The sequence below is a fragment of the Vanessa cardui genome, chromosome 14 (assembly GCF_905220365.1).
Source record: "Vanessa cardui chromosome 14, ilVanCard2.1, whole genome shotgun sequence".
Lineage (NCBI taxonomy): Eukaryota > Metazoa > Arthropoda > Insecta > Lepidoptera > Nymphalidae > Vanessa > Vanessa cardui.
This window is the reverse complement of record NC_061136.1, coordinates 7,971,032-8,043,120: the sequence shown is the minus strand read 5'-3', so window position 1 is coordinate 8,043,120 and position 72,089 is coordinate 7,971,032. Positions and strand designations below refer to the sequence as shown.

Sequence of the window (72,089 nt, the reverse complement as noted above, 5' to 3'; positions counted from 1 at the left end):
AGATGTAAGATTCACCTGTTTCAATATTAATTTAATCAGATACATAGGAATTCTTAACATTAAGTAATTTAATATATACGAAAATGAATTAAAAATTGTTACTGTATAAATCCGTTTACCGCCTGGAATGGTGGCAAGAAAGTTAATTAATTAATTAGCTAAATTAAGGTCAATACAAGGAAATGATGTATGTACTCTTGTGAATTCTTGACGGTAAGCTAGATATTATATAAAAAATATATGTACATCATGATTATATCGTCTATGTGAAATAATAAAATTGTATAAATAGTATTGTATCTTTAAGTCCTGGCGTAGGTGTATCTGCGGGTGTATAAGGTTTATAGCGACATGTCACAGCCTCGCTTAACTTTACGCTATTGACATAGACTTTCATTCGGAAGACAATTGTGTTTATTTTCCGAGAAACCTCGAGGAAAATATCCTCTTAATTAACTTATTCCTAAATTAAAATACGGAATACCGGGAATATGAAAATAGAAGACGCAAAAGAAGGCGAGGATGTACTCTTACAACGACATTAGGCAATATAAAAACAATAAATGATTTAAATAATGAATATAAATCATCATCATAACCTTGTGATAACAAAAAATATATTTAATATTAATATTATTATATTAAATATTAATATTTTGTTCAAATAATCTCTAATTCAGATTGCTTGTAAAAGGTTGTCAAATAAAAAAAAGGGTTTTAGAGAATGATCCGAAACTAGTAGATAAAGTGCTGAGGGCTAAGTTTTTTCCTTTAAGCATTTTGTTTAGGTTGATTTTGCTGTTGATGTTTTTAAAGTCGATAACAAAATAATTTTTGTATAATAAAAATGTTGTTTTATAAATTAATATTATATAATACTAACGAGACCAAGTTGAGAACCGTAAGATGTTCGTTCCGTGACACCTAGAAATTATTATTAAATTGTACATTTCACGTCAAAACGGAAGTTCCTCGAAGCGAAAACTTTGGTTAAGTTTGACAGGTTCCAGTCACAATACAAGATTTCCAAAACAATTTAGCCGTGTGTCTTATTCTAAAAGAATATATAAGTAAAATTCGTAACAAAAAATAAAGTAACATGTTTATTTATTTATAATATTCGCTTATATTTAGTCAATAAACAATTGATTATTAGCATATGTTTATTTATAAGGCCATTTATTCCAAATGCATTTCATTTGAATTGGCTCATCAAAACATACCCATGTAATTCACGATTGGTTTAATTTTCCTTAGAATAAATATAATTTTAGAACGCTATACGCTGATTCTTAAAACTGATAAGGTTTTGCTAAAATCTGTATATTTTACAGAATCAATATTCTGTGACTTGATATTTTTAATACCACAAGAGTGTTATACCTAAATCGCATTATACATAAAGCCTTATTATATTATGGCTATAATAGAATAAAGTCAGTAAAGACCTTAAGCAAAGATTAATGTGGAAAAACAAGTCGGTGGTCCACCAGAGTGTTATTGTTTACTGTCATTTTCATATTTGCAATATGAAAGCAACTGCGGATGCGTTGTCGGCGTCACAGGAAAATATACATCATCTTGCTCGGTGTATCTTCTTTTTGGTCGGATATAAATTACAAATTGGAGGACACATTTAATCCTTATGGAAAACCCTTGTAAAAGTATATTTTGGTTTTTGGTACTAAGGAAAGTATTAACAAATGGTACTTAAATTAAAAAAATAAAATTTATCCGTGAAAAATCTGTACAGAGTTGTTTATTCAATTTTCTTTCTTCAATTATTCCAAAATAATTTATGTTAATTTATGAATTAAGGGCATCTGAAATAAAGATGATGATGATTTATGTTAAACTTGTAAGACCTTACCATAAATTACCTTACCTTATATATAATGTTCAATTGTAAAAGCTTTAACTATATTTATTTTATTTTTTATAACTATTTAAATATTGAATAATTATCAATTTTATACTATTGTTTTATAATCTGAGATGAATAATTAAAAAAACTAGACAAAACTATTTAAAATCACACATTATATGGATATTATATTATATTGATTATTTTCTTAGTAGTATCTTTCACTTCACAGCTTTATTCTTAACAGTGGACCTAATATAATAAAGTATGAACATCTTGTTCGCTTTTCATAATTACGTTGGAACATTAACATACTTCCGGCAAATATTATTTCAGGTCAATGCCCTCTAATTTTTTGAAAAACTTTTAGATAATATTCACGTACATGCTAGAGAAATCACAAAGGTCGGTCGCTTCTATTCCATCCAATATCAGTGATTTTAGGGTTTGTTTATATCGTTATTGTTCTGAATAGGACACTGAAGAAAACAACCCAGTCTTGTAAAATAGCAATTTTAGTTACGTATGTAATCAATTGTACCATTATTAGCATATTAAGTATATGTTAATTATATAATATTTTAAATAACAAATAAATAGTAGCTTTTGGGTATCACTGATGGAAAAAATTATTAAGTTTCTTGTCTGTTTTAATTAATAGTATTTCAAAGTACCGAATTACTGGTAAACAGGGTTAGGTTATTTATGTAAATTATTAGATACAATACGAAAATATAGACTAGTATTTCATTTTCATTAAAAGAACATTCTATTAATTTTCTAATATATCATAATGAATTACAAACTAACATTTAGTTGATATTTATTTAATTTAAATGTATTAAAAAATTCGAAAGTAATACGGATTATTACGACCTTCAGTGAGGATATACTTACGATTTTAATCTGGAAAAGATCAAATGATACTTTTCATAGGTTGAAGTACCTTTTGGAAATATCATTATTTTTTTTAAACTGTTAAAAGTATTACAAATAAGCTTAAGATGGAATTTTACAGATTACGGTTTTTATAAATTAAGAGTTCTTATTCCGAATTCTAAAATGTTGAAAGAGATTTGAAATTCTATTGTAAGAGTCAAATTAATTTCAAGATTATAATAAGAGTAACATTTAAAATAATGAGTACGTTTCCTTTTATTTATGAGGAACTTTCCTCGTGGAATTCACATAATGTTCGACTACATTTATGTATTCATACTTAATGAAGATAAGTAATGAATGATGTAGCTCCACTTATGCTACATCATCTCATCAACACAAGCCTTTCTCTTTATTGTAATAATAGTAAACGATAGAAGGATATTAGTTTAGTTTAGTTTATTCTTTATTGTACAGCACACAGTGAAATAAAAATAAATATAACAAAGATATAACAGGCGTACAATTTTGGCGACCTTATCGCTACATAGCGATTTCTTCCAGGCAACCAACAGGTGTAGGATAGGTCATAGAATATAATGTGCATGGTGCTGTACTAATGAATAAAGTAGTAATTCTTCAAAATAATAATTGTCATAATAAGTCAAAATAGTTTTGGGTCTTTTCCGTATAAAGTCATAATGTTTGACAAGAAATACGTAACTAAATGTTGTACAAACAATGTAATAGGGTACTGAACCCATTACTGAGACTCCGCTGTGCTTCCGTTTACAACATACGTGATTTTGTCCATATTTTTAAATAATGGTACGGATCCATTCGAGCACGTGTCCGACACGCGCTTGACTTGTTTTTTTAGATATTTTATATTTAATTGAATTATACGAAAGTTGTACGAGTAATGGACACAAGTATACAAGATTATGTTTGGATTAAAAAAAGTTGTACGCTTTTTATATGAAAGCTTAATTACTGTCGACCTGTTATAGTTTATGCCCGCAGCTTTACTCGTTTCGTTGTTTTGGGATCGGTCGTTACTTATAACCTTACATAAAAAGCCTTGTCCTTCCAGGCAGTTCAAGCTTGTCAAAAGCAACAGGACAGCAACAACAACAGAGTTCCTTTCATATTCATAATACTAATAGATATTAATAGATAATTGTAGATAAACAGTAGCTCACGGTTGTGACGTCGCCCACGTAATATTTATTCATTCAAGAATATTGATGCATTTAAATAAATCCATAACAATTTAGTGCATATAAGTCAGCGATGTGTAAGTTTTTAACCTAATTAAATCACATATATCTGAAATTGTATTTAATAATATTATAATTGAATCAAAAGGAAATAATGAATTCCAAATAATATTCAATAATGAGGGAACTTATCCATAAGTCCGGATCTCAGGTATAAATACAAATAATAATTAAACAAATTTAAACCTGATCTGATCTATCTGAAATTATATTATATCATATCATATTGATTGCTTCATATAATTTTTCTATTAAAATGTCTTATGCAAATGTTTGTTTGTATATATTAACTTTCCCAGCTTTCACCCGAAAATGGGAACCCATTAAATTTGTAGATCAACTTATAAATTGTAAACCAATGAATATACCTAATATTTCCCTGGTTTTGTCCAGATTTTTTTTTAATTTTCTTCTAATGTGGCATAGACGTTTTATGCCATCAAAGCAGGACTCTAAGCAGCCATTACCGAGCGTCTTTGTGACTTGGGCGTATTCCTGCCCGTCTCCTTTAAAGACAAACTCACTTTTGCTTTTTCATTTTCGTCCTTTCCCCTCTTCTAAATAGCGATGACATCGTAATCTTTAATATCTCATAAATAAGAACGTAAACCTTTATAGTCTGTGTCTGTCGAAAGACTAAAAATATGACGGTTCCTTATTTATTATTAAACAATGTTACTTCCTTATATTTGTAGAACTGAAGTCCAAAACATACATAGTTTAACCTAAAATCACACGATCCATCCATCCACGAGCCTTATTCGTGTTTGTAATATTAATCTTGGGCTTGTTCGTGTATTTGCCTACTCGTGTAGAAGGCCCTTACACTATTATGATTTACGTATCTCAATGCTTTGTTTTCAGTCATTAGATCTATTAAAATAAACTTAAAAAACTGCAATAAAATATTTATGTACGAAAATATTAAAATGCATAAATTATTTAAAGTCACCGTTTTGGCTAATACACGGAACTCCGAGGAATACATAAACGTTAATGTATTTATTTCATGTGTTTCATAAAACGCATATGTTCAACCTTAATTGGATATTTCGCACGTATTAACTTGAAAGCAATTTGAATGAGGATAATGAGAGTTTTGATACATACCTAAAGTCATTATGTTACTGAAAGGGTATACATATAATATATCATTATTATAAATGCTTTGAATGGTTAAAGAATTTAAATTCCCTAAGTGATAGTCAATTAACTTACATCCTAAAGGGTTATATTATATACTGAGCCGCAAAATCGAAAGCGAGCGTCTAAGTAGGGCGTTGAGTGCTCTACTAAGCTATGCAGACTTCTTACGCGACTGTCTTTGTTCCTTCGATTTACGCGGCTCGGAAAACTATGAGTGTATGCGTGCGGTGCAAACGAATTCGCTAATATACAATAAGATATAAGTCGCAATATGATGTTCGGTAGGAGTATCTAGATTCCGAACCTTTTAAATAGGATTTTTATTAAACCGGATGGATGACTTAAAGTATAATGTAGATTGAAGCTGGAAGACTAGGCTGTATCAGTGCGTGTATTTATATATATATAAGAAAATAAATCTAACTATTCATACATACTATACACATATTTTATTATAGAAATATTCTTGTTATTTCATATACCTAGACATTTTTTATAAGCATTAGATTTATAATAATATTTATTATTTCTCTTATATTTATTAAAATTCAACATCTATTATTTTATTATTAGTATATATTCTATTCATTCACAATAAAAATTATGTTGAAATTTTATTTGTTGGGTTTCATGCATTTGAATGATAAATAGCTTAAAATTTTAGTTACTTCTAAATAATTTTGATAATTTGTAAATATATTCGTGAATATAAAAATACATTATTATTTGGAAATAATAATAAAACATACTTGAAAATTATACAAAGGCAGTTTTAGAAAGATTTTATTGCGAAACTGAATGTTATTCGGGCGACGCTATGATTTCAGTTACAACGACCTAATACTACAAATACAAAGTTCACTGCACTCAGTATTTTCGAAATTTCTTACACTAAATATTTAACAGAGATGAGATGCTTAACACACGTGACGCGACTATTGAAAGTTAATCCTTACATATAATAAAATTGGAGTATCTGTTTGTAATATTAAAATAGCCCTTTTTTATTCAGTACATATACATGTGTGTTTATACGGTACATATACTAAAATAAAAAATTTTACAATTTTTTTCTGTCTGTTATCTGTCTTTTCCGGTTATTCTCTGGGACGCCTGAAACGATTTTGACCGGTCTTTCACTGGCAGACAACTGTTATAATAAGACTACATTTTTTTTTTGTTTTAAATTCAAACGCGGCAAGGTCGCACAGCTATTGTAAGGAATATAGTTTTCTACAAATATGTTATGTACTTAAAAAAATACTTTAGAATTTTTAAGTTTGGAAATTATATATTATTTTTTATACTACCTTTATTTGTTCTTTGTTTTTATTTTAATAGATATAATATTTGATAGCTTAGCTACTCGCAAATAATTCAACCTTGTTTGGGAATTAATATAATGCAATTTCGATATTACCATTTATATGTGCTCAACACACTTTCGGAATTAATATTTTTAATAAGAAAACAGTTAATCTCCAGAAATATCGTGACAAATGTGTTCTTTCGGTGTCAATTGCCCGCGGGTTGAAAACCGTGCAGCGCCATTTCCAATAGCACCGCCGACGTTCACATTATTTACCTTCACCCGAGTTCAACTTAAAATTAAATGACTTCACAAAAATATTTCAATATCAATACAAATAATAGAAGTAATGTTCTCATAGTCATATTTTTACTTTTGAATGCCGTCTTAAATATTGAATATTTTTGTATTTTTTTCCGGAATATAATCGATTAAATTATCAGCATATCATTTTTAAAGCGATACTAAATCTCAGTTTCTAATTTTGTTAGCACATCGACGAAGAAAAGATTAATATTTCTTACAGTGTCAGATATTGGTAAAAATGAAGAAAATCGGATTAGAAATTATCCACTTGGGCTTTCAAAGGATACAATTTCAATGGACTTTGAAGATTGAGGAGATACTATCAATGATGAAATGGTTTGAACGTACGAAAAAAGTGTTTGACAAAAGGATTTTGCATTAAGACGCCTACAATAGCTCAATGCCCGAAAATTGTATTTATAAATATATTGTTATGGTTAGAAATAGTGAATATTTTAAGAAGGTGATGAGAAACGCATAGTATAATATAAACATATCAAAAACAAAACATAGTTATGTAATAAAAAATGACAATTAGACAAGCGTCATCAGGTTCGTATTTTTCGTGTTGTTTTTACTTTACAATTGTTCTGAAAAATATGGCATATGTATTTTAATTATTATTATATAATTAATATGAAGAGTTATCCAAATTTTTCTATAGTACTCTCGCCTTAAAAATTTGTTACATACAAATTTTTCACGGGTGGAAAATTTTGTAATTGCTAAAAGCTTATTATCGTTATAAAAATAAAAAAAAATCCCTGTACAATTATTTTGACTACATTATTTGTAAATATGATTAATTAGCCCACTTTTTCTCAAATATGTATTATTAGTATAATAAGGAGTGTTAATAAGATATATTAACGTAAAAAATTGAAAAGTACATACATTATAAGCGAAATTTGAATGTCAATATAACAATATATCTTGATATAAGGCTTCAGATTTTGAGACACTGAGTTCGAAAATCAGGTCAGGTCCAAATATCTCAGTAATACCCGCCTACAGTCTTAAAGATGACTTCGTTCTATCGGATTGAGTGGGATATTGAGAGTGCAGCCTTACGAACGTACTTATGCACTTATCACAGTATACTTTAAAAGGATCTTATTTCTTCAATCTCTATCTACTTAGATTACATTAAGAAAGTATTTTCAAACATTCTCTAAGTACTCTTTTATGTAATTTCTATTCCAAATAATGGTGCTTCAAACAATGGAAATGATTAATTCATTAAGTTATAATTTTAGACTCGAAAATACAACTTTCAGAGATAATTTATACGGAATAAAATAAATTCATTCTATTCATTTTCTATACCCTAAAATACTTATTTAATAGAGCATATTGTAAATTATTTTATATGAAATTATAATATAACAATTTTATTAAGAAGCTATGCCTGCAAGTTTGAGTACGTTTGAATTTAACAAGAACGTTATAACCTAACCTAAACTCAAAAGTGTATCCTAAATTACTCCTAATAACATAAGCTACCTACCAGTGAAAGTCCCATCAAAATCGATCCAGCCGTTCTAGAGAATAACCGGAACAAACGGACAGACAGAAAAAATTGAAATAAAAACGATATTTTGGTTTATGTGCCGTGTATTACATACATGTGCATTTAAAAGTGGTTATTTTAATATTACAAACATACACTCCAATTTTATTATATGAACAGATATTTTAAACATCTTTGAGGATAAAGGCCTGAGTACAAGCTAGTATTATACTCTCCGTCTTAGGTCAATAATAAAATCCTACAGAAACGGATTTGTGATTCAACGGGAAAATACTGTTAGCATTCTAGTAACCGTTCCGTTAAAACTCACTCTTCAATCGTTATCATCGAAAAGTATGTTTTTTTAGTATATTTAAGTACTCATTGTCCTCATTTATATGTAATATTTGTAACATTAGTCTCACATAACCCGATATCAATCCGGTCTAGCTAGCCTATATACTCGTACTCTACAATGAATTATTGCGAACATATTTATCTATAAAAATGCTGGTATAATATACTATTTCCCTTAAAACATATGTTTTTATTATATTTTCTTGTTTAGTATGTATAGTACTTGACAAAATCATAAAACAACTTTTATTTATTAATGTTAACATGTTCGAGTATGAAGTTTTTGTATATCTGTTCCGAAAGAATCTCGATATTAGTTTTTCTCGACATACGTTGAAATAATAACCAGAAACATCTCGAAAGAAATATAAGATTATTATGTTGTGGTATATAACAGCTCTTCGTATCAATCTTATTAGAAGTGTTATTAAACAAGTAGGCAAAAGTTTATGAACAAAAAGTTGAAAACAACTTACTCTGAATATGACATGATATCTTACATTTATTCAATTGTTGAATTTAACAAAAAGAAATATTATAGCCTAAGTTACCTTGGCCTTATTATATCAGTTATCTGCCAGTGCAAGTCCCGTCAAAATCGGTCCAGCTACTCCAAAGATTAGCCGGAACAAACAGACAGACAACAATTGTAGAAATTATTACTTTGGTGTATGTACCGTGTATACATACATATGCATAGAGTAAAAAAGGAGCATTTTAACTTCACAAGCAGACACTCCAATTTTAGTATATGTATAGGTAAGAAGATAGAAAGTTATGCGCGGTTGTTAGTAACAGAAGAACATTGAACTCAAAATCGAATTTCAAACAGTTTAAGCTAAAAGTTTTAGTATAATATTTATATGATAAATTGTATTGTATCTTAAAATCTTTCAGAAATAATATCTTCACCATTTCATAACAATTAAAACGTATACAATTATAAAACTCAAAACATTTATTATTTTATACCATACACAATAAAACAATACGTAATTTAAGCTGCACTAATTTGATAGTATTAATACAATCAAATTAACATAAGTAAATAACAATAAAATAAATAAAACTTATAATATTACATACTAACTTTGATAGAGTTGCTTAAATATTACACAAATTGTATATCATGCATAAGCAATTACCTCGGATCACTCACCCGTCATAGTCAGAATAACCAAGCAGTACAGAGCATTGATTTCGAGTAAAGTATATGATTTAATCATATTACACCATCAGAATAATATATAAGTATAATATTATTTAATTTGTTAGGAAATAAAATGTTAGTTGACTTTATGAGAAACGGGAAGTATTGAGTTCTTTGTCAGGTCTTCTTAATCGAATCTATATTCCGAATCAATAGTAGCGTCATTACTACCGGTTCGGAATATAGATTACAGCGTCCTATAGAGTATTTTGATTTGATTACATATAACATAACATTTCAGCACGATAAAAGAAATATACGTATTCTTGCAAAAAGCTAAATGGCTCTAAAATCAATTTCATCGATTCTGCTATAACTTTTCCAACTGAAATCATAAATTATCGCAATGACCATTTCGAGGGCAATTTTAATGTAATATCTTTAAATCTAAATTAACCTTAATATCTTTAAAGTGTTTTCGTTCCAATAATTCTGAGATAATGTCTTAGGGATTGGTAACTTTGAGCAATTTGTATTAGAGCTGACATGGTTCTGTGGTTAGTACGCATGCGATCTTGTGAACCGATGACTGCGGATTCAAACCCAGCCAAGCACAATTTATTTTTTCATGTTATTAATTACTGCTTATTATTTGTCTCCTGCTCGGCGGTGAAGGAACACATATTAAGGAAATCCACATATGTTTACTATCAATGAAATTCTGTAACATCATATGTATTTCGCATAAGGGCAGGGTTGTGGAATTAACTCTATACCTTTTGTTCAAAGGGAGGCATTAGTCCAGGACCTGAAAATTTAAAGACTGTTATTTTAAGTATATTTAATTTTAAATATCGTATGTTTTAGAAAATTAATCGTTATACAGTACTTCATTAAAATGATCAGAAAAAATTCAAGTACTTTTTAACTAATTTTTCAAGAAATTGATATGGCTATCTGAAATTAATATCTATAATAACTATCAAAAGATTTTTCTGAATCGTCGATCAGCTGTTATCAGATAATTATACAGGTGCTTATAATCGTTACCAGATACTGAACAAAGTTTGAGATGAAATTCGATATCTTGGCAGATAAATGTTAGCAATTAAAATTAACATTTCTTAACCAAGTTCTCAATAAATCAAGGCTGTAATTAGAGCAATAATTGACCTTTAATTAGACAAAATTAAGGACTAAGGTAATAGTGATTTTATCAATGAGACTGTTTATTAATGTAATTAAAGAATTTTAGTAATAATTTAAATTTTGTAATTATTTATACTGTATTATTCTTGTGATATTTTATAAAACTTGTTTATTGTGGTAATATTAGGATTCACTAATTTAATTTAATTTTTTATTTGTTACCTTGATGTATTAAGGAATCAACCATACCTTAAATCACAAATGCACCAACTACCTTGGGTAAAACTTTTTGTCCCTTGTACATGTCAATTTACGATATAACCACTAACAGTGATAACTACAGACAGAATTGCACAAGCCTACCACCAAGTGAAGATTTTAGACTATTGACTCAATATTATAACATTATAACATGTTTAAAAAAATAACCTTACTTTAAAAAGAAAAGTTAACACCTTCAGTCCTTCAGTTTTAGAACACGGTATGGAAACAAAGTCAAGCATCGTTATTTTGTCATTTGATATTACGTAGAAACAGTGATAATACGGTGATTTTCATTATAAGTCGTATCATAGACGCGAACCAGTAAATATTATGCGTCATCAACTTCATACGTTTTCATCAAAGCTGTGAACATGTTATTAAACCACAGACCTTGTTCGTTCTTATCGAGAATGTTTTGAATTGTTACGGAGTCGTAATGTGAAAATTTTCTATTTTTTCTGATATCATTATTAATATTCTATCCAAGCGCTAATAAATGAGATTAATATAGGTATATTATATAGTATATAATTTCAGTCGAATATACAAATAATATTTATCTTCATATCTATATATATATGATTGTATTTAAATTATTTTACGATACGTCATTACGTACTTAATACTGACAAAACAACAATTTATGAGCAAAAATATGAGGAATGTTTTCTTTTAACAAAAAAAGTGTGTAGATTCGTGGGATACCCGATAAGGATGAAGTTGCTTTCGCTTTTATATAGGTATATGTAACAACAACAACAACAACAGCCTTTAAATTCCCACTGCTGGGCTAAAGGCCTCCTCTCCCTTTGAGGAGAAGGTTTGGAACATATTCCACCACGCTGTTCCAATGCGGGTTGGTGGAATACATATGTGGCAGAATTTCTATGAAATTTGTCACATGCGGGTTTCCTCACGATGTTTTCCTTCACCAAGACAAGACGAGACAAGACAAATTAAGCACATGAATCAGCGGTGCTTGCCTGGGTTTGAACCCGCAATCATCGATTAACATGCACGCGTTCTAACCACTGGGCCATCTCGACTCGTCGTCATCACGACATCTCGACGTCTCGAGGCATATGTATATAAATATTAAAATTTAACTTGAACAAAAATAATAAAGAAATATAAGTCTATATAATTTTATACAAGAGTTAGAGACAGCGAGGTCGTCTGGAGGGGGCAGAACGCTTTGTTGGTTCGTGAAGATTTCAACCCGTTCACTCTACTGTAAGCCTCATTTTTTTTTTTATTTACAAAACCAAGAGTATGTATAGTATGTATTGTACGTGGTGTTCTATTAAACGTTTTGTTTCAAATATTTAAAATAGCCACACATTTTTCATTTTAATGACAATGATATTATTTGTCAAAATTTTCACCTCGAACATAACAAATGTCGGAAATATTTATAAAATTTCAACCGAGCATATAAATAGCAATTTTTCCTATTTTATATAAACTCTCGTTTCTCTCGCAATTTCTTTGATTTTCCTTAAGTCACATCACTACCCTTGTCTGCGTCCCTACAAACTTTCGTTTCATTGAATTTTAATTGCTTTAATATCTATCGCGAAGATATCTGAGTAGAGACATTTTTATATACGTAGACGGTACTCCGAGTTTAAATGCCATCCAATCTTTATCGTTTCTTATAATTAATGAATGCAGTCACATCAAGACCGTGTTTGCAATAATTATTATTATTAAACGTCTCTCACGACACATTACACGCAATTTCACGGTAGAATAGCTTTCGATCTTAATTAACGCAGCAGAGCAATTGTACTAATTTATTATAACATTTACGAATGCTTGTTTACTATTTAACATCAATGATATATCCGAAATCGATCAAAAGAGCATAAATTATTATTATCATGAAGCTGTCACTTACGCAATTTAAAACACAAATATGCCTCGTGCAAATTTCATACACAAATTCCTAATGAATAAGATTTAAGACTAATTTTGAGTAAAACAAATAAATTACATTCCATAACAGATTTATTTACAAGAAGAAAACATTACAAATAATTACATGCACTCAGAAATATAATAATTAATAACTTTATTGCTTTGAAATTACATTTCATTCAAGATAAATTTATAATTACATTCATACAAACAAATAAACTGGGATTATCGTATGCGTTTACAGGGTTGATAACAAGACGCTTCTTATATCAAATTGGATAATTATCTTACTACAGAGAGGTGTTTGAAATTTTTACGTCTATTAACAATTTAAACTATTTTATTCTATTTTAACCACTACTTCATAATTTTGTACTAGTAAAATTGCTGTCATATTAAATAATTATATCAAAAACCTCAGTGATAAATTATTATTATGGTATATTACGGTTATTATATTTAAAATTAAATTTGAAAGTCATTAAAAATTTACAATGACTTATATGATTCTACTTTTTTTATAGACAGTGTATATTTTTTTAGAAATAAGAAAGCCTAATTATCATAATTCATTTAAGCTTTATATTGATATAAAAATATTTTATTCTGTCACTTTTATAGTATTAAGATAATTAATATTTTAATTTCTTTTCTTTGAAATAAAATTACATACATTTCATTCTTCGTAACTTCTCTCCATCTCCTTCAAATTAAAATTTACATAGTATTTATACAGTTATGTTATATTTTTATATACAATATTATATTATTAATTTATATAACATGGTAACTTTTTATGAATTAAATTAGGAAAATAATAAAAATGAGGTTATAATTAATCAGTGAAATTCAAAATCTTGCCACAGACTAAGATCGATGGATGGCAGTTGGTCACAAGGTACTGGCATATTTCTGAAAAAAGAAAAAAACAATAATTGTATGAATTTTAAATGATTAGATTTTTAATAATTTCTAAAACAGTTGATTTACTTAGGTATATTTCATAAATTTTTATCATTTATTATAAATTTATTAGAGGTATATTATAAACCTAAATATTTAGATTTATATTTGTAGACTTTTGTGTCAAATTGTTGTATAGAGAAATGTATACAAAATAAACAAAAACCTCTAAGGCTCGTTTAGTAAAACATTGGATTAACGCCGATTTAAATACACAATTAGGATTTTGCATTAAATAGTTTAATGCAAAACCTAAATTTTGCTTTAAGCATTAATACAATTTGTTGTATGTATGTTGTATGTATTTGTTGTACAAATAACAAAATATCGTAAATTATTATACGTTAAAATCTACTTAGGTCTTCAAACCACATTAAATAAATCTTCCAGATTCACAAAATAAAGATTTATAATAATAATATAAAACTATACATACATATACAAAAACAAAACAATTAAAATTATTAAGTTACGAAACATAAACAGAATTGTATTATAAGTTATTGTTCGTGTAAACAATGTGGGTAGGGATGAAGGTATTAATATGCTAATCACAGGAATCCTGAAATTGCTTAAAATACCAATTAATTAACGTAACTTGAATAAGTTTCAACATTATCTTTAAATTATAACTATTAAAATACAAAATTTATAATATTATAGAGTATTAATTACATAGTTGTTAAATAAAGATATTTTGAGGGCCTTAAGTTTCAATTTATTTTATTGTAAAAGAGTGCCTGATCAACCACTTTATATGGCAAAAATTTTATATTTTCCGAAGTGGTTACAATTTTAGAAGAATATATTTTACTTCTATTGGTTACTATTTCTTAGAAAGCATTTGACATTTTTTGTATCTAAAAATCTAATCTTCCTAAAAATTAATTAAATTAGATAGAAATACTTGTAGTCAAATATTTTTTTATTTAGATGTAAATATTTTTTTGTAATTTAAATTCCACAATATTGCCCCATACCGGCTCCATCACGAGAAATTGCAAGTCATCCTAACTTCTATTTACGGCTGAGCCATTCAAAGTTACTGAGATCGAAGATATTACGACTCAAAGTTGAGAATAGATTTTCGATCCTCCGTTGTCCTGGCTATAAACCTAACTTACAAAACTCTTTCAGTATTTTTTAATTTCACGTATCTTATCCGAGAAACTACAATCTAATTACGCGACGTATATTGCAAATCAGGTATTATATCGTTAAAGCATGTTCTGAAAAACCTATTTAGGTTTTAACGTACGAACGTATTACAGAGTTCAGTGAACAATGAAACTTACCCGGACGAAATTTGCTGGAAGGCTTTCGGCTGCATGTGTTGAATATTGTCGCTATTGTCGCATAGAATACGAGCGATTGATGACCCTTTGCGAATGGATTCGAGCTGACCTGTGGATGATACAGAAGTTATGTATTCGTGGAATTACTCAATCTAGTTCCCTCGCACAGAGACTTTTGGAATAGTCTAGTAATTGTTGAAATATCATATCCTATTAGTATAATTTATTAAACAAGTCTTGTTGAATGACTCAACAAGACTCCACGTCTTAGTAGTAGAAATCTTAAAATAATTTTTATTTTGAAGAGTTACCATTATAAAAAGTTAGTTAGTACCATTATAAAAAAGCGTGGAGTTAGTGCGTATTGATTGTCCGAATTAATAAATCACCAATAATTAAATTTAATCGATTCGTAATTAGAGACTTTTTTTGACATGGTGTTATATATATTAATTAAATTTTAAATTATGTCTAAAATTTTAATTACTTACTTACAAAAACCAAAGTTAATATATAAAGTAAATATATTTTATTAATAGAATAATTGAAGTATAACAGAAAAATGAAGCAAGAATGTAACAATAGCAGACAATGTCACTTTAAAGAATATTCACCGTTACTTGGATGAAAATGTTATTAAATTTCAATTTTCCTTCGTGTAAGACTGAACTTTAAAGCTATAAACTGTATTAAACCCAAAGCATCTAAATATATATTGAAAGCTTTTAGATTTTATTTTAGATATTTGTAATATATTAGATAAATAAAATAAAAAAAAATATTTGTGGTTGAACATTGAATGATATAAATTAAGAACTAAGTACTTTTAAAAGTTTAATATGCCGATTACATCTCAAAATATTAGCTACTATTGTTATTTTAGGTTAAAATAATACTAGAAAAAAAACTTACTTGGGGTAAATGCTATGCTTGGATCGCCATTCTCAAAGAAGAATCTGTCGCCAACTCGCGTACGATAGAACTGCTCAGTGAGGATACAAAGGAACGTTGGTCCAGCTTGGGCGCCAGGCACGTTATGCTCTAGCGAACCAGCAACCACCAAGTCCACATCTTCAGGATATTCGTAGATAGCTTTGAGTACTTCGACGTTCTGAAAGGTAAATTATATTTATTTTTAAAGTATGTAGACTAATCCTTTCCAAAACGAGATTGTTCACATATTCTGTGTAGTTAAATTGGCTCACTCAACCTCTCAACCGGAACAATAATCAGTATTTGCCGCTTGTTCTAAAATTTAGGGGATTTAGAGTTATCATCAAGGAAGTATTAAGAAATATTTGATGGACGAAGATTATCAATGCAACACGATAGTATCTGTAGGTATGTCGCATAATTCTGTCATACATTTGTGGTGTTAATTTTTTTAGATAATTTAGATGTAAATTTTAACAAAACTGTATTCCGTTAACAAGTAAAATATTACGTAAAGTTTTAATTTTGTTTTTAAATAAGTTTGAGGTACATATTAAAGAGATTGGTAAGCTATATAATACATTTATAATGTTAAAATTATATATATAATAGTAAAAAAACAACAAAAAATAAATACAAAATAAATGATATTTATCGAGCAATTACTCAACAGGAAACGCTTTTAGTGTCACTATTGGTTGAACAGTTATTTTCTCTTTTCGTCATTACTCGTCGTCTGTATCTTCGATTTAAGTGGTTTTTATAGTATATGATAGTTCGTTAGAAATAAATTCGTGGTTTTAATAAATGATACAGTGAAATGGTATTGTTATAAGATTAACGCACAAATATATACAGACATTCAATAAACGTGTTGACTGACAAATATTTCAAACCCATTTAAATTGAATTTATTCTAAAAATATTTTGTTGACGTCCAGGATGTATTCTTACAGAATAGTGTATTCGTGTGAATAGTAAACTCGATAGTGAAATTTTAGAAAGGAAATAGAAATGTGAAATGTGGAACATTTACTATAACAAATATGATATACAAAATATGATACACGTATCAAAATGCTTATCATCACGAGTCTGCTTTCCACATTTCCTGTGCAATATTCAAAGTTAGTCCTCTCAGAATAGCACTACAGTTTTGTCTCAAATATTTTGAGTAAGAAAACCCGTACAGTCGAAAGAAAAATCAATTATTAACACTCTCATTATCCACCGACTGCGGATAGAGTAGCACTATGAAATAAGATTTAAATGAAAATGAATTATTCATTTGATTTAAACGAAATTCTAGAGTTAAAGCATAGGACTCTTGCCTTAAAAAAGAAGTTTTATTTAGAAGACTTGTAATAGTCGAGTCAGTTGTATGACATAGAAACACGTAACGTGGAAAATGATTGTCTACATGTTGGAGAATCCAATTAATATAATCTACGTTAAAAATAAATAGCTTGGGAACTGTTAAATTATCAGATTAATTGATTGTTATTTACTATAACATATCTTTGGTTAAAAATAATTATCTAAAAAGCCGAACTACATAGAATGTGTGACGGAATAATGCATCGTACGGCTACTTCTGCATCGTATGTATATAATACGTAATTGTCTACAATATATTTGAAAAAAACAATTACTTTATAGTGAGTGAGAGTGTTCAAACTCATCTGGATACGTGTATCGTTTTAAATATGTTGATACATTAAAGGTCGATTTACTAGTCAAAAATAATATATGTTTGAATAATAGTTAAAAAAAACGATTTATTTTTAAGGATAACGTTTCTTTGTAATAAAAAATCTTGGTAATAAAGTCGCTGAGTAAAAATATAAAAGCACACGTAGTAAAAATTATATGTCATTGTTTTTGAAAACTCGAACTACACTGAGATTTTTTTTTATGGAAAATCCGTGACATTTATTCTAGCGTTTCACAGTGGGTATATTCTTTTGGCCTTCTTAACAATCAGTTAAAGGCATTATTCATCCGTAAATATTTTCTCGTCGAATCGTTGAATCGAATAAATAAACACTAAAAACTGGCATTGAAGTCAAGGATATGTAAACTATATGCATTTATACGGTACAATAAGATTTATAAATGGCGAAATAAAAAGTCCTGTTACAGCACCTAGTTTTATCTCAAAAGAGAATATAAAAGTGAATCTTTTCCAGTAAAATCAGTTTTGTCTCATACTTTGACATTGTAATTTAATAGCCTTCAACTGATTCGGTGTAGCTACTAGGAGCTCTTGAGATTTTTGATGGATTACATTACACGACGGTAGTAAAAAATGTTTTGTATTTTCATCCTTGGTCATCGCTTTCGTCCATCGCTTTAAAGCGATTTATGTGTGTAACCTTTGAAACGCTTTAACGAATCATCTGTGAAAACAATGATCGTTCATATCACAGCTTATGTAAAAATAAACCCTGAAAATATTCACTGCTGGAATAGATTTTGCTCTTTTTTAAGCTGAATATTTGGTGCTCATTACAGCAAGCTGCTTCAATGTGGATGGTGGATATAAGCAAAATTGAAGTGGAATAGTGGACTTGAGTGGATTTTTTTGTATTATATAAAATAATATTTTATTTTTCAACAAATTTTTGTAGCTTGTGTGTGTTTATAATTTAGCAAACCGCATCGAATATGTTCATTTAGGTTTTTTTTTATTTCTATTTCTCCTATCATTCGAAAATATTATCTATTGTATTCGAGCTATTTAGTGAAATCAGGAGCCTGCTTGCGGCAAGGCCAATTTAGATTCAGTGTAACAAGTACTTGAATTTTTTCCCTCGAAATATTTATATTCCCATAAAAGTTACGCTATCGATTTTAGTAGTTAGAATAACTTGTTTGAAATAATCATATGTGAATGTTCATGTAGAAATAAAAACTGTTAAATCCACGAACCCACATTCGAGCAGCGTGCTGGGATATCCGGGATTTTCTTTTCCAAGGGAGAAGAGGCCTTAGTCCAGCAGTGAAATTATAGGCTGTTACTGTTAAATCAATGGCTTACCTCTGGTGATATGAAGTCCAACATCTCACTGAACGAATGAGGTACTGGGAGGCCACAGGCTTCTCGCGTTTTCACGTAGCTTCCGAGACCATGGTCGCGACCGCGTTGAATGTCTATCGCTCGAAGGTCTCCTCCGAATGTGTTATTACGTCTGTAAAAAAATATACCTTGTAAAAGAGTTCATAAATATTTATAACACTTTTTACTCCTACTATAAGGTCTCTATGAGATCATAGATACAAGTTACATATAAATTTATTTCAGCGTTTTCAACGTTGAGAAAAGTGTGAGTGTAAAAATGTTGATAAGGTAAGAATATTAATCAATAAAAATCAAAACGATATTTTTCTATAAATTGTGTACATATATAGAAAATCGATCGTAAAATATTCGATATATTGCTAAAATATTACATATGTAATGAGTTCATGTATTACTTACAAAAAAATATACGTAACAAAAGAATTTACGATTTGCGTTACAAATTGAAAGCGAACGATTCTTGTATTGTAAGACATTCAATAAGGAACGTGGATCACGTTCTGTGCTTTTACTGGTGAACGACTTAATCCAGCTAATACGTACGTCATTTTTTACTCGTATTGCTGAACACAATCATATTTTCAATAATGAAACTACATGGAAATAAACTTTCAATATACTTCAGTATTTTAAACCTTTCCATTTAAATCAAAATATATTAACAACTTCGATTGCATGAATTATTATTCAATTAATTTATTAAGCAGCTACTAAGAAATTATATTTATTATTATAAACTATATTAATAATAACAGTAAATGATTTCTTTGACGGTGTTTTCTCACACGAATTTAGCCTGTTTTAATTAAAGTAACAGGCTTGAGCTAATAATGAATTTCATTTTTAATACATTTAACAGATTTATCTATCAGTTTTTGTTCCAAATTCAACTGTTTATTCCATTTAATCTCCTAAGTTTGCCATATTAGTTACAAATGGCGCTAATTTATACAATACATGTTCTATTTAAATCAAATAAGACCGCAATTTGCTTTTAACGTTAATTGTTGAGTAGCATACTAATTACTGTTAAATAAATAATGTCATATAGAATACTTACTTGAACAAGAACTGGGTGATCTCGCTATCCCAGAATTGATCGCTGAAGTCTTGTGGTTGGTACGTGAGACCTCTGGTTAAGTCATCGAAAGCATTTTCGAGTTCAATAAGTAGGGGACGATTAAACCAATCGCTGAGGCGCACAATGCCCGATAAGCGTCTGCTTTCTGTTACTAATCTGTAATAATATATTCCATATTTTATTTTTTACTAATTATATTAGAAAAATATTATTGTAGCCTTAGTTATTCTTTAATATATCAGATATCTGCCAGTGAAAGTCCCGTCAAAATCGGTCCAACAGTTCCAGAGATTAGCCGGAACAAACAGACATAGAGACAAACACATAATACACATATACATTGAGTAAAAAAGAGCTATTTTAATATTACAAACAGACACTCCAATTTTATTATATGTATAGAAGATGTACCTATATTTATTCTGATATAGATACTATATGAGAGAAAATCCTAAAAGATAGAGCTATTTCAAAATTCATTATTTTATTATTAGAATATTTTTTATCGCGAACGAATTCAACAATCGTTGAAAATCAGTATTGAAAATAAATATATGTACGAAAAGTAGATAAGTTGATGATATACTCTTGTAAAAAAGATCGTCTGGGTCTAAAACGTAGAAATAACTTCGCTTTCAGAGATTTCTTGACGTACCTCTCTACGGACTTATAAATTTTAGGTCATTTCAATATACAACGCAAGTTTTTTATGCTAGTAACTTTCGAAGTTAAAATTTTGGTTGTATTATCTCACCAAATATACTCGTATATCTTTATATAAATACTTTTGCGTATAAAGACCAACAGTATCAAAACGTTGAATGATACAAATTTCAAAACGCTTTACTCATAAAAAATAATAAAACTAAATCGCCTAATCTGTAAGAACTCATTAAATTTGAAAAAATTACATACGGTGTTATATTTTTTTCATGTATGTACCCTTTAAGTTCATTAAAGCATATAAATTTCTGACACTTCCTTCACTCTAATGAGTGTTTCAGTACAGCTCTACTAGATTTTAATATAATATGTATTTAATATCAGTAAGTAGCTATTGGTGTTGTAAGTCTAATAAATCTGTTACATAATCGGATTATAATATGTTAAAATTTGTTTTCCTTGTTACTTAAAATTAAATAATCTTTACTTAAAGTTTGACATATTTCTTTATCATGTTCATATGTTCTACCATATTAATAATTACAAATAAGTAAATATATTTAAATGTATTATAATTAGTTTATATTGTCATTTACTAAAACAAGGCTTGTGAGCCCGACTAGCGAATTATACTTACTTTAAATAACCTCTGATCAGTGTGTGGAAGTGTCTAAAGGCGGCTGTGGCGTGCTCGTCCAAAATAGACGGATCGACTTTGGGGTTGTAATCGTTCACATAGCCGTGAGCGCCCGGGTAGATGAGTTTGTTCTTTACCATATTTTCGAAACCTATAAAAAAACCGCTTAAACATTATTTATTCACAGGTATTTACGAACCATCGATGACCTCCATGGTCGAGTAGTTTGTACACCGGTTATGTTTACGCCACTTTGAGGACCCGGGTCCGATTCCCGACCGAGTCGATGTAGAAATTTTTTTCTATGTTACCTTGGGATTGAGTGTTTGTGGTACCGTCGTTACTTCTGATTTTCCATAACACAAGTGCTGTAGCAACTTACATTGGGATCAAAGTAATGTATGTGATATTGCCCAATACGTTTAAAATAGATCATATTTTATTTCACTGTTCCGTACATTTTAGCATATTCGATAGATATTTAACAAATTTACTTAATTATTTTATCGAAGTAAAAAAATATCTTGAAATGGAGCAACAGCGCCGTGATTGTGAGGTTAGATTTGTTGCCTTTCACACTACTAACTTTGACTAAAGTAATTTATAGTTATACTATTTACTTCTATTTACAGTTACAAACAGTTTATAAGGGATAAAATAAGTTACCTTCGGGTTTCAAAGCATTAGTTAAATTAATTAGTGTTCACTTTATACTTGTATAGTCTGCTAAGCGTAGATATAATAATTAAATTAACAAATACTGTTAGTAGTCGTTAGTATGGATTTAGGTTTGTATCATCTTGGTATATAAAATAATATATATTTGTATGTACAACGCCACGCTAGTGTACAATTTTTAATTTGCATTCATCTTATTTTTGTATTTAAATTATGTAGAGTCACGCTTCCTTGTCAGTTTACAGTGCACTCTTTGTGCTCTAGTTCTTTGGGTACTTATGCGGGTGCATGTAAAATATTAGCAAGATATGCGTTATTCTTTTTAGAAAATTTTATTATTTCTTAAATAAATTTATTAATATTTAAGCTTTGAAACTGACTATTTAGGCTCTCACATATGTACACATATGATAAAAAATAGGCATTTATATATTGCATATACGCGAATATTAATCGTTGTTCCTGAGTTAAAACCCAGAAAAGAACTTCTGAATTTTCATGTACCCTCTTTGTTTTCCATGTGTTCGGCACCAAAAATAACAGCGTAGAGCAAAATTTACCTTATTCTGAGTCATTTTAAAGCATGTTTTACATTGCAATTGCAAATTTATATCGATATAAAAATAAAAAACTTACCAAGGAATATTGGCAAATACTCATAATAGTTGATATATTGTAGTTCAGCTATGACAATACGACGCGATTCCTGATACAGCGTCTCGTCATCCCAGTGTGAATTTATCGCTGATAGAATACCAGCTATCCTATTATGTTCCCGGAGAACGATGATTTGAAGAATTGTTAGTTGAGGATTTTGATTCACTCTAATGTCACCTGTGTACAGACGATTTATTGTATATTTGTCTTGATTTCAGAACAAAAATAAAGTTTTTAATTTGTGGAAATATACTACCAATTTATTAACTTTTGTTACAATTATTACATATTCAAACGGTTTATTATGTGTGCAATTACTTAAATAAACCTAGACTCGAATAAAAATACTTACCAGCTAGATAACAGGGTTCGTTAGGTGATTGTGCCGATTCACAAGTAAGGGTAACATTAGGATCTTGAGGCGGCCATTCCCGTCCTCCTCTGAGAATTGTCTTTAAACGGCCCCCAACGAAGGCTCTTATTGGTCTAGCCTGACCTTCACTGCTTCCATAGCAGAAAGAAGCATCCATATACGCAGTTACTGTTGAGAGCTACGAAAAAGTTAAAATGATTTTAATTTATAAAACGAATTATATCTGCAACGTTTATGCCCTTTGTGCGGGTTGATAGGCGAATCACGCTGTCGATTACTTCATTAATTTTAAATTACCCATTTATGTAAGCATCCTTAACCCGTAATTATACCTTATCGTGTATGCACATCGATATGCTTTTTCACCAAACGTTAAATATCGAATAGTTTTATTTACTTTCGACAATGTGTAGCCTATTGCAAATATACATAAGTTGGTATCAAAAACCAAAATGTTTAAATGTAATACCCTAAAGTGTTTTCCATAAATACAAAATAGTTACTGATGGCGAGTAATAAATTAAACGTCAGATATTTTGAAACTGCTTTGAAACTTTTGATTGATACCCCTTGGGAAGATTTACTGCTGTGGGCAGATTTAGGATTCTTGTTAGTTTGTCAGTATGTACTTATATAGAATTCTTGCAAAGTTAAAGTTTTATAGATTATTAACATTTTATACTCAGCTTCTCAGCATAATCGGTTAACACATTTTATAATAAGGTTATTAAGCAAAGTTACTACTTTAGATAAAAACGGATAACTTTCACATATGGATAGGTGGATTTTTAGTTTGTATCCATAAAGTTTCTTGTAAAACCAAGTATTCTACAAATAAGAGTAATACTTAGTATCGTACTGCTCCAGTTTGAAGGGTAAGTGACCCAGCTAATTGCAGGGACATATTAAAATATGGATGGATACATATTAACGTTAGTCCCAAGGTTGGTAACGTAATTGTTTTGGGGTGATTTAGGACATGATTAAGACATCTCCCATTTACATACTGTTAATGAAATATGTATGAATGTAGTTAATACGTGCTATTACAAAGGAATAGCGAATATTACCGGTTGAGCAGGAGCGTAGCGTGGTGTGCATCCCCTGTCTCTGGTGGTTCCTGTTCTGACGAAGTTTATACATTGAGCTGTATCGGGTTGGACTGGATCGTTTAGAGGGAAAAGAATGGGAGCGCATAGAGGATTTGTAGCCGCGTCGGGTGACAGTTGACCGTTGTCATCACAGCATGTTACTGTATCTTTATCTGTAAATAAAGTTTATGTCAATAATATTTCATCCTTTTCATCCCACACTTTATATCAAAACGCAAAGGATTAATGATTCGCATATTCTTTTGATACTACAAATATTAAATTGTATCCGTTTTAAAAAGAAAATATTATGCTTATTAGACCTTCAGAGTTAAATTATCAATAACATGTTACAATGTCCATTTCAATATACTTATTTATACAAAAATATCTAATGACGACAGTAATCATTTTCTATTGTCACTCTTTTTATTTATATTTGAAAGTTACAAATAAAGGTCGCATTTTACAGTTAAGGAAAAAATTAGTAAATGACTAATAATTTAAATTGATTCGTTGACTAAGGTTATACGGAAAAAAATAAATTCGCATAAACGTTCAAGTAACTAGATCCGTCTATTTGTTAACTCCTCGGGAATTCGGTTAAGTAAACAGTAAGTTTAAGAAAACGTTGTTTTTGATACCTGGATAAAGACTTGATCATTTAATTTGATTCGAACGAAGTTGAGGAAAACGTTTAAAGAAACATGAAATTATCCATATAAGTCACATGGTAATATGTCACAATGAACTATTTTAAGGTCGAGGTACATTCGTAAACAGGCAACATAATACTCACGACTTTGAGCAATACCAGCGGTAAGAGACATATCATGAGTGATTATTTGACCCCACTGTTGCGCATTTAAATTCCATACCGGGTCAACCAGCCTTTTGTCAGGGAAAAGAAAAGTGCTTATAACTCTAGCATTGGGCAGTTCCTTGCCAGACACAGACCTAGGAAAAGCACTTATACCTGTAAGGAACAATAATATTGTATTTATAAACGCATTTCATATTTATATTCATTAAAAAAACTTATTTTAATAAGGACTACACATTTTTTCTTAGAAATAAATGAAAAAGGCACATGTATTTGATACGTAACGCTTTAAGATGTAATAATGTAATTTACTAAATAATTTATTAATACCGGACTTATAAGATACATAGTACATCGTAACATATTTTCTAAGTCACAACAACATCACATAAAATATATTTTTTTACGTCACAAAATATACAAATGAATATTAATCTTAATCTGTAATTAAATCAAAAATCTGAAATAAGACAATCTTGGAACAAAAAAATTGCTTAAATCTGTGATGTCCTTAAATTAAGCAATTACTGTTAAATCTTGTATCGAGATACAAAATATAAAATAAATACATTAAATGACTTTTTTATTCGAAAAATACGACGCTTTATTTACGAAACAAGTGAGTATGATTGATTGAAACCGATAATCGAGTGCTTCGTATGAATTATACTGAGATGCAAATAATGATGTCGAAAAAAAATCTATAATTTCTGAATGATTAATGATATACTAACAACCCACCCGGCTTCGCACGGGTGCAATAATGATACTAAATATACAACAGAATTTGAAATAAAACTAGCTATAACGGATTTGAATCGCGTATATTGATTATTTTTAACATCCCGACGTTTCGAGTACTTTACAGCGTTCGTGGTCACGGGTAGACTCCGTTAATCCGTTATAGCTAGTTTTATTTCAATGTGTAATCGCGAAAAAATTTAAGACAACATTACAACAGAATTTGTTTATTTACGACATCACATTACAAACTTCTAAAATTATCAGTGTTTCTTTACTATATTGTCTATGTAAATATAATACGTATTATAGGCGAAACCGTCCTTTCGAATCACTCTATCTGTTAAAAAAAAACCGCTTCTACCTAAACTAAACTATCTATTAAAAAATATTTAAACATACATAGAAATATAGCGATAGAGACAGCGACTTTGTTTTGTACTATGTATTGATAATGGTTTATACTAATGAAATTATAATATTACGAAATTTCCCTAATGATAATAGCATTGCCACGCAGTTTCCGGGTGTGTAATTAATTATGATCAAAGATGAGTTTTTATATCTCATCTGTAAATGAAATGTTGACTATAAAGGGGAATTATCTACTCAGATTTCTCTAAGGTTTTCAGACGCTTAATTTGTATTCACTACTCGTCTTCAACTGTACAATGAAATAAATCAACACAGTGAAAGCTTCAATTCCTAACTTGAATATTGTTGTTATATTTTAACGACCTTGATGAAAATTTAGGAAAGATACTCTAACATTAAAAATAGCGAACATTTGAATACATGAAATACCAATATATAACATTTAGTGTAGTCGTATTAAATTTTCGAGAATACTTCTTTTTCGAATAATAAAATGCACCACAATATACGTTAGTATATCACATATTAAAGGTCGAAATATCCCAGCTCTTAGATTATTTAATTCTTATCCAAGGATCTTGGGTTCAAACTTAAACAAACATCACAAAATTTAAAATGGAAGCGTAGAAATCTGTTTATGGGAAAAATCGGCCGAATGTGTAAGGCAGCTTAATGAAATTAACTCGACCCAATCTTGTTAAAAAGAGGGGAAGACAACCTGGCAGTGTCAAATTTATATACCGTAACTCAATAAATAATCTAATGCGTTAATCTTTAAAAAAATATATTTATATGTTAAAATTTGTGAAAGTTGTGTACATTTTTTATTTATATAGGTACAGTCAGAGTAAGAAAACCTTCCTCAGTTTTCAAATTCATTCCTTTATCAAATCTTGAGCTCTTAGTACCTTTGATCTAAACATCAAATCATTGCGACGCAATGTGACGTTCTCAAACGGTAAAGCAGATTGTCGCTCATACTGAGCACACGAAAATAGATCTTAAAACTATGAACTTTTTCATACCCCGACTGTAGATTAGTGAATGTTACGTCTATGTTTTTCCGATTTATGTAAAACATGCATATTATTAATGTACTTTTCTAAATACATAGACAAATAAACATTTATCCGTAGCGTCAACATATCAAGTCCAAAGAAAAGCAACTCCAATAGCGATTATCTTTTAATTACCAGCTATAAAAGACCACGAAATTTTTTTTCTGGCAGTTCCTTGCAAGACAAAATAATTGGGATGAATAGGATAAGGTCAGGGGAATTAAGATTACTTTATACATTCGAACAAGAAAAAAATAAATCCTATAGAAACTCTTTTATAGTTACTCACCGTCGCCGTATTTATATTCGACTAATCGACCATAAGGAGTTTGAGGCGTGCCCAGAGCTGGTTTTCGTAAGTTATTACAGGATCCGTCTATTGTCCGATACCGAGATTTAAGGCAATAAGGCGGAACAAGACCACACGTCTGTGTGGCTGGATCCTGTGCTGAGCCCAACGGTGGGGGTGGGTTGCTGAAACTGTAACGTTAAGGCGATTAGGAACAATTCTGTAAAGTAGAGAACATTTAATAATGATTAATTCAGTTAAAATATATGTTTTACTGATTTAATAACTTTATATGTAGATACACTTGTAATGAGGTTACGTTGTGTCAAAATCGTTAATAAATAATTGAAATACAACAACACAATAATTTATTTACTTCGTGTTGTTAATATAACATACCTCACAAAAAAATTAGGAAATAAAGACATTTGATCTTTACTGATCCACAATATTGACAGTGTTGTTTTTTTTTGTTGTCTTTAATAAAACAAGCAAATATTACAACAATAATTAAAATAGGTTTCTCTCGGGAATCGTAGAGAGGCCAAAATAATTAATTTACGTCAGTCACTAGGAATTAAGGTAATGCTTGTGATTTACGAGTTTTAATCATTACTCAACTGAGCTTTGTTTATTTACATACACATTATACTATTTTAATTTTTTATACACAAATAATCTCAAAGTGCTTGTAAAATATGTACAGAATTGTGAATAATTTTATTCACAACTTCACTTGACCTATTTACATTTGAATTAATTAATTATGCGTTTTATAATACAATATTTACGATTTACATAAGAAGACGTCTCTTAAACAAGGCTTTCAGTTTTTACTTATGCCCCTTGTGACATCAGCCCCAATATGGAGCTGTGTGGGTTCATATGACATTCAGAAATTGGAATTACGATAAAACGGGGAAATTCTCATTCTTGTGCTCTGGTAGTGGTTTGTAGTTATTTTGAATTTAGTTTAGAATACATATTTTTTGTCAGTTTTATTTTTTGTTTTATGTTTGTTAAGCAATATTTATCTTCATCATATGAAATAACCACGCTATTACAATATTGATAAGTTCACTGTTTATATTTCTTTATACGAGAATTTTTCCAAGAATATTCAGTGGTCTTAATTATTAAATAAAACCAAAGATATAAAATATAAAACTGAGATTATTTAAGAGACATTCGCGAAGGACCGAGTAAAAAATATTTCTTTTTGATATACAAAGCAAATGTCCTGGTTTATAACGTGGTACATGAGAAAATTATTCAAATTTGTGAAAACATGTTTTACTCTTAGAGATACAGAAACGAACATAAGTCCGCTCACGTTGCTCAAAGTACGCTTAGCAAGAAAATTTTTACATAAAATGTTATCTCAATGTGTCATAAATAAAATGCCAATAAAAATAACCTTATGTTGACTTTCCTCGCAAGCTCTTCGACATTCAGCGCCTGTAGATAACTGTTAACAGAATTGGTGCTAAGTTAGATCATGCAACTTACAACTAGTGCAATATATATTAATTACAAAGACATGTGCAGATCTTAATAGGGATATTTAACGAACAAAACGTTTCTCGAAACAATTATTATTTTTGCAACGAAGTTTCGTTTCACGCACGTAATTACACTTAGTCGCTTGGTGAATGTGAGCTCGGCGGCAAAAAATTTAAGACTTCGACAATTACGACAGTTTTACTATAGTATGTTTTATCTAAGTATAAAAGACGTCTCACTAGAGTGCTGTTTATCTTTTTTTATTTAAGTCAATCTTAAAAGATTTGAATTAGGAATTATGATGTCAATTTTTTTTTCATTTAATTATCTCAAATATTGTTAATAATACATGATCTGTTATAGGAATTTCGTTTTTTATATAAAGGCCTACGCTCAACATTTAATGGGATGCAATAATAACTTAATAGTTGATGAATCAAATAAATCAATTAAGCGTTTCATTCGTTGGTTTTTCTACAAATTAGTACACAATTAATCGGACATCAATCTATGCATTGTTTGAACATTTCCTTGGGGGGTAAAGCCAACTACGACGACTTAAGCAATTTTAGTGACATGTGCATAATCTAGTTCTTTGTGACATTATAAAGGGGGAATATTATTATAATTAGCAATTATATTTTATTTCTCATGCAAGAGTAAATTTCACACAATTCAACATTCATAAAAAAAAATCATGTTTAGCTGGGAATCAAATATATTCGTGTTTTATCTTATTATTTAAAATTAGAGGCAAATAACATGTACTCTAAATATTTACATATTTACATAAAAAAGTCAACATGTTTTTACACAATTTTGAAAAATTTTCAATATTTTATAGAAAAATACAAATAAATCAAAAACGAAAAGAATGTGTGAAATTTAATACTAATATAATGTTAATAATTAATTCGTATACCACATGCGTTTTTCTCAATAACACTTACCCAAGCCCATTGACAGGCAGTCTTTGGGCTGGAAATATGCCTCTATTGTTCGATGGAAAATTCGAAGCTGAATCGCCTTGTAAGAACGTCTGCCCAGGATTCGTCAACAGATTATAATATTGCCCATGTACCGCATTACATATTGCCAAAAGGCAAGCTGTGAATTTAATCATTGTTATCTGAAACAAAAGAAAAATATTTTAAATTACATGATACAAAATTGCCTTCAAACATCATTAGCGTATAAGGTCGTTAACAGGAAACTTGCTTTTTCCTTTCTCAATTAATTTCCGCTTTATTAAAGGATAATATCATAATGTTTGCGTTTTTTTTCTTAATTTTATCAAATGGCACACGAATCTCTTAAACACATATAGGTGTATTGTAATAATAACGATATAATATCGTATTTTAACACTGAATTAAATAATAACAATACTATATAATGTAATGCTAATGCACAAAGCATTATTTTTTCATGGATCGAGTGACTTATCCACGAAGCGACTATAAACTCTACAATTAAAATTTTCATTCGCTTGTAATTATTAATAAAATTGTAGAAAATTATTTAATTTATTTATCATCGAATATAAAAACACTCAATTAATTTCCAATAAATAATAAATATTACGTGAAATAACAGATGACTTTTACAATTAGGTACCTGTTTAATTTAATAAGTAATTCGAATGGAATCAATTTATTAAATTTGTATTAATTTATACAGCCGCCCATATTAAATTTTACACATACTTTGTTGCTTAAATACATGATGTGGAAAAATAACAGGTCTTCGCAAGAAATTGGAAAAGAAAAAAAACAACAACAGTCAAGCGCATGCTGTATAATAACTTATGTTTGACTAAAATTGAGGTTATTATCACAACGTTTTATTTTTATCCTTTAAGTTATATGTAATTTGATTGATTGTACCGTATATTTCATGTCAATTTAGTTGTTTATTGTTTTAGTGCATTATTTGAACACAATCATTAAAGTTTGAAACCGTTCAAAGTCACGAGTAATTGGATGAACATTTTGCGCTTCACTAGCGCAGATACGCGCCTTAACGAAAAAAAAACCTATAACAAAGTATCGACCGCTTAAAATTAAATTCAGAGCTAAATTTACAGCATAATTAATTTCATTGTCTTAACGCAAATATAAATAACATTACGACAAAAAATATATAAGATTTTTTTTAGAATCAACATATATTAACACAATAAAATCATGGTAAAATATAAAATCTTTTTTTTAAACAACCATCTATTTAATTAAGGTCTTGACTTTCGTTTTTGTATATCACTTATTTGTAAATAGAGTGTCGCACTAAAAAGTAACTAGAACAAACGACTCTATATATTTTGGCGATCGTACTGCCAAGATTGACACATCCAAACCTCATCCTACTTTAATACTGTGCTTTTCCTTAGTGAGCAGGTTTCATATACTTTCATTTCACACTGATGTTAAGGGAAGTAAAGAAAAAAAGCTACAAAGGTCAAATAAAAGATAAATATAATAATATCTTGAACGCATTACTTGTACATAATACTTAATATGAGTTTTTCACTAGTCAGTGTGTATACAATTTTAGTTCAATAATATGGATCAAATTTAGTTGCAAAACTTGATCCAGACATAGTGTATTAGAAGTAGTTTTAAGATAATGAACAATTGTATAATATGCATAGAATAGTTTGATCTCTATTAAAGTATATCAATATTGATAATATACATTAATTTAAGAAATATAATCAAAAGTAAATTACGAATATATTCATTTATAGAAAACATTGTTACATAAATTATTTAGATAGGTATATATGTATGTATTTGTATATACTTGTATATATTAAGTCATAATTATAAATATTAAAATTTTCATAGTAGCTTCACAATTGTTACATATGTTCTTAACAAAAGGTTATAACATTAAACAATCATGGGAACTGTAGAGGGATATGGGCCATAAAAATACTTAGGTACATGAAATTGGTTCAAGAGAACTCGGGGGATAGAGCATGCGATAAATCATAAATACGGCTGACATATGTGTGGTATAAAGTCTTACAAATAACAAAACAAAATTAGATGTTCATCGTATATTAAAATAGTTAAATGATACTTTTTAATTGTAATAACAATTAATAAGTAGCAAATTAAAAAAAATACGGATTTTATCTTAACAAGAAACCAATAAACAAACCTAGTTCGTTACCACTAGTTGCTTTAGTTTTCAGAAGAACCTGGTCTTCTATAACACTTAACTTATTAGGAAATACCTAATAAGTACACGTAAGTATACAATAATTGTAAACATCGCGACTCTGATGTTGAGATGCGTGGATATCGTATAGTTTGGCGAATTATTATTTAAGAATTACTCTTGTAAAAAAACTTACTTCATTCCCATTATACAATAATTTTATTCGAAATATAAAATACTTCGTTTCTTGATCGAAGTCATAAAATATTTTTGTGAGGTATAATCTGTGATGGGTCTTCTAATATTGAATTGGTTTTATTTACACTACCTTTATTTTTATTGCATATGTAAGTAGTTGTCTATCACTGTATTCGATGATAGGTACGTATGTATGTCGAGTTTATATATAATATAATAATTATATAATAAATATAATAAAGCTTTAAGTGTAGTATTGGGTAGTATTATGTCTATCAAGCTTAACCCTAACAGTCATGGGTTCGAATTCGGACTTGCATAGGCGTTTGTAATAGCTCATATAAGAGTTTGGATTTTTTTCTGTGCTACTGAGAACATATTTTCTCCGGTAAACTTGGAAATCGATTATATAAAATTTCCTCATATCATTATGAAACTATAAACTTATAGTCTAGTTCAATATCAAATTATTTTTTTATAAATAATGTTATACGTCAAGATATTTATTCATTTAGAAGTATGAATATTACTTAAGTTTTGCATCATTTCAAATTTGTATCATGATCTTGTGAGTTCAAAGAGAAAGTTTCAACGAGATTTTAAAATATTACCGCTTATCAAAGAGTGCCATCTAAATAGACAAGAAAGAAAAACAGATTATAACTCGAAACTATATAAAATATTTTAACATTTTAACATTTTAACTATATAAAATATTATAACATTTTTGTATCGAGACCCGAGAATCATGACAACATAAACGGTATAATTAGAAGCTGATAATCGGCTTTAAAGTAAAATAAATGAAATCATTTCATTGTCTTTGCGCTATCGTAATCAGGAATCACTTTTGATTGTAACAAAATATTTGATAGTATCTTAATTCGATAATAACAAACACAATGAAAGGAAGTAACCTTCAAATTAACTCTATAGCTTAAACCACCATTAACGTTAAAGTATTATTCATTATACCTATTATTAGTCAGTTACAGGTTAATGGATAAAGCTTACACAGTATTTTTTTTTTTTTTTTTTTTTAAATATGGCTTTTATTTACACAGTATTTTATAATGATCATCAAGACTATAATTGACATAATGTCTGATTGAGCTTTAATTAAATAAAGGCAATATTGCGTTTTAAATAATTGCTATTAAATTTTCATAGGAGCAAAATATTTTTAAAAGATTTATAACATTTCCCCAATATTATAAAACGTTAATTTAAGATTGACGTTAGATAATCCAAATAATACGTAGTAATCTTCAAGGGTGACTTATTATAAAATTCTTTTATTAAGCTATTCCGTTAAAATTTTTCATAACTGATATTCTGCAACATTCTTATGAGAAAATTGACACCTGACCTTTGAAATTAGAAAATATAGCTAAGATTTAAATCAACGTATCGAATTTTATGACTATTATAATAAATTCAAAATGTGTTTGAATTTAAAATTATCAATAAATTATTTAATAGGAAGCCGATAAATATTAATCCGCAGGAAAATAACTCACAGGAGAAGCATCGCTTTTAATTAAACAAAGTTGACCATTAATTCGAGCACGTAATTCCTACTTCTTTAAGGATTTACCTTGTTTAAAATTACATAACATTGTCTGCTGGCAATTTGTTCGAGTAAACAATTTTTTAATAGGCATAAATGGGCTGGCTGTTTACATGACTGTCTATTATAATTCTTTATTTGGTTGTAGTGCTTTCCGTAAGCTATCGTATCACAAAGTCATCATATATTATACCGTCTAGTAGCAATACTTAGTACTGTTGTGTTCCGGTTTGAGGGGCGAGTGAGGTAGTGTAACTACAAGTACGACAATATCTTGGTTCCAATAATTGGAAGCATATTCGCGGAGAAAGGAAAGCTTATTTTTTTTTCGTGGCGCTGATGTCTATGAGTGGTTGTGTCAATGTCCAATAAGGTGGTACATTGGCCCGTCCAACAACCATTGATATAAAAAAAAAAAAAACCTATAAATATATCCCGCACAAATCTCAGCACCACCGAGGTAGTCTGTATGAATATTTTAATATTCCTCTCGGGATTCACGTGACAGACGGCCAAGCAAAGTTTCATCAAGTGACTTAGTGAGTTAGTTGTACTCGATATGTGCGCAGATGAATATACTTTTGCATCGGTTATTATATCTGGACATTTATATACAATATAATATATAATATTGAACATATTTATTTTTCTTGTACTATACCGACATCCAAATGGAATTTTTAAACTTTTTCGTAAGGTTTTTATCACACTTGTATTGGATATAAGGTAAGTTTGATATTATAAGACCCTAAAGTTTTTACTTTAGGACCTTAAACGAAAGCCAAGTAGAAGGTAATTTATATTACAACATTATTATCTTTAGACAAAGATTTTTAGACGGATTTTTTATCATTTGTGACACAATAACATCTAATCTATTTTCCAATTTTTACTCGAAGTTTAGTATTCTTGATATATATGGTAAATCTTCCCTTTGCGCTATCGACCCAATGATCGAATTAGTCTCTGGGGTGACCGGAATTGATGAGAGATCTTATCTTATCCGGAAACCATAGCATTTTCTGAATATAAATTCAAATCACGCTTCTAAGATTTATATTTATATTATGTAAACCGTTTCATTGTTCTATTGGCTTATAAAGTCGCAGACACCGTTATTCTCAGTTCAAACCCCGAGTCGGACCAGTAATAATTATTTTGTTTAAATTCTCAACGGTAGACTAGAGTCTGGAAGTTTTGCAGTTCTTGCATTAATATATTCAAATAGCTGTACCTCAATGACAGAATTCAATGCAAACGTAGGCGACTAAGCGTGTTTTAAATAATTGATTAAAAACAATTACACAGCAACATGACAATAAAAAGGTGCCCTTTAATCTACATACTGATGAGAACGGAGGAGAGGCTCGGAATAATTATTAAAACGACCGTTGATTTTCAATTCGGCTAAGTATGTTTTGAAAAAAAAAAGTTTTTACATACTTTTGCCTGAGAAAATAGGTAAATTCTATTAGAGATGTTTGTATAGTTGTTTGTGATGCAATTTAAACGACAATAATCATCCCGGTTATAGTAAGAGATCTGTCGACACAGATATAAAAGTAGTAACAGCTTGTAAATTTCCCACTGCTGGGATAACGCCTCCTCTTCCATTAAGGAGAGGGTTTGGAACATATTCCACCACGCTGTTCCAATGCGGGTTAGTGGAATGCACATGTGGCAGATTTTTGATGAAATTAGACACATACAGGTTTCATCACGATGTTTTCCTTCACCGCCGAGCATGAGATGAATTATAAACATAAATTAAGAACATATATATATATATATATATATATATATATATATATATATATATATATATAGTGGTGCTTGCCTGGGTTTGAACCCGCAATCATCGGTTAAGATGCACACGATCTGACCACTGGGCCATTTCAGCTCAATACACAGATATGTTTAGTCTAAATGATTATAGGTATACAGTAAATCAGTAGATTGGTTGATAGTGTAAAGAATAATCGAAAACAGAAACATTTGTTCAAAATCGAACCGACGATCTATAGTTGAAATCGAAGTTTATCCACAGAGCTGTCGCCTATCGCACAGATTGATAATAAATTGATTATAGCGCGTTCATTTTCAAGTGACGGATTACTATACTGTCGGTGGAGTTGAGCAATGATCATTTATATTTACGACCACCTGTCACATTCACACAGTCAACGGTACCATACATCATGTTAATAACAAATAAATTTAATGTTATCTCGTTTATAACCAATAAATACACGAAAATGTTCATTTAAGTTTTTGGTATTGTCGTGCAAATTTCATTGTTGTTCAATGACCAATTAATAATGTTTTCGACCCAAAATTACACTTATATCCGCGGGTTTGAATTGCTCGTATTATGAGAAATATAATTATCACAGAATTATAAATCTACAATAAATTGCTTAAAGAGACAAAGGATGTAAACTTAAATAAAATAACATTTAAATTCAGATATAAAATATAAAAACGAAAAGGTTTTAAATAATACAACATTATTGAAATAAAAAAATGAGTCCATGTACTGATGTACTGATTTTTTTACACTGTGACGATTTTGTATTTCTTATTATCTATTGGAATTGAACTATAAAAAATATTTTTTTTAAAAGTTGGAATAAAATATTTGAAACTGTAAATGTATATGAAGGAGTCATGAAGTATGTAATGAAATTAAATATACTTTTTTGACTAATAAAATGTCTTTAACCGCAAAATATACGAATACAGTTAATCATGTTTATTTTATAAAAACGTATGGAAATAAAACCATGCTGATCAATTTTGGTCACGCTGGTAGTGCTCTACTGAGACTAACCTTCTGCGCAGGATATATTTTAGTCCATCAATAATCTCATGGGACAGAAAATTCGACACGTTTAATCGTTTTTTGTGGTTTTTTCGAGTTTTACTTCAAGGCTTGAAAGTCACCTTTTGAACTTCCAGTTGCTACTAAAAAGTTCTTGGCGAAAAAACACATGACTCTTTTAGTGACCCGGCCCAATTTTAGTCTAGTTCTTCAGGGTTATTAGCCACTAGACGGAGTCACAACAGAATAGGAATCGCTTAGTTCGTGGTAAGATAACAAGTTCTAAAAATCATTTCTAAAGGAAAAACCAAACTACAAAATAATTTTATGCATATAATAACAAATAACAGAAATGGACCTTCCTTTTTACTGATGTTATTTTTCCTGCTGACATAGACTTGAAACTTGGTATAGAAGGGAAATGCAATTTTAGTTCTTTAAAAGTAAATGCAACCAGTATTTCAGAAGCCGAGAAACTCATATTTCTTATTACCTTAATGTTGAACTTTATTTAAATATAATTTAGAACCATAAGTTTATTTCAAATGTGATATTTCGAGAGCATTTATTAAAGTTTAAATTGAAAAAAGACTAAATTTGTTTATCTTGTAAGATCAAGAAATATATAATTTCATATTGAATTTTACTAATGATGTATCGGAAAGGTTGAAACCATTATATATAATCATCAGATTTATAACAATGTTTTTACGTAAGATATCGTTAGGCCACATTAAGCGTGCTCTGTCAAGCGCAATTTATAATGCGTTTTATTACATTACAGTAATAAAACGCAACATTCGACATCTAATATTTCGTCTAAAACATTTGATAACTGAAAATTAGTTACAACATTCTTATTCCCTAACATTCTCTTATGGGATGATGTTATGTGATAAATTTTGACAGAAACATTTAACAACGTACGCTATTGAGCGAGAAGTCTCTGAGATAAAGAGATTGCGATTTAGTCACTGTTCATATAAATGAGCTTTAATTATTTCGAGTCGAGATGTACTTTTAAGTGTGTGTGCATCTTAACTGATGATTGCGGATTTAAACCCAGGCAAGCACCACTGAATTTTCATGTGCTTAATTCTTGTTTATAATTCATCTCGTACTCGGCGTTGAAAAAAACTTCGTTTGGAAACCTGCATGTGTCTAATTCAAAAGAAATTATGCCATGTGTATCCATTAACCAGCAATGGAGCAGCGTGGGAGCTATGATTGATAATTTTGAAGTTATTAATTATATAAAATTATTTTTTATAATTGCAGTTGAGGCTGTTAGATATAATTTAATTAATTAAAATTACAATGTTCTTTTCTAAGTTTCCCATGAGAACTGTTGCGATTCATCGACCGTGTAAACGGATCTTTATCTGATATCGAATACTTCGACACTTGTATACATTATTGTTTACCGTAATTACAGTAATTTAAAACACGTGGCCAAATATTTTTATTCATTATACGACTACTTATATTTTTATTGCATAATTTGACAGTAACGACAAAAAAGTAATTATATTTATTTCTTAACTGGCAACAACAGATAAAGTGTTTATTTATATAGTCTGTGTGCAAAGAGAAAGTAGACGAGTTGGGAAGTAAACCTATAAGTATTAGCAATGCCAAGGGTATTAGGCATGCTGTCCATTGCCATTGCTCTGCCTTGGACTTGTAATTACGTAATTATATGTTTTGTCGATTCGATGCTATAATCTAAATCTAGCTTTATATAATTTTGTCGTCGTCTTAAATACTTAGATTATATATATAATATTTGACGAAAAACTCTCTTTTAGGGATCATTACGAGTACATAATTAACAAGAGTAACAGATTGTGTGGATTCATAAGCAGGTGCACTAAAAGTTTTAAAAGGCCTAAAACTACTATACAACTTTACTGTTCCATAGTTCGCAGTATTTTAGAATATAACTCGGTTATATGGTCACCTAACTATGCCACTCACTGTGAAAAGGTAGAAGCCGTACAGAAAAGGTTTTTACGTTTGCTCAGTTCTCGCTATCAGTACGGACGTAAACTCGAATGCTACAATGACAGGCTTAATCATTTTAAATTGCAAACACTAGAAATGCGTCGTAACTGCAATAACTTAGTATATTTGCATAAAATAATACACGGTGTTATTGATTCACCCTTGCTTTTAAGATCCATCAACATAAACACCAACTTTAAATACCGACACCCTAGAATATTTACCCTGGACGTATACAATAACAACATATCATATCATAATCCTATCGGTCGTATGTGTCGCGCATATAACAAAATTTTTCTCGAAAAGGACGCAGACGGGGGTATTGACATTTTCAACAATAACCTAAATCTATTTAGAAAACAATTGGTTTCAATATTTTCAATTAACAAGTAATAATAGTGTTTAAATCTATTTTCTTATTCATTATTTAGTTCCTCATTTCACCACTTCATAATTTCATTTTATTTTTCATTGTCATAACTTGTTCATATTTTTCTGTATATTTTTTTCTTTTCATTTATTGTTTTTTGTAATGTATACAATGTATTCTTAAGTGCTGATGTTATTTGATTTTTATAGGTGAAATATTTCGTCTAAAATCTGTGTTCACATAGTTGTTGGGTTATAACTTAGCTTGCTATAATGTTTACTTATATATTAAATGTGTATTTAGTTATAATCTGTTTTGTGGACCATAAATAAATAAATAAATAAATAAATAAATAAATAAACGAAGAAGGGAGAAAGTATTTCTACTGAATATACAAAACGTAAGTTGACTTTAAGTAAGTAACGACTATGTATCGAAACGTCTGACAGTGACTTTATTATATATATAAAAAAAAAAACTATAAAACAATAATAAATTGAGTTTCTTTACTTATCATCATCATTTTATCACCAGTTCATCCGGAAGAAATCCACCATTGTACAAAGGGTTCGTTACACGAACTCATAATTATTGTTAATTAAAAATCGGATATTATCACGTGTGTACGATGATATACAGATTACGTCACATCCTTTATGACAATGTAACAACGACCTGAACCAAATTGCGCTGTGAAAAAAACGTTACGTGTGATCAACTAATTACCATTCATCCAAGTCAAATTTCTCAACGTAATAACAAATGCCACACAACATACAACAAACAAATTGTTTTTTTTTTATTTATTAATATTTACTAATGGTTATGTGTAATAAAATATACAGCATCATTAACATTAACAGCTTCCTTTCTCTATTCGTGATCAATTAAGTACATTGCCATGACGAAATTTCTGATGAATGATTCGCTCATCGAGAAACAATTGCCCAGTTTTAGGTTTTATTACAGTAATTATCCATTCATTCGCCTCCATAACGAGGTCAAGGTTGAGCCTGATTGTTGTGAATAATCAATTGTCTACTTCAAAAGGTTTATCGGTACCATTCATTATATCGTTCCATTATCACAAACAAACAATGTTCTGCAATATAAGGATATGAATTTCATTACAAATTTTCTTTATATCGTATGTCTTTTATATCGATATCCATTTGCTGGTGATTTATTATCATAAGATAAATGAAAAAAAGATAAAGGAAAATTATTAAAAAATGATATCCATTAGCGCCCATCACACAAAAGCATTCTAGACAAAAAGTTTTCAATTAAATGTTTTCGTCATTTTTTTTAGTAACAAAACACTCAGACAAATAGAACTGAGGTAAAGTAAGCTCGACTGCATATACATAGGTATTATTAGAAATATGAACCGTCATATAATCAATCAACGAAAATGATACATATCTAACAGGCATTACAACGGTCTACTCCTCTTCAACCCGGAACAGCCATTCTAAGAATCTTTGAGGGTAAGTAATTAATAGAGTGGCTGGAGGTAGCTTACTTGCACAAAGTCCGAGTTTCAGGAAATACCATAACTAACTCACCATACTATATAAATACATAATACTTTTCATTTTGGAAAATGACAAATAACTTTCAAGAAAGTATTTCAACTCTATCTCTATTTTTGTATCTTACAATCTGTAATCATTTAGTTTATATCCAATTGTAATTCAGTTAAGAAATTCTGCAACTATTTTAACCATCATTCCACGCAGTCTTCATTTGTACAGGATCTATTTTAAGGCCTTGGTGTGCATCAATCATTTTTCTTTGTGTCCAAATATTGAAACATATATTACTCAACGTAGCATTCTTCGTATCTCACAAAATGATGTTGAAACATAATCCCCTTATTCACTTACGTATATTTGTAGCAGGTCTAAGTTAATCTTACACTTTTTTAAGTTCATATTACAACATATAGTCTATCTATAAAAAGAATAATTGCTTATCCTTTAAAAGGAGTATAAGCTAAGAACTACAGTCCCAACCACTTGTTCATAAATAAAAACAGTTCGCTTCTTATAAGAATCCGGCTTGCAATTAACTATATTAATTATCTTAAGGTGTCTTTTTACCTATCTGGGTTTTGCTTAATCAATTTCATACAAAAACGATCTAATTTCTTCCTTGCAATTTGGTCTATTAAGAACGTTGTAGGAAAAAAGTGCCATTTATATCTATAATGAGCACATTTCATAGCTACTAATTTGGTCTAGTCGATATTCATTAGTAGGTATTTTGTTTATATTTCCGATTTACTAATGGTTATGTCGTTTGAGTAACTGATACGTTTACAGTTTAATTAGCACAAATATCATAGTAATTAGTACTGTTACGATTATACACGTGACAGCTAGAAGACTTAACCGATTATTGCGTGTTCGAACCCTGGCAAACATTCCATGTGGTTAGTCTTAGTTAATTATTATTAATCTCGAGCTTTTTAGTGAAGGTTAACATCATATAGAAAACTACGTGTATCGTCTACATAACTCCAACCCAAATGTAAATTCATCTCCGCATCTATCGAGGAGGTATTTCTCACCAAAGAGATATAATATACAGTCTGTTGATTTACTTACTTTTGAGTAATTGTTAAGAATTGGACTAGTATAATACGAATATTAATTAATTATATGCGTGGAATATATATAATATGATCATATATCGAATATCATCACAAATTAGTTGCTTTTCTTTTCAGTAAACTTAAGAAGAAAAAATTCAGCGTGTTTTTAATAACTCCTAACAAATGGTGTAAGATGAAGCGAATGGCGATGAAAATGATAGAGCTCTCATCTGAGATCTGCGACTAATTAATCCTGAAGAATTATGGTCAGATATATTATTTAACAACATTTTCTTAATACTTAACAACACAAGAATTTGTCGCAATTATCAACAATAAACGTTCAAAATTTTTTCTATTTCACTCACGATTTGTGTCGAGTAATATATGTTTAAGAAAAAAAAAAACTCGCAAATAACATAGAGTGAACGCGTCTTTAACGAGCTTTACGAAATAAAGTACGATTTTTATGTTACGATCTTAATAAATAATGCCCATATGTCATGATTTATACGAATAATTAAAATAATACAAACGTATAAAAATACATTCAATCATGACATTAGTCTTTGTCAGAGTTACTTATTTTTAAGACACAAACACAATCAGCTTGATTATAATTTAAACAAAATAATATTATTACATACAAATGATTTTTATAAATCAAAGTTATATTTGTTTACACAAATACATTTAACGTTACAAAATTATGCAATTTTATAAAATACATTTGTACAAAATAAATTACATCATTGTATTTGAATAATAATGATTGTGATTATATTGAACAAACTTACTTAAAAGCGTTTATTCAATAAAAAAGTCAAAACAATTAAACTGTAAACAAAGACTTACGTTATGCTGCTTGATTTAAATAAAATAACGTTTAATTATTGAGGACGAAACATTCAATAGACAGCAATATAATCTATACACATAATAAAGTTGGAGTTTCTGTTTGTAATAATAAAATAGCCCCTTTTTACTAAATGCATATGTATGTATTCACGGTAAATATACCAAAATAACTTTTTTTACTATTTTCTCTGTCTGTCTGTTTGTTCCGGCTAATCTTGGGAACGGCTGGACCGATTTTAACTGGTAGATAACTGATATAATAAAGAGTGACTTAGGCTACAATAACTTTTTTAAATTCAAACGCGTACAAGGTCGCGGGCACAGCTAGTCTAATGTATATAAATATATATTAATATAATACTTCTCGAAATCCTGTTTTGAATCTTAATATAGATTTGTTGATTCAATTATCACCGCATAAGTTTTCTATTTCTATCTATATCAACAGCTAACAACATTAAAAGATTGATAGTAAAAAAATGTGAATTGGGTAACCTCAAATTGCATTATTCGATCAACATAAAAACTCATAACAATCTACAAACCCATTAAGGTTTTTTTACAGTGACCTACAATCACACGCGTTGTTTAAACGGCTTGTAGCATTTGGATTTATCGTGCGTGGAAGGTCTCCAAGAAACATACATAGATCTAAGGTTTGCGAATGTTATTGAAGACGTGTTCAGGAAGAAAAGGGCGTATAAGCCTCTTATATTCACTCGAATAACTTTTAACTTCTAATAGAATTTTTCTCAACTGTGACATTCATCGAGGTCTTATCTATCATCATCTATCAAATTGCTTGGAAATATGAAATAGAAGAGATAATAAGAAATAAAAACGTTTTTAAAAGTTTATAAAATTCTAGCTTTTTTCAAAAAGCAAATAGTTATAAATCATTTTAATATTTTTACTGAATTAAACCTAAGTTTTTGTATGTTTGTTAGTTACGATCTTACGTCTCAACTACTGAAACGATCATCAAGACGTTTAAATAAATACATAGTTGGGGTATCGAACCCTTCCGGTACACACAAGCGAAGTCGTTGGCGGAACTAGTTGTTTAAATTAAAGTAGTAAATCGATTTTTTTTAATAGTTTTACGCTCAAATACGTTTCCGGTAATAACAATAAATTACATTGTAAACATTACTTGTGGTACCCCGTTATTATTATTACTTTAAAATTACACATACTTTTCTCAAGCCAAACTGTTCGTCAAAGTTAATTTACATTAGCGGCGCGATACTTTATCATTTTACCAACACTGCTTGTTTCTAGGCCTATTGCCTCACTCGTGTATAGCCAATCTACATTCACTTTCTATCTTGCAAAATTCTATTAAAATTTATCAAAATTAGTCTCTTTCGAAATATATGACATTCTTTATTACGTTAGAGAAATCTTTCAACGTCATAAAACTATGAAAAAAGCGCTGCGTAATATTGTACATGCGGACATATTACATTTATTATATAAAAAATAGATTTGCTTAACAATTATTACACTGAATTAATTATTTCGCGCCTATTCATTTTTTAATGACGTAATTGTTTGAAACGCGTAAGAACCAATAGGCTACTTGGTATAATCACTTTTACCAATGGACTATATTATAGAGAATATATATTTTGACTTTACTTTTTAATGTCAATCAGAGCCGGATTTAAAGGTCTAGAGGCCCCCGGGCCACAAAGCAGTGGGGGCCCTAGACAAACAGAAGCGTGAACAACCTAATAATTATATTATCATGAATTAATTACTTTCTTATAGCAATCAGTAAGCTATGAGTTATTTACTTGTATCGGTAACTTTTAAAATATTAAATAATAACATTATTATAATTTGACTATATCTCGATATTTGTTAACTTGCTGAAAACTGTGGCCCCCACTAATGTGGAGGCCCCAGGGCAGTTGCCCCGGTTGCCCTCCCCTAAATACGGCCCTGATGTCAATGAACTGCCAATCATGGACCCTCATTTGTCATTGAAAATTGTGTGATCAAATAGTAGTTGTTCTTAATGAAGTATATGATAAGATCTAAAACGAATCGTTATAAAAAAATAACAATTGTAATGTAGGTCGACATGGATGTAGGAAGTCACGATCAAATATTTCAAATATTGTAAGCGATTGATTTCACACGATTTCTATATGGTTTTCGATGGATTTTTATTCAATACATTATGACACATATTTTAAACGATAGTTTATTTATTAATTATATAATTTTAAGCCCTATTATTTCAAGATGAAAAGTACTAGGAATTGTGCGTGACGTGCAACTTTTCCTATCGCGATTTGCGGCATTTCATTGAGACGTCGACAGAGGCCACAGTTAATGGGCGTTTTAAATACCTAATAACACGCAGATGTTATTTGTTATTTAATCTTAACAATTTTCAAGTATTTGTATTATAACACACATATTTTTTAGTTGGATAATTATATTGACGGTTTTATTTATATCTTTTAATACTTATTTTTTTTAGTATATATGTAAAGGTAAAACGGTTCACGGCATGCGTAGTGTGAATTGTCACGAAATATCTTTATCGTGTAACTTGAGCATCGCATTAAGATAAATTTTACTTTTAAATGTGTCAAAATTGCCAGTCGCACTCGCGAAGTACTGGGAACAACCAATCACGAACGTTAACGTTGTCGATTCCCAATCCTAGTCGGTATTTGATGCTCGTTAAAAAAGTAACTCATAAATTGTAAATCAGATTTCTGTCACTTGTTGGCGCTGTTTTGATTCCATAGTTAAAAACTGTTATTCCCCTTTCTCAGCTATTAATTTTTGTTATATAAAATAACTTTAGAAATACACTATTATAAATATAGCTAGATTTAAATTTAACCTAGTAATTGTAGCGCTAATTTAGATATAAATTTCATTAACACCTGTATAATAATTTGAATATAATTACATTAAATATTAAGTAGTATTAACTATACTCCTTTACGAGAATCGAATAACGTAGAAACATCTTCTAAAAAGTGATATTATATACATGCAATGCTATTCATAAAGTCGGTGCTGTATATTAATGCAAAGATAAAGATAAACATTTTAATATGTTTGTAGGAATGCTATTTCCCCAACAATTTTTGTTCGAAAAAAGGGAAAGAACATTACATAATATCCGAGAAGTCTTAAACAATTGAAAGTATTATGCTAAAAATGCGGTTTGTTGAACTTCGCACTACTTCTTTGCGTGTGTGCTCAGTGTAATAATATCCTTATTATTTGTTTTGTAGTTACAATACATTAATATAAAAGTGAATTTGTGACTTTTATTTCATATGTCATAATATATCGCAATTTCAAAACAAGATAATTCTGGTAGTTGAAAATAATAAAGTAAGACGTACGATTCAAATTAGCTTATTTATCAACAACTTTTTTTTTAAATTAATAAATTCAATTTTTAATTTATGAAAATTTTTATTTACAATATAAAAACTTCAAGCGTGTAGAGCAGCCCTAACATTTTATAGTTACGTTACGAAGACCTTGGCTATACACACCCTTTTTCTATATTGCACCGTTTAATATTTGATTTTTTTTTCGTATCCGTTTTGCATTAATTGCATATGTTACTTCAAATTAGATTTTTTATCGTTAGAATGTTATCGAAGCTGTAATTACATTAACTAAAACGAAAATTACTAAAATTAAAAATGGAAACTAGAAAAAAAAATGTTAACAAACACTCGATTGGTATTTATTACTGATAATAATTTTAACATTTAACCTTAAAATTTAGCTAATTTCTTATCGTATTTAAAATTTAGAACAAATTTATTATAAAAAAAGAAACACTTTCGTAAAGTCGTAAGTATTACTGACATGAAAAGAGGATAACATGCTATACAACCTTTTTCCGTGTTTTTATTGAAACATCTACATATACAACATTTAAATGTAAATAAAATTTAATTATTGTATAACCCGTATAGAAAACTCTTCTTTATAGAAATCTGAGCAGAATCTACAGAGTCGACAGCAGCTTAAAACTTGTAAAATGTTTAAACGTCAATTCAGCTCTTACTTGAATAAAATCAATGAATTAATTAATCTAGATCAATACTTAATACTTTATACAAGTTTGGTTAAGTTACAGTATGAAAGAAATAACTTTTGACTTTATAATTGGACTTATTGAATCGATGACGATTTAAAAAAGGTGATAGCTACTTGGATGCGAGCTGCCCAAGATCGGGATAGTTGGCGCTCTATAATTGGCTTTTTTCCGACAGCAGACGGCAATAGATATAAAAATCTGCATCTGCATGCATGGAAAATAAATTAATAATATTTTAATGAAAGTAATTTTCCCACGTAATTTTACAACAAGTTTCCCACGTCAGTAATACTCCAATCCATGGCTTTATTTTAACGGTATTATTATGATCTTTGTTTTTATATCAACAAAATAATCGTCCAAATAAAATTGTAAGTAAATAAATTAGGTATCGACATTTCTTTCCATTTCTAATTATAACTTGCCCAAAGAAAAAAGTCTCAAAAAGGGTTCCTTCTGTAATATATGAAGAAAACTTTTACTTTCTGTCAACATGTGATTAATCGTGAACGTGAGACCCAAAGGTCGTGGCTGCTCCGTGAACAGGAGTACCCACGCCCCTAACCTTTTATTATGCCATAATCCAATCAAATGCTTCCGAACGACTTACGGTCTGCGCTTACCTTATATTAACTGCTATCGAGAATGAGGGACCATTGTTTCACAAATTTAATCTAAATTAAGCTAACTAACTTTTTACTTAAAGTTAATTTAAAAAACATTTATCATAACATGAAGAATTAATTTGTGGATTATTGATTACAAATTTCAATGATGTTTCGTAAAGTTACTTAGTAAAGCATAATTCAATTAAGTTCCTATAAAAAAAACTGTACCTCTTTCGTATGAATAATTAGCAGATTATTTATTATAGCTCTCGACGATCACTAAAGTACAATGACGATTCGTTTAGTATAGGAAATTAACATTTATAATATAAAAACAAATTCTTGAAATCGCTCGACTTTTAAATTATTAAATTTTGCAGAAATATAAAAAACGCCACACAATGTTATTAATATTGTTTTCATAAATTTGAAACAATTCTTGGCATTTATAATTTTCCAAATAACATTAAAGGTAAAACGGGCCAAGTAAATTACCCTTAAAATACGTTATATTCTCAGAACGCTTCTATTAAAAACTAGAATTAAAAAATAAGAAATTTATACTTTTACGACATAGGCTCTTAAATTAAATATGTATTTTTTTATGTGGAGCTGACATAATCGTTGTCAAAATTTAACAAAAATTATTTATATAACTGTGAAAGCTGCATTGAAACTGGTTATACGAGTAATGCAACTTTTGAATGCTCGGATATAGAATCAGTTCAAATTCCTGACATAAGTGACAAACGAAACTTGTACGCACATTTTTTATAAAAAAGAGGAGAAGTTAAATAAAAACAAAGACAAACTTTTTACTTCAAGAGGTGTTATGTTACGTACGTAAGTGATTGAATATAGCAATTAATACACTAATTTAAGCGTCAATGGTGCAATAGACTGTGGACTTGAAGCGACGTTAAAAGTCACAGGATCGATTCTGACCCATATTATTAGGGCTATTCGTATCCCAACACAGCCCACAACTAAGCTATGAAAATTAGTAATTTCTTAATTCATTCAGGGCAATACGCTATTCTTAAGAAAATATCGCTCTTCTGGCCTCAGAAACCTGTTCACGTGAGTTGAAAAAAGAAAAAAAGTTTTTATAAGCAGGTCAGCAAGTCATTCAGACGAAATTTTGTTTAAAAACAATATCGTTAAAGAATGCATAGACGTATCGTTAAGAATGTTTGTTTGGCTTGGAGCTTATTCCGGTACACCGCTTCAATGCGTCTTTAGCGTATTCATGTGCGACGGAATTCAATTCCACACACGCAGACTTCCGCAGGATGTTTTAATTTCACCGAAGCACGAGATGAATTATAGAAATTGGTCACGAAAACTCCGGACTCATCCGGATTTTTAGTCACGGTATTTAGTTAAGATCACTTAGTTCTATTCACTGGATTTCAGTTTTTTATTATTTCTCACAACATGAAACTTATTAATATTTTTATCACTATATACATATATAGCAACAACCTGTAAATTTCCCACTACTGGGATAAGGCTTCGACTTTGAGAAGAAGATTCGAGCATATTCCATCACGCTGCTTCATTGCGGGATTGTGGATTCCCATGTGGCAAAATTTCGTCGAAATTTGACTCATGCAGATTTCCTCACGATGTTTTCCTTCATCGCTGAACTCGAGATGAATCATACACATATTAAACACATGAAAATTGCGTGGTGCTTGCCTGAATTTGAACCTGCAATCATCGCTTACGATGTTCGCGCTCTAACTAATTGGCCATCTCGGCACTTTAATCAATAGTAGTAGTAGTTCAGTAGTAATAGTAGTTTATCACTATACTACGCTTTATGCCTCTATTTGTATTTCCGCTAGCCTCCAACAATTTCTTCTGAACAAGTTGATGCGGTTTTAACTGTTAAAAAGAGCGATAAACGAAGAAGGTTCGTGTGATATTATTTGCAATATTTCGTAATCTGGAGGTTTATCCCAGAAACTGTCCATACGTTTATTTACGAAGTAATTCTCTTCAATTCATTGTAACTTCTTATATTCAGATGAATATGTCAGTTGCCTTGGGGATTGCATAAAGATAATTGAAATATTTTTATATGTTTTTAATGTTGATTCGAATATAATTAAGGCTCTATTGTAAAAAAATAAGTAAACATCGTGTGTGTTTAAGAAATGTATCAAGCAACAATGACCTACTTTTAGGGCAATCACTTTCAATAGTTTACACTAACCATTATGTATCTCATTCTATTTTGAAATACAAAACTCTTACAATATAATTATAATCATACTTCGATCACATTAATAAATGCAACGATTTTTTATTCACATAATTATGTGAATCATGAATAAATTATATATTTCAACTACTTTATGTGCGTTGATATGAACATAATTACGCACTACATAATGTATATTGATAGATTTTTTTCTGAAGTTTTATTTTTGATTTACTAATTGGGTAATTGTGAGAAATAAATTTTCTTTTTATTATTCTATTTGAATTTCTGGTAGACATCTTCAACATCGAGCTGATTGGAAGCCAATTTGTTGTGTCAAATTATTGCATAACGTTACGCCATATTTTATTCATGTTTGCTTTATTATTTTAAATCTCTTTTTTAATATGTGCTATTTTATTTAAATATGATAATATAATTAATTGTAAAGTTTAATTATTTTTTTCTATGTTTTTATATAAATGTAATGAAATCACTTAATAATAAGTAAATAATAGTTCTTTAAGTTACGTTTCATTACACAAAATTATTTTAATATTTAATCAACACGTTACTGATTGTATTATGTACAGCTAAATAAGCAATAAAATAAATATTCTATATATATAATAAATACTCTATAATATAATAGTCAAAAACATATTTTTTTGGGCAAGAACCTTCTCGATCTAATTTAGAAAAACTCAATCAAGTATCATCAAAATCAGATCAATCGTTTGAGATCGAATAGAGAACGAGCTATTCTTTATGTATTTATTATTATTTTTTATTCATTAACGATGACATTTTATTTACTAAAAACGATACAAATTTGAAGAATACTTTCTTGTCATCTCGATGCTTTCGATAGAAGCAACGATCGAGCCATTGAAAAAGTTTACTGACAGGCACGTTTCCACTATTGAATTTCATTTCAATTTTTATCTTATTTGAACTTTTCTAAGAATGAGTGCTTTCTAAACCCTTCGTTTTTACGCTGTTAGATATTAAGACGAATCATTACGTAAAGTTATATCAATGAAATAAAAAAAAAAAAAACATATTAATACAGACACTGTATAATAATCAAAATCAAAATATACTTTATTCAAGTAGGCTTTTACAAGGACTTTTGAATCAACTACTTATATTAAGTAAAGCTACCACCTGTTCGGAAAGTAGATTCCACCGAGAAGAGCCGGCAAGAAACTCAATAGTTACACATTTTCAACATTTAAAAATATAGTCATGTTAGTTAATTACAATATATAAATCCATGTAATATATCCAGCCTACTTTACCAATGTATTTTTTACAAATGATTTACATTTATGAAACGGAATAGTTAAAACAACTGAGAAATATCTTCAGCAGACATTTTAATAAACATATGTAGCTAGGTTTATGCGCTATAATAGGTTAATGCGCTTAGGCTCTACTCTGTAATATAACGTTGATGCTAAATTTGGAAGCAAATCTATGTATAAACTAAATTGGTTTGGTTGAGTAAACAATACTTTATCTTATAATGTGTAAAATCTTATTTTAATATAACGTGTTTAAAATGTAATGTGTCTTTGAATGTAATGACAATTTTTATTTAAAGCTTAAGATATTCAAGTACAACACTACTTAACACTTCACTTTACTACACTTTACTAAATAGGTACACACTTAATCATAAGTAAAAATTAACTTGGTCAACTATTGATTAATTATAAGCTGTTGCTAATTGATTAAATATTGACTGTTGTTAAATTATTCATAATGTTACTGAATTTTATTCTTATTTTTAGCAAATAGAGGAAATTTGATTGGTTAATGTTATGTGTGTTATCTCGTTTATAATTTTGTTCTTCATATTTTCCAAACAAATAAACAAATGTAAATCACAAATCAAGGGCTGATAATGTAAAAAAGATACGGCGTGTTTTTAAGACGATCATTTTGAATACGATCCCGATATTGTCTTCGTGATATTCCCTTTAGGAAAAATTCTTTTGTGTTAACGACAGGCGTGCAAAGGCAATGGGAAAGTAAGATTCAATCGTTATAAAGGAAAATTTTAATAATTCATATTACATCAGATCTTAGGGTTCCACTTCTAATCTGTCCAAAGTATAAAATGATGGCGCTTCTTACCGTCGATACCCTAAGACATTTTAAGCCATGCTATGTCTTTTAACGCGTTTTTTATCAATAAAAACCTTCTTTACGAAGCCTTCTTTAAAGTAAAGAAGGTTAGCATAGATACATACATAACGTTTTAGAAAATAATAGCAGAAAATTTTAACTTTCCTAGTCCGAAAAAGTTGAGAATGTTTCGTTCTTCCAACTTAAAGTTAATATAACCTTATTGCACCCTTGTGAAGCCAGGACGGGTAGCCAGTAATAAAAATATATAAATAATTCTTCAAACGAAATTAAATTTGTAGACTCAACATATTTGTTTATTTTGTTTTCTTTAACTAAGTAAAAAGATTCATGTTGTTTGCAATGATTTGGCTTCCTTGAATACATTTTATAAATTTTGTTATGTAAACAAAATAAATTAAATTAAATATAATTAGTTCCAACGATAGGAAGAGTTAAGATCAACAAACGTATTGTTTGTTGATCTTAACTCTTAAATAGCCAATGGGAAAGGCTCTGCATTTGATTTTGCACAACGAACAGTTCTTGATTAATATATCTTTATTCCACTGCCTATTTATATCCCTGTTAATTTTATATCAAAAATTAAATTATTTCACTTAGTTGTCGCCCACAGTTACACTCGCATTTAAGAGATTGTTCGTCAGGTATTAGGCAGAAAAAGTGTTCAATGACCTTTCTTGAGTTGAAGCTTGCTTCATAACAAATTTCATCAAATTCGGTTTCAGTAATTTGGTCGTGAAAAGCAACAGACAGAGCTACTTTCACGTTTATAATAATACTAAAGGTATATAAAATCATTTGAATTAATCGATATTCAATTTCAGCTTCAGTTTAATTCACTTCAATGAATGTGATATTACCGAGAACCATGAATATTATCTAACTATATAAAATACAATTAAATCTACAAATAATGAAAAACTGTACTACACTACACTAACTTCACGCTTTCATCTATATAATCTTGTATAATAATATCAGATTTTTGAAATACACATTAAATGTATTACTTGACAAATGTAAGAGCTAATTTATTTTATTACATATAAGGTATAATTATGTTCATTATTTATGTCAAGATACGAGTATGCTCTGAATAGTTGTTGGAATTTTTTGTTAATAATTGAGTTCGAAATAAAATACAAATCCCTGTATCGTTTTTACAGTTTAACTCCGAATACGTTGGAAAAGTTAACGATATTTTATTTAAAATTTATTTTAGGAAATAATAATTAGAAAAATTAACATTGAATACAGCTTAATCTTGAAGGTAAGGTTTAATTTGACATATTGGTCTAGTTAGTTAGTTTATGATTTTAAATTAACGACGTAATTTAATCTTAAATAGTTATGTTAAAAGTATTTTTAAATGTTTGTAATAAAATAATGTTGATAATTGAAGCAGTGATTATAATTTGTAACTATCATTAATAAGATTTTTCATTCCAAAATTGAATTGAAGCATTTAAAGTTACTTTGTAATTTTTTTTCTTATATTTCAATTCGATTATTATTTTCGCGTAAAACTTATCTCAGAAAAAAAACAACAGTAGTTTAGAATCTAAGTAATTACGTACATTGCATTGTGGTTTTTTAAACGTGCCTTTATTATATTGTAATCTAGATCTTGACAAGTTTTGTCTTTGTAAATCAATTACGAACTTAGTAAACATATATCAAAACCTTAAGTATCATATTTTTTTCAATACCAAACTGCAAGTTATAAATGTCCTTCCAAGTAATATATAGTATATATTACGTAAACAACAATTACATTATCAAATAATGAAGGTAATATACATTAAATATACTTATACTAAAAATTAATAACATGATACAATAAAACTTCAAGATCATTTCAACGTAATGTTTACACAACTCAAATATTAGATTTATACTAAAAGTATTGCTTGTTATTTAATATTAGCTTTGAATACTATTACCTTTTCCTATATATATACCTATATACTATACCCTTTTCATACGAGCTGAACATGTACAAATGTACACAGTACTAGTGTGTGTATTTGAGACTGTGTGATATGAATCCTTTTTTGGAAAAAAAGTAACCAGAAAAAGACTGATACTGTAAATATATAATTTTTGGATTGGTCACCTAAATATCTTTGTTTTCATTTTATGTTTTTTGATTCGACTGGTTTTAGTACCTTTTGTGCCAAACCTATTTTTCCATTCGACGAGATAATTAATCTATAAAGCGTGCCAAATATAAAATCACACTCTCGAAAAAACAGTCATCCTGAATTTCTGGTTCACAGCTATAAGGGCGGACGTGCGGGTAATATTTATTAGCAATATATAATCTTTCTGGATGTCTGGGTACGGACAAAGAGATCCTGTATCCCTGATCCTTTATTGATCCTTTCAAAATATTGGTCTTAAAACGATGAGGGTGTCTCGAACGTATTTAGAAAATATCAATGATGTTTTTTTTTTCACATCAGTAATAATTCAGCTTAGCAATGCAAACTGTCTTGTTTTGCTCACACATTTAGGTTATAGAATAACATCAATATTTCCACTTAGTAGATTGTTTTGAAAAGACGATCACACCGATCAATCTCCTTCTATTTTCAAATTCATCACCCGACATCTATCTTAAATATAATCTACAAATTTACATAATTAAATAAATAAAAGCAAAATTTATCATTTTATGTAAATATTGAACGTATTGCACCCATGTCATTAATCAGAGACAACATCAGACGTAACCCCAATTTCATTAGCCGAAGGCCTCTCATGTTATGGAACATATATGTCAATTCGCGCCTTTAAGCAACATCAAATAGAAGGTAACACGGAAGAAAATCTCCATAATGTTATGTTACGCCTCTGACCTAAACAAGGATTGCGTACCGACATTGGTCTGGCAGCTATTATTGAATGCCTGGAGCTCGCTTCCCAGTTCTTAGATAATGATTGCAAAGCACGCCTTCTTCGTCCCTTTTTTTGTTTTTTACTTCCAAGCTGGTACTTCTTATTGATCGGTACGATCTAATGGCATACAAGGTACAACTTGATCTTACTCCCAATAATAATTTATTATTGTCTCTGGATTTGGGTAGCTTTAAAATTTGTAAGTTTTTTCAATTTTTATATACTTTGCCCCAAAAACACATTGTGTACGTTAGTCTAACTCTGTATGATATCCATTCTTGTTGAATTGCTTAGAGATTGAAGAATGTACCCATTTTACTACGTGTATACGATAATACTCGTAACTCCTGCGCAGTTAGAGCAGTGATCTCCGTAGGTACATTTATCAAATAGCTACCTTTCGAGAATATTTACTGTTAATAAAAGACTTAGTTTAATTTAATTCTTATAAATAAATGCTAGGATATAAAAGAAGGGCAGAATAGGATTCCATCTCTTTATGAAACAACATGAATTTTTATGTTTAAAATAGTCCAAAAAAAAAAACCATTTTTAATTATTTTTTTATAAATCTTGCGCTGAAAGGCTCAAAGGAATGTATAAAAATAAATTTTAAGTATCGCCAACGTTTTTGCTCAATTCATGTAACGCTATGAATACTTCCATCACTTTCATCCATAATTTTGCATAAACTAATGACCACTTACGGAAGCGATTTAACTATAAAAAAAGGAAATTAAATCGGTTATGTTATTTTTCATTATCTATTTACACAACGGATTTATCGCAGCAGAAACTCGTTATAAAACCAACAGTGTTACACAAGGGGAGCTAGTGTATCCAACCGTGCACGATTTCAGGAGTAATATCTTTGCAATCGCATCGCTTAATACAACGTTTCGAATGAACCGAGTTCGTTTGAAACGAATCTGTTTCTCTCTAAAATCAACATAAGAAAAACTCGTAGCTAGTTTTTATTGCGCAATAAATATATCTATTGCTAAAAAACGAAAATAAACTGTATCGCCGACCTTCTATGACGCTTAAAAAGTAATTACATGCTGAAATTATTGTTGTTAGTAAAATATTGTGTAGTTCAATACGATGACGTCACACGTTATTATATTTTTAGTATTGTAAGCTATTGCTGTCATGAAAATCTGTATTTTATTTATTATTTTTATTGTTATAGAAATTGAAATACATTGAGGTATCAAGTATTGTATTGACACATTTATTATTATATTAAAACGATATAATGTTAAATATTATTTATTCAATGGCAATGTTATTTTATAATATTATTTTTTAAATGTAATATCGTCAAATATAGGCAATATATCTTAGTGAGTTGAACCCACTTTTCTTATCGTATGAGAACTTGTTTTAGATTCAGAAACTGTGTCAGTTGTATTTGATAAAATAAATTATTATCATAAAGAGGTGCTTAAAAATACTTTATATTATTAATTTAACGTTCATTTCAATTAGTAAAAAAGAGTTAAAATTCAGTTTCGCATTATAAAATACATAATAAGTTGACAATTGACTAACATTCATTTTTGTTTACTGTAAAATGAGGAAACTGAAACCTTTACCAATTGAAAGGAAACGTCGCCTGGCACAAAAAATGCAATTCTTTTTACCGTATATTTCTATAAATTAAAGGGAAGCAATTTTCTATATTATTATACTTTAGCCGTAATTAGCGATAGTTTAAGTTATTATTCTTTATAAAAGTATATCACATGACGATTTACAACTACTTGTGAAACTTACACAATGAAATTATTGAAATTTATTTTTCGACACTGGCAACAATAAAATTGTACTTACCCTTATACATGGTAATCATTTTTTAATAGTCTGACATTTATTATATTTTTGAACAAGAATTTAAAAGGGTAATGCTTTTGCACTTATAAGGTAAAATATCGTATGAGCACATGTTTTCTTGTTGATGACACAAAATGCTACATGATGACATGATTTCTGAGAAGGTTTTAGTTTAATTTTCTACGATATTATAAATTTGCTTTCGCTTGAGTAATAATAACGTGTTTTGAAATTGTTAATGAAGTTAATACAGTGATGTAATATATGTTAATGGAATGTATATAATTATATTATCAACTGATTTCATGTATCCCGTACCTAATAAATGGTCAAGGTTCGTGTATTGAGAAATTGTGTTGCCAACAGTTAAGGTAATGTATTTCACTATTTGGGCTGTTTATAAGGCAATACTATTAGTCGATTAAGATACTTTATATCTAATACATATTTCCACTGACATACCGAACTCAATAACTTGTAATACTGTAGTTTATAAGCTGTTAGTTTATTTTAAAGCTTATGTAGTAAAGCGCTTGCTAACATATGACTCCTTAATTACGAACATTTAATTTGATTTATTCACTAAAATGTTTATATCTTATCGAAAATGATTATTGCATTCATTGATAGTAAATATTATACATTAATACTTCAAAGTAATTATTAATTATTTAAATTTTTAATTTTCAGTAACCAGCTGCCATTCGCAACTCCGTACATTTATACAATGTTGATACAAATACTTTTTCTTATTTGCTATTTACGGCAATCACTTGTGCCTTTGTCGTAGAAATCAAATTGGTTAAGACAAACGATGCTTTAACTAGATATAGATTGTTAACTAAATTTTTATATGAAAAGATCTTTATACGATATTCAATATATTAAATAAATTATTTCGCAATTAAAATATGCTAAAAACTTTTCTATGATATTCATTTTCATTCTCAAAAATTCACAATATGTTATTTTTACACAAACTAACATTCGGTACCATCGTAAACTTCGAGAATAATAATGAAAAGATGATATAACCTTTTGAGGTTAGATCATATCAAAAAACATTAATATGCTTCATTGGAAATTAATGTATATTTTAATTAACTCTCTCGGGTTCAATAAAATTAACAAATTATAATGGTAATTTTTATCTGCTCTCGTTTGGATAAGTGAAAACCGTTAAATATTAATCAAAGGTTGTTTATATTATACATCAGAAGTTTAGTTAAAACTAATTATGTTAATGCCTACAAACATATTTTAAGCATGTCAAACTGTACTTATATAGATTTTTTTTAAATACACTGCTCGTAACAAAGTTGTCTTATTTTAAATACCTTTATAATTTTAATATTCATTAATTAATAACCCTGCACAAGTAAGTAGCCGTAATTAGCAATATTTTAACTTATTTTTCTTATATATTTTTTTTGTTAGTCGATCGGCAAATTGATCATCTGATAGTAAGTAGCCAGCTACTTACTATTACCACAACAAAACATCGTTAGCTACCAAAATGGATGCGAGTTCACATTATTTTAAATACATACTTTTATATTTTTAAATGTTTATTATTTAATAACTGGCTTTGGGTTGTTGAAATCTCCAAGATTTGTTTTAGCAATTTTAGATATAAAACAACAATATTTTAATAAAATAATATATAAAAATATGACTTAATCAAATAACGCGACAGTTGTTCATGTGTACGTTTTGTTGATCGTTTCACTCATTGCTGTGTATCTCGGTAACAGTTCTGCGCTCGTATTCAATGTTATGACACCTTGTAAGAGTTCTTTCCAACATCTCGTAATGTTTCCGTAAGTATTTGTCCCGTAATCACAATGTGTGAAGGCTATAAATAATGATTATTACTGTGTAATTTTATTGAGCTTAAGTTATGATTATGGAGTTGGAGTACTTATATTATTCTTATGATTGTGATACTGTAATATATGTACTGTATAAATGTATGTTGTTTATTAGTTGTTTACGTTATAGACAGCCGATTTTTATAGGTTTTAGATATTTAATCAAAGTATTGTTTTAGATTTTTTGTGTTGACATGAATATAGCTAAGTAAAACAATTTTCCAAATATAGAAATACATCTGCTATATAAATAGCTTACGTCCGTCGTACGTCCTACATACAAATTACATCACATTGTTCATGCCTACTGCAATTAACAGGTAAACTGTAACAAATATATATGTAGTTATTTGTATAGAATATATAGAAAATGTTACATTTGAATCAAATGAAAGAAAAAAAAACAGAATACATACAACAAAGCAGACCGAAAACATCGCAGCCTAATTAAAGCCTGATACTACTGTAATATAACATTTTTATTTTGAAACTTTTCAACCGACTTCAAAAAGGAGGAGGTTATCAATTCGTCTGTTTTTTTTTATTATTATTTACGTTCGGTAGACGGACTGACATACATATGTACCACTTGTCGGTAAGTAACACCATAAGCGTTATATATTAATCATAATCAAAGCCATAATGACATGTAAAGTTACGTCATTATTGCTGTCAGTCATATTCTAGTAGATCAATGCGTGCTTTAATTATTACAAAACCGAAACAGTTATTACACGAACAAGTGACAAGTGTTGAGTGAAACAAGGTCGGTTGGGTAAAACCGAATTGGAAGCTGTCTTTTGCACGTGGAGGTGTTGCTCGTCTAGAAGTTTGCAGTTAACTAGAGCATGCTCCGCAATTAACCCCGGTGGCGATATTGTAGATAGGCGTCATTCATTTTACGAGTAAATAAATTAAATTGTGTCTTAATTTTTATTTATTTCATTCAACGTATAATTACTTTCTTTGAATCAAAATTTGTTATATTAGAATGTTTTTATGCAACGCTCAAACGATTGTAAAGTATTATTAAACAGTATTACAATCATAAGTAAAATGAAAATGTATTGGTAAATTTATATTCATAATATGATATGATAAAACTATCCGTATACTATTTATTATAGACCTATAAAACTTAAACAAAGTATAGAGAGATAATAAAAGAAATAAATCAATATATACCAACATGAGATATAACAGTATAGCGTTAAGAATAAATAAAAGACTAATACATACTACATATATGTATGCAAACCGCCTGGCGCTTCTATTGGGTTAAATTTGTTAATAAAGATAATGATATAAGGTTATGTTTAAAAATATTATACTGCATTTAGGAGTAACGTAGCTTTCTAAAAGTGGAAACATTTTTTTTAAATACTTGGATCATTAGTTACGGGAACATAGCCTTAACCCCTACATACAAACAAACTAATTTAACCTCTTTATAATACTAGTAAAGATAACTACATAAATAAGTATTGTTTGTGTATTTATTTAAATTTGTGGATATTTTTAATTTAAAATTAAATAGCGTTAATTTTTTTGTTCTATTGTACATTTAAACTAGCTGTAATTAAATTGTAAGCTTGGATTTAGGCTATTATCGTTATGCACCGAGCCGCAGGTGTTTCAATTTTAGCGACTTAAATAAGATTCCGAGATAGATGCAAACACGTGTATGAATATATATGTTATACATATTAATACATGTGTAATATGTATCTTTGTGTCGCCCTTTCACGGCCAGACCATTGAGTTTCTTTTGGTGAAATTTGGTATGAAGCAAGCTTGAATCTCAACGGAGAACATGAGGCTGAACTTGTTATTGCTAACAGTTTATATATGTTATTATTTATTTCGTAGTAAAAAATATAACTGGGTCTTTTACAACAGCAGCCTGTTAATTTCCCACTGCTGGGTTAAGGTCTCCTCACCCTTTGAGTAGAAGGTTCGGAACTACTACGTTCCACCACGCTGTTCCAATGCGGGTTGGTGGAAAAAACACGTGGCAGAATTTCTTTACGATGTTTTCCTTCATCGCCGAGCAGGAGATGAATTATAAACACACATTAAGTACATGAATTTTCACTGCTTGCCTGGGTTTGAACCCGCAATCATCGGTTAAGATGCGCGCTTTCTAACCACTGGGCAATCTCGGTTCTGATTATATATATTACAAAGAAATGTCAATACCGACACTACCATGTATGAAATAAATTAGACTAGTAAAATTTAAATGACACCTTACCTCTATATTAATTTATATGTAATCGTTATGAGAAGCAACACTGTTTGAGATTAATAGTCCAATGCACTATGTATTGTGTACCCGTTTTTTGGCGCTTCACGAGTAATACTGCCTCTCTGATTCCCGTTTGTTTTTGTTTATTAATTTATTTGTTACAGTCAGGGCCAATACCAACTGGAAAGCTATATTTCTACGCTTCACCTTAGCCTCTGACTCTTTCAAAATGAATAGTTATAATTCATTTATTTTGGTTGTAATTTCATTCAAGATTTCTTAATAGAAAAGTTATAATTGAAAAAAAACTGCCCGTCTTGTTAATGCTGATGTATAAATTAAAAGGATTAAAATTTTGATTTACTTAGAAAATGACAGTGTTTTAAGTCTATTATAAATTTCAATATTGAATATTATGTATACACTGTGTGGGCATTCCGATTATGAAGGGAAAACGTAGTTTACATTTTCGCTGTCATTTCACGCGGATTTAATTATACAAAAATAACTACATACAGAGTTGAACGTACCATAATAGCAACGTTTCAATGTAATGAAATGTATTCTTCTAAATACAGTTTGTTTACACAAATGTTAATTATTAAATTACAATTATTTTTTCATTATTTAATTATTTTAATATTACACTTTTCAAGTTTAAATTAAATATAATTTAGGCTTATTTATATTGTATAGAGAATTCCTGTTAGATTTATTTCATAGTTTTGCTTGAAAATTTCGCAAAGCAATTATTTTTGCAACATTGAATAAAAATATAATTACTGATTTAAATTATTTTATAATTAAAAAATTGATTGCTTATGAAATAAATATTTTTCAATTATGTATATCCCCTTATTTACTTTTATTGAATTAGCAATAGGTAGATAGGTACTCTACATTCATTCGCAATGAAAATAAAACACATCGATTCGTTAGCAATATCTGTGTTGGCAATTATTTCATATCTTTAGTGATATCTGTTATGAATTACAGGAACTATTAACACGAATGGGTGCTAGCAATACAATAGGTTGCAAGTTTCATTTAGGAGAATCGTTCAGACTTGAGGCAATTTCGAATGCTATAAGCATTTATTACTATTAAGGTATATTACACAGATAGGTCAGTAGATTCAAGATACAAGTTCGTTTATTTTTTAGATAGACATTTTTTTGGTATTGGTTGGTGGACGAGCACATGGGCCACCTGATGGTAAGTGGTCACCATCATCTATAGATAATGACGCTGTAAGAAATATTAACTATTCCTTACATCGTCAATGCGCCAGCAACCTTCGGAACTAAGGTGTTATGTCCCTTGTGCTTATAGTTACACTGGCTCACTCACCCTTCAAACCGGAACACAATAATACTGAGTACTGTTATTTGGCGGTAGAATAACTGATGAGTGGTTGGTACATACCCAGACGGGCTTGCACAAAGCCCTACCACCAAGTAATGAACGAAAAAGAGACATAAAAAAGTAACCATTGAGTGATTTATATGAACAGTGGAAATCGCTAAAGTAGCTGAAGCAGCAAACGGAAAATTCTATCAATCTCTTGTGAGCGCTGCCTATAACTAACTGTAAGTAAATAAAGTTTTATTGCAAAGGTCATAATGATGAAGGAACGATTGCCTACACACAGTTATATAACAAAAAGGACGCCATAAAAAAAGATCCTTTTCGTATCCGGCAATGTGTAAAGCATCTGAAATAAAGCTTGTACATCAATGTTTTCACGGATATAAATTTTATAGTTAAGGAATAAAAACAGGTCGATAAGGTAGACGTGAAAATCGCAAGAAATTATAGTGTGTTAGAATTTAATAAAGGATTTTCATGAAATGTTGAATCGCGAGACCACATAAGAGCTTGAATCGTTTTATCGAAAAGAGACTCTAATATACGGCTATTAAAATTGCTATTTACATAACAACGAAATGCAACTGAAAATCGTTTTATTACTTGTAATATTTCTTAGTTATATGCATTATTGGTATTATTCACACCTTTATGATTAAAACGATTTATATTATTATATTTGTTGTTTTTTAAAGTGAAATGTATGTGTTTGTTATGTTAATGTTTTTTTTTATATCCAATTGATTCACCTCATCATAATAAACCATAATAAAATATATATTCTTTTATATGAATAGTATTGTTTTATTATAATTTACTCGAAGATATATATTGCATAAAATGAAAATAAGGTTCTTTATTGTAATAGTATACACTATTCTCTTTCTAATCTCATAAGTGTTTTTTTTTCTTATTTAATGACTAATATTTTATTGTTTGCTAAACATAGCACTATTAGGTAAACATAATATTGTAAATTTTAGCTACAACCCACAAGAACCCTGATACCCAATAATAGAGCATACAATATATTATCGTCAGGGAAATGCTTAAAGTCGTAAAGATAAATATCAATATGATTCCCCGTAGCTATTTTGCATGTCATATTGTATGTTTATCGCTTAGGATAATAGTCCATCGAATAGCATCGTCAAAACTCTCAAGGCTTTCTTGTAATAGACATTGGAAACAAAATATAAAAAGATGAATCTGTGTGAATTTTAAAATCAATTAATAAAGTATATAAAAGTAAAGTAAGTTGTTAAAAGAAATAAAAAATGAAGAGCATTGCGTTATATCCGATGATCAAATTTTATATCAGCGCCCACGCATTTTAAAGGTTATAAAAGTGACCTTATTTTATAAAATCATTTAAAGCAAATAAAAATATAAAACTGTATCAGAGTAATATTACGTTACACAAGTATGCGCTAAATTGCCTTGTACCCCATGAACGTCAGCCTTAGGCTGGTTGTATGGCCATTACAGTATATAAACTTTCTACCTTACCTTACAAATAAACTGATCGATAAACGATTTTACGTGATCGTTGTATTTACATTTTATAATGATTTAATCAATCTACATACAGGTATTATGAGAACGCTGTTAAATTAATCAAACGTAACACGCTATAATAACTTATTTTACAAATCTATAAATATTTTTTTATAAAATGAATATGATTTAAATCTTATTAAGTAGTGCGATTATTTTTATTATTATTACGAAATCGTACTTATATGACAATAAAATATTCTTCGTTGCACGAGCATTATTTACATTATTACATCATAAATTTTAACTGAAACTGGAAGAATGTAATCTCTTTCTAATCTAAATCTTCAGAAACATTTTTAATTCACTTAAAATATGGCAAATTTCTCGTGTAGCAATTGATAGCATGTGACATGAAAGATTTTTCAAGAAATTCTCTCGTACATAATATGATAATAACAAACGAAATTAAACTCGTAACTAAAAAAGTCATGTTGTTTATAATTCTAACGTTCTTAAAAAACTCTAAATGAATATAAACATATAGTATATTTCTATGTGATTATGTATCCTATAGTATCATTTTGAATGAATTAATGTTATCCAAGCTGAAAATAAATAAAATAAATGAAGCAAAATTGAAGGAAAAAATATGTTTAATTTTTTAAAAGGAAAAGACGCTTAAAGTGGCCTCAATGAGTTACTTTCTCAACTATTTAAAGATATAAGATGAAAAAAGTATCGTGAGCTAAATATAAATACAAATTTAATTTTAGTATGCGAATAAACTGGTAAAACACGCTTTAAAGAAAGTTCATATTCCTTTTACAATGTTCTGAAATATCTTTACGAGATATTTTCTATATTATTACAATCAGTATTTTATAGTCTGATTCTACTTTTATCTTTTCTATATCAATATCTATTATTCGTATAACGTAATCGCTAGCTTGATTTATATTCACAAAACATAATAAATTGAGGCAGTGTCTTTTCGAGTTTTATATTAAAAAATCACACACAAATCTTACGGTGATGTGATTAAGTCAAAAAGCGGATTGCCACAGACAGAAATAACTTTCAGAAGAACCAAATGCGCCCTCGGAGCGTTTACAATTGTCTACAGTAAACTATAAAATACACGACTTGCACAACTTTACTGTCTCCTATCTGCTAATGTATCTTTTTACTACTAATGGGAAGGTTTTATATCTGCCCATGCATTCTGCATTTCAAACTAGTTCTTTTTACAGATAATATTATCAATGCCTTGCGTACAACAACAGCCTGTAAATTCCCACTGCTGGGCTAAAGGCCTCCTTAGAGGCCCCCTTAGAGGAGAAGGTTTGGAACATATTCCACCACGCTGTTCCAATGCGGGTTGGTGATATACACATGTGGCAGAATTTCTATGAAATTTGTCACATGCAGGTTTCCTCACGATGTTTTCCTTCACCGCCGAGTACGAGATGAATTATAGAGACAAATTAAGCACATGAATCAGCGGTGCTTGCCTGGGTTTGAACCCGCAATCATCGGTTAAGATGCACGCGTTCTAACCACTGGGCCATCTCGACTCATATGCCTTGCATAATGATGTTCAATTATATTTTAAGTAAATTTGCTCTGCTGGTATACGTAGAAGGGCGCGCAAACGAAGAAGCACTCTATTTCCTCATTCTAATTACAGAAAGAAAATCTCAATATTTTTAATAATCACAATCTGGGTTTTAACCCTGTACCTCGGGATATCGTAACGTACAAGGTTTTAATTTTATTTTTTAAGAATGAAACAAATGAGTCGTTAAGATTACGTGCATAGATTTGCACACGTGATTGGCAGTGTTGTGTGAATGAATTTAAAATGCATAAGGCCAGCTGTTGGCACTGTTCCATTCTTGAATTCTTAAGCGTTTGAATTGTTCCATTTTATAGAAGAAACCATACAGGTACCTACTATCTCGATTAATTATACACACTATAAATATTTAACTGTAATAACTGTAGTAGTATATTTTGACAAGACTTAAAATAACATAAGTCATATGGCCTGTGTTGAATAAAATATATGTAAGTAGTATATCAAAATTGACACCATGAGATCAATGAGATAAATGCTCAACTTCCTGAGTTTTTGATCAGATCTCGTTCGTTTGGAGGTCATAAATAATATTTCCGTACAGTACGCGTAATAATTAAGTTCCCTTTGTTTTTACGATCACTTTCTGAGTACATATTTATTTAAACTTCTTATTTTCCTTTACCTTCTATTAAGAGAATGATAGACTCAAAAATAATAATAAAGTATTCTTGTTGTTGTTTTAATGTATCTTTATTGACTTCCGCACGAGTCACGAGGATGTAGTCACTTAAAACTTTTAAATTAAGGCTACTGTTCAGAATCTCCCAACAGAACAACTTATTATTGGTACGACGCGAGATTCAAACTCTGATACTGCAGCCTCATAAATATTCACTAGACTAACCAAGTAGAAAATTTATTATTGTGTTTAAAGTGATCGAACTGCATTCGACGAATAATAAGTAACCATAACAGTAATTTTCTAAGTGTTAGGTCTAATTATCACAGCGAATGCTTCCAATACTACCGGAATGAGGTAAGAGGCTGTTATTGAAAACAATTATTTTGATTTTTTAATATCGGTACTTATTAGATAAACACGCGATCCACTAACTTCAAATCGCTATAATTATATATTATAATGAACAATTAGAATTCCATGGATATAATTCATTAAACAGAATTATTTCACAACATAGTACTGGTTTCCTATCAGCCGTAACCGTGTCGAGGAAAAACGTGCGACACTGGTAAATAATAAGGCATTGTGGCCCATAATAATAGGTAAATCTGATTGTCTCACAAACGCCGAATGATCATTGTCGGTGATTGCATGAAATACTTCAATAACGCGCCCGATACCTAAATGTAGAATAACAATCACTGTTTACCATAGATAGTGATAAATGCCGTTTTAGGCATTAACCTCGTGTAGATGTTGAGATCGTGATGTTTTTACCCTTTGCGTTTCGTTATTAATTTCAACGAGAGCATGTCACATGTGACATAAGAAGCGAGTGAGAATATCGTACGTAACGTTTGACAAAATTTTAAACAGTTTCACTAACGCTGTTCTTATTGATATAAGAAGTTATATAATATTTAAGATTATAAAGGTTTGTAGTCATTAATAGAATAGAATAATAGAATAATATATTGTTAAATATAGGAATTGAAAAAGTATAAATACATTCTCGAGGACTAATTTTCAGTGTTTAAATTTTAATTTCGTTCGATAATAACTTTTTTTATATTCAATTCGCGAAAAATAATATGGGAATCCTATTATTTTATGAACTTTATTTGAATATTTTTTTATCTTATTTAAAAAATGACATAGAGATTTGAAAATATATTAATATTTAAATTAATTTTTTGACTTACCACACTACGATAATTTCCCTAAAGTTATTATTAGTTATTTTTCAATAAAATATATTACGGGAAACTATCTTCTATGATATAAATTATTAAAATTCGAATAATATTTGATTAATTACAGAATTTATGAATGGGTTAGAACATGCATTTCCGTTACATTCAAAAATGTAATTATTCATTTTTATTTATTATCGTCATTAATTATTATTAAGTCTGCTTCAATGCTTACCTTCGCCTATTTATTGTTCATAAACACTTAAAAACACTGTGCACTAAACAAAAAAAAAATTGTAAAAACCAATATGACTTCGAGTGGCGTGACGGTGGCTGACACGCCGATTCTTGCGCCCGCGCACCTTGTACGAACTAAGCCGTGCGAAGGTAGGACATACAATTTTATACTAGCAAGCGGGGATCGAGTTTATCTGACAGTAATTCGGTAATTCGAAAAAATACATTCGAAGACATTTAGTTCAACTGATTATAATAACAGTACCTTCAACAATTAAAAATAATTACTCCAAATTCGTCATTACATTAAAACAAAGTAACTTTAAATTTAATTAATTTTATAAATATATTTATTTGTGGAACTTGAATACATTTTTATCATTTTTATGTTGTACACGCTATAAAAATACCTACTTTGTTTTTAAATTAAAACCTATATTATTTTGTTTTTTTTTAAGTATGTAATAGTTATTTATAACATTTTACCAGATCTCGTTTTCGCATCGACATTAATAATAATATTTTTTTATTTTTTATTTCTAACTTACGAATTTAATAGTAAAATAGCAAGTATCTCATATATTATACACTAAGTTATAATCTTTGTAAAGTGAAGGCACTCCCGAACCCCAATTTATTAGCTCGCGACTTACGACCGACCGCAATGATCATAAAAGTTGATCGAAAAGTTCGCAGAAGTACTAACGAATTATGGCTAGAAGACGTTAAGAAGCAAGGTAAACATACTTACTAAGTGTAATGGTTCTGTGCTTCGTATTTCATAGTAGACATAAACGTAATACTACTATTTTGTCGTTTTATTGTAGGAAATTATTATACCTAAACACAAAACAATGTGTCAGCGTGATTCAGATCTTTACGTCAAAAAAACTTTAAATTCTTTTCATGACTCAAATGCAATAAAATGTTACTTATTAAATTCCTATCCATTTCAGTTGAAATACCTTAAAATGCTGCTGAGGCCACTCAGAATTTCTTTACCCAAACTGGAAATGTGCCAATGTTTTTATTTGCTATCAAGCAATGAGTGCATTTTTTATTATTATATTAGTATGTATCTTTTACTTTTATATATAGCACGTTATATTTGTAATATAACCTTATTTGACAAATTAATTTTGTGGCACATACACATTACGCATTCGTACATTACCACCCTTTGAACTGGATTTATAATTTACCGAGACATAGAGTTTAACTCTATATAGCACATTATACGAAAAATAGCAGCCGATTTCGAATCAGAAACGTATGAAGTGTTTTTTGTATTTCTACGCAAAAAAATAAGGCGAGAAAAATAAATCTAATACTCAATTAGTAATTATATGACCAAGTTTTAATGCTAAAATGAATAAGTAAAAAAAAGTATCACCACACGCTCGAAGCAATACCGTTATAGTTTAAGATATAAAACATTCTCGGCATAAGTTTGCATAAGCAGTTATGTGGAATTAGTAAATATATCAATTTAAATATTGCACTTACACACCGAGAGGAACGTATAGAGGCTCGCTATAAAGACATACAATTTAAGAGCAAGAGTAACACAACAATATGACGAGCCCTTTCATTAAAATAACACTGCAGCTCTTACAATTTAATTTTGATTTGGTTGCGCGTCCTAAAATCAACCTTCAAAATCTGAATTTCGCCGAGATTGTTACTCCAAAGTATAAATAAGACGTTACATTTCCACAATACCGCATAGAGTAATACCAAATTTTAAATTGTTGTCGGCTCGTAGATTCATAGACAAAAGGAGAGACAGGTATGAGAGAGCTATCCCTTAATAATTAAGAGTTGTGAAGTGAATAGCAGTGACTTTTAATAATTTAGGGATTTTTACGTTTAAAAATTTTTAATTAATTTCATATTTAACATAAATCAGCAGACAATCATGATTAGAACAAAAGAAATGAAAACGTTACATTTAAAATAATAAATGTAAAAATTGAGGAATGGATGAACTCCTTCGAACGGAGATTGAACCATTCGAAGGAGTTCATCCATTAATGTTATATAATTTTTAATTTTATTCATTTTTCTACTTAATTTTTTGCTCTAATATTTTTTAACATGATAATCCAAACGGTCTATAACATTACATATATTTAAATCTAACTGATGGACGATTTAAAGATGAAAGTAAGTTTTGACTTAATTTATTTATCAATCAAATTTATTTTGTACATGTCGTTTTACTTACCTTCACATGTTAGTTTATATGGGTCGATTCTTGTAATCTAATTTCAAACCGGTTCTATATCACCGAATTATTTAATATTTTGACCTCACTTTTGGTACGGGTGACATACAATCTAATATATTAGAATATCATGTCATTTCATTGACCATTGCAAATGTAAATAAGTACATAATTGATATTTCCCTTTAATTGTGGTTATAAACAGAAACGTATAGTTTTCCCTTACTGAGATTGTACTGTTCATTTTATTACTTATAATTATATATTTATGTAGAAACTTAAACTAAATAACGTTATTTTATGATTTCTCTTTTATTTGGATATTATTTCTCGAAATTAAGTCAAGTATTATGCAATTGTTGAATTGTTCACAAGATTTCTAATTTTTATTGCCCATAATTAAATTAGAAAATAATAAATTAAAATTTTTGCATTTTTTTCTTTTGATTTAATTTGCGAAATAGTTAATTACTTAACGAAACACCGACCGTCATACTTTAACAAATAATTTAAAAGATTGTTAGGACCAAAGGAATTTATGACATCTAACTAACTATCTTTGGCTTTTTGAAATTTCAGTTGTAACCAATGATGAATGGAGATGGATTATTACTATTATTATTATTCGGCAGTATTGCAATTCTAGAATAATAGATGCTGTTATCATTCTTGTGACATTCCACGTGGTCATAATTTCCATGATATTTTTTTTCATTTTTGTTCATATATTAAGTATGTATTAAGTGCTCAGTTTAAACATTTCTTAAACAAAGTATACGTATGTATCAAACTGTATTATCATCTGTATAAACAATAAGTAAAAATTCCACAAAAAATGCATTTTATATCACGAACAATGAGAGTGAAAAATAGGTATTAAGAATATAAAAAATATTAAAAATTATTGATATTGTCTATGGTAAAATATTGTAATTATCTTGGAGTAATCTTTGACTCGTAGTATTTGAAAATACGTCAGAAGAACTCTAACGCACACTCACGCATAGATTGGCAGTAATATCAAGTACTTAAATTTATGATTAAATAATACGCAATAGTAATAATTATATCGTTGAGATTCAATGAATAATTCTTTAAAAAAACTATCTACGTGCTTGAGCCAATCTAGGTATTATCATACTCGTTCTTACATATCAATATAAACAAATATTTCCGTCCTTGTCTTCGTACAAATATTATAATATAAGTTGAAATAGTTCCATGTGCTGTATGTTTGTACAGACAAAGTAATATCTAGTACCTTGGCAAACTTATAACATGATGTATTGTATTGCATTCATGGCATTAAAATTTAAAGATTATGTATCAAGTGAAATAATATAAGTCATATAATAATAATATCCTCAAATAAGTATTAAATAAAATGTTAATACCAATTTCTTTAATCATTATATAATCAAAAATACGATATAATATAAATATATTATAATGTTTATGAATAATAATTATAATTCATATAAAAAAATAATTTAAATAATATCTATACCAAACGTGTGCGAAACGAGTTAATGATTAGAAAGTACAAAAAATGACTTTGAATCATTTAAAAAAATATTATTAAATATTGTATGAATAAGATGTGTGTACATCATACAGCCTTCAACACGTGCGACGTTTGAAGGAATGTAAATAAGTAATTTATTTACATTTGTTGTAATTGTGTTTTGTTGTATTACAGGCCAAACCGTCCACATGGTTGATCATATATAATATACCAAAAACTTCTCTTAAAACCGCCGTATCTTCTCGTTTAAATTTAAGATACATTAGTTTAGTGGTTTTTTTATTAAGTATATGCACACACATATACTACAGGAGTTTAGACTTATTCGATATGTTAGATGGCTCTTTGAAAAAGGTGTAATAATATTTTATATCAAATATTTCATGAGACCTGAGAAAGATTGTCCAAAAACATCTTATTTAAATCACTGGAAAATAATATAATATAAATAAAAGTACTTTCAATACATATATTTAGATATATATTCAGTTGGGATTTGGACATTGGTTTACGTTTGGAGTCTGGCAAAGACTCTTAATAATTATTGATTTAAAAATATATTTTTCAAAAATCATCAAATCTTGTAAATTAATTTCGTATATTATAAAATGTAACAAGATAAAGATTAGCCAACATTAGTTAGTGTTTCTACTAGTAATTGTAATTTAATTAGGGTTATCTCTTTGATATTAGAATAGCTCAATAGTTTCTAGTGATATTACTCTCGTAATATTGTTTGAAATTAAGCTGAGTGACAAATTTCAGAGTAATAGTAATATCACTAGTGGAATTATAATATCACTATTTGAGGATACACTGTGATATATATACGTAATTATTATTATTATAACTCGTTTTGATTTCTTTTTTCGATAATCTACGATAATATTT

At 29.2% G+C, this 72,089-nt stretch overlaps 1 protein-coding gene across 2 annotated transcripts; it reads right to left on the bottom strand.

The window, feature by feature from the left end:
* Positions 1-13,769: 13,769 nt before the first annotated feature.
* On the bottom strand, positions 13,770-67,595 carry LOC124535245 (peroxidase). Of its 2 annotated transcripts, XM_047111375.1 has the most exons (14): positions 67,445-67,595; positions 30,327-30,505; positions 29,291-29,341; positions 27,874-28,064; positions 25,387-25,563; positions 24,567-24,760; positions 23,476-23,674; positions 23,103-23,300; positions 21,789-21,939; positions 20,468-20,644; positions 19,366-19,516; positions 16,305-16,503; positions 15,393-15,501; positions 13,770-14,046 (listed from the first exon to the last, which is right to left on the bottom strand). In XM_047111375.1, exons 2-14 carry the CDS (start codon positions 30,497-30,499, stop codon positions 13,974-13,976), a joined length of 2,043 nt encoding a protein of 680 aa, XP_046967331.1. In that variant the 5' UTR covers positions 30,500-30,505; positions 67,445-67,595; the 3' UTR covers positions 13,770-13,973. The 2 variants fall into 2 exon arrangements, with proteins under 2 accessions (XP_046967331.1, XP_046967332.1); XM_047111376.1 differs by lacking the exon at positions 29,291-29,341.
* Between the last annotated feature and the right edge of the window lie 4,494 nt (positions 67,596-72,089).

Bases quoted from the DNA above. Each gene is read 5' to 3' on its own strand.
- LOC124535245 (XM_047111375.1), bottom strand. From the start codon at position 30,499: ATGATTAAATTCACAGCTTGCCTTTTGGCAATATGTAATGCGGTACAT. The intron at 25,564-27,873 runs GTGAGTAACTAT...TGTTCCTTACAG, and splicing joins CGAATATAAATACGGCGACG to GTATAAGTGCTTTTCCTAGG. The intron at 16,504-19,365 runs GTAAGCCATTGA...TTTACCTTTCAG, and splicing joins TGGACTTCATATCACCAGAG to AACGTCGAAGTACTCAAAGC.